General features: G+C 41.1%; 1 protein-coding gene and 1 long non-coding RNA gene across 6 annotated transcripts; one reads left to right on the forward strand and one right to left on the reverse strand.

The window, feature by feature from the left end:
- Nucleotides 1-6,441: 6,441 nt before the first annotated feature.
- On the reverse strand, nucleotides 6,442-33,057 carry LOC131419353 (uncharacterized). Its single transcript, XR_009223202.1, has 3 exons — nucleotides 32,910-33,057; nucleotides 32,097-32,181; nucleotides 6,442-6,606 (listed from the first exon to the last, which is right to left on the reverse strand). It is a non-coding gene; the product is annotated as an uncharacterized LOC131419353 (long non-coding RNA).
- Nucleotides 33,058-33,357: 300 nt separating this feature from the next.
- On the forward strand, nucleotides 33,358-43,486 carry CLXN (calaxin). 5 transcript variants are annotated; one of them, XM_058564525.1, is made up of 7 exons: nucleotides 33,358-33,466; nucleotides 37,075-37,233; nucleotides 37,851-37,955; nucleotides 38,621-38,772; nucleotides 39,053-39,157; nucleotides 41,905-41,989; nucleotides 42,693-43,485. In XM_058564525.1, the coding sequence occupies exons 1-6, from the start codon at nucleotides 33,409-33,411 to the stop codon at nucleotides 41,962-41,964; spliced, it is 639 nt and encodes a 212-aa protein (XP_058420508.1). In that variant the 5' UTR covers nucleotides 33,358-33,408; the 3' UTR covers nucleotides 41,965-41,989; nucleotides 42,693-43,485. The 5 variants fall into 5 exon arrangements, with proteins under 5 accessions (XP_058420508.1, XP_058420509.1, XP_058420507.1 ...); XM_058564526.1 differs by having other exon boundaries at nucleotides 42,745-43,485; XM_058564524.1 differs by having other exon boundaries at nucleotides 41,905-43,486.
- The last annotated feature ends 28,603 nt before the right edge of the window (nucleotides 43,487-72,089 follow it).

Raw genomic sequence — 72,089 nt, forward strand, 5'->3', positions numbered from 1 at the left:
GGAGTTTATCTCTTGAGAGAAAGACCAAGGGAAAGGCGCATCATCCTTTGTCTCCTTCTGGGAGCTGTGCCTGGATTTGACAACTGAGGATGAATGTTGTCACATGAACACTAAGAAAGAGCAGAGAGAAGGAAAGAACCTGGATCTTGATATACATCTGCAGTGTCTGTGTACCTTACCTCTGAAATTCTTACTGTATGAGGATTGAATCAAGGATTCTACTAACTTGCAGGCAAAAGCACTCTAAATGACTCAGAGAACACATAAATGTTAGTGTGGGGAGGGGATGTAGAGGGAAGATAGTCACACTGTTTTAAAGTCTACGAAAACTTCATTCACTAGAACGCAATCAACTCGGAGAGAAGATCTGAAGCACAGTCAAGTCAAGTTTGTATAGAACTGCTTCCCATTCTCTCCCATCCTCAGGTTCCAAAAGTATCAAAACAAAGAACTCCTAACTCTGAGAACTTTAATTGCTAAAGACACTTAACAGTATTAAGCTGTCACAATAGTATGGAGCCTGATAGTGTCCCCCACTCCAAGAGGCAGCCATTCTTAGCAAAGGTTCCTGCAGCACAGGGTAGCTGAGTTCCAGGCATTCTCCATAAAGCAGAGTTTGAAGGATTTGCACCTGGTCAGACTACCATTTTTTCAATTAAACGAAAATATTTGTCTTGAAATAAGTGTAGATTCACATGCAGTTATGAGAAATAATACTGAGAGATCTAGGTACTTTTAGCTAGTTCCTCCAATGGTAATATCTTGCAAAACCATAGTACAATATAACAACTGGGATACCGACATTGATACAGTCAAGATACAGAACATTTCCATCACCACAAACTGCCCTCCTGTTGCATTTCTCTAACTGGACCACGTCCCTTCCTCCTGTTCCTAATCCTTAACTCGTAGCAAGCACTAATTTCTTCTCCATCACTGCAATTTTGTCATTTCAAGAATGTTATATGAATGGAATCATATAGTGTGTAACCTCTGTGATTGGCTTTTTCTTCACTCAGCATATTTCTCTGGATATTCATGCAGTTTGTTGCTTGTATCAATAATTCATTCCTTTTTATTGCTGAGTACAATTCTGTGGTATGGATATACCACAGTTTGTTAACTATTCACATTTTGAAAGACATCTGGGCTGTTTCTAGTTTTTGGCTAAGAAAGCTGCTATGAATATTTGTGTACAAACTTTTGTGTGAACATAAGGTTTCATTTTTCTGGGATAAATGCCCAGGATAGCAATTGCTCAATTGTATAGTAGTTGCACGTTTAATTTCTTAAGAAACTGACCAATTGTTTGCAAGAGTAGATGCACCATTTTACATTCCTACCTGCAATATATAAGTGACTCTGTTTCTCTGCATCTTTGCCAGCATTTGGTATTGTCATTATTTTTTATTTTAACCATTCTAATAGATATATAGTGATATATCTCCTTATGGTTTTAATTTGCATTCCCCTGATGGTTGGTAATGTTGAGACCTCTTTTCATGTGCTTCTTTACCATCTACCTACCCTCTTCAGTGAAATTTCTGTTCATGTCTTTTATCCATTTTCTAATAAAATCATTTTGTTTTTTTCACTGTTCATTTTTGAGTAATAAAATTGTTTTAGCTAGTATATTTACTTTGCCTTTATAAATACATTGTAAAATAATCTTGCTTGTATCTACAAAAAAATCTTGCTGAGATTTTGATAGGAAGTGTGGTAAACTTTTACATCAATTTGGGGAATGCTGGCACCTTTAGTATGTTGAGTCTTCTGATTCATGAACCAGATATGTCTCTCCACTTATTTAGATCTTTGATTTCTCTCATAAGAGTTTTACAGGTTTCAGTACACAGTACATGCTTTGTTTGTAAGTAGTTTTGTATTCATAATTTTGTTGTCCGTGTGGTCATTGTTAGTACACATATGATTTTTGTATCCTGATCCTGTATCCTGTGAACTTATTGAATTCACTTATTTCTAAGAGTTTTTTTGTAGATTCCTTGAGACTTTATAAGTAGACAGTCATATAATCTGTAAATAGGGACAATTTTATTTTGTTCCTTTCCAATCGGTCGTTTTTATTTTCCTTTCTTGCCTCATTTTACCACCAAACCCTTCCAGAGCTGTACGGAATCAGAGTGGTTAGAGTGGACATTCTTGCCTTGTTCCCTGTCTTAGGGGAAAGCAATATATCTTTCATCATTAGTATAGTGTTAACTATAGAATTCTTGTAGATACTCTTTTCAAAATTAAAGTTCCCGTATATTCTTATTTTTCTGAGTTTTTATCATGAATGGGTGTTAAATTTTATCAGATGCTTTTTCTGCATCGAGTAATATGATCATGTGATTTTACTTCTTTATCCTGTTAACATGGTGTACAACCTTGATTGATTTTTGAATTTGAACCAGTCTTGCCTCCATACTAGGTTATGGTGTATAATTCATTCTATAATTCTGATCTTATTTACTACAATTTCATTAAGGATTTTTGAGTCTGTATTCATGAAGGATATTGGTCTAGTTTTCTTTGTTGTACTGTTTTGTCTGGTTTTGATTTTAGCATAACGAACTAGGACGAATTTTTTTCCTCTTCTATTGTCTGGAAGAGAGAGTATACAATTGGTGTTAATTCTTCTGTAAAGGTTTGGTAGCATTCCATAAAAACCATCCGTACCTGGAAATTACCTTTTGGGGATGGTTTTAGTCACAAATTGGATTTCCTTAATAGGTAAAACGCTATTCAAATTATACACGTCATAATAAGTTGTGGTAGTTCATGCTTTTCAAGGAATTGGTCCATTTCAACTAAGTTGTCAGTTGTATGTGTGTAGACTTGTCCATTTTACTCCTTTATTATCACTTTGAGTAATATCCCATTTCATTCCTGCTTTGGTAATTTGTGCCCTCTCCATTTTTTTTTTCTTTGTAGGTCTTGATGGAGCTTTGTCAGTTTGTTGATCTTTTCAGAGAAAAACTTTGTTTCATTGATTTTCTCTTATTGTTATGCTTTTAATTTCATTGATTTCTGTTCTTTTCTAATATCTTCCTTCCTTCTGCTTACTTTGTGTTCCTTTTCTACATTCTCGAGGTGGAAACTTGGATCATTGATTTGAAAATTTTCCTCTTTTCTAATATAAGCATTTTTAGTGCTATCAATGTCCCTCCCAGCACTACTTTAGCCATGTCCCACAAATTTTTCTATGTGGTATTTCATTTTCATTCAGTTCAATGTATTTTTTATTTCTCCTGAGACTTCCTCTTTGATCCATGGAATATTTACAAGTGCATTGGTTAGTTTCCAAGTGTTTGCAGATATCTTTCCATTTTCAATTTCTAGTTTGATTCCATTGTGGGCAGCAAACACATTCTGTATGATTTTAATTCTTTTAAGCTTGTTGCTTTTGTTTTCTGACTCAGGATACAGCCTCTCTTGATATGTTGACTAGATCCTGTTGGTTGATGGTGTTGCTGAGTTCTTCCATATTCTTGGTGGTTTTCTGTCGTGTTGTTCTATCAAGTGCAGAGAGGGGGTTGAAGTCTCCAAGTAAGCTTGTGGGTTTGCTATTTCTCCTTTCAGTTTGATCAGGTTTTGCTTCACATATTATGCAGTCCTGTTGTTTGGTGCATACACATTTGGGATTGCTATGTCTTCTTGGTGGCCCTACCGTTTTATTGTTATGCATGATTCCTCTCTGTCTCTGGTAATTTTCTTTGCTCTAGTCTACTTTATCAGACATTAACATAGCTTTTCCTCCTCTCTTTTGATTAATGTTTGCATGATACATCTTTTTCTTTTTACTTACCTATATCATCACATTTAAAATAAGTTTATTGTAGGCAGTATATAATTAGGTCAGTTTTAAAATCACTCTGCCAATCTCTTTTAAGTCATGCATTTAGATCATTTAAATGTAATGTAATTATTGAATTGTTAAGGCTTAATCCTGTCATTTTTTTTTTCTGTTTATACTGTATTTATTTCTGTTTTCCCTTTTCCGCCTTCTTCTAGGCTAAACATATTTTTACAATTCTGGTTTGCGTGTATCTTTTTGTATACCCTTAGTGATATGTGTGTAACTCATCACAGTCGACTGGTAGAGATGTCTCACCAGTTTGAGTGAAGTAGAAAGTGTGCCTCCCTTTATATTCCTTTTTCCTCTCTCAGTAAAAATATAATTGTCTTTAATATTTCCTCTTCTCACATTTAAAGCCATATCAGCAATTTTTACAATTTTTGCTTAAACTGTCAAATATAATTTGGAGAACCCAATAAGAGAACGAAAACATATTGTATTTTCCACACTTTACTCTTTCTTCCTTCATCCTGCCCTCATTGTCCTCTCCTCCTGAGACTCCGATGACACAAATGTTAGCTCTTTTTTTGTAATCTCATAGGTCCCTCTACAGCCTGGGAAGAGTGCAAGTCTGTGTTCCCCATTCAGCTTTTGCTGGCATGGGTAGGGATGGGGCTGCAGTTTTTTCTGTGGTGTTTGAATGGAATAGAGTGGTTGTGTCTTGCTAGGCTATCCTGTCTCTGGTCCTCATTTGTGCTTCCAGGTTTCCAGATTATTCTGCTTCAAGTCTGGAATAGCCGAAGCAAAAAGAAAACACAGGGAATTCACCACGATGTTGTTTCTCAAGCTCTGAGTCCCTAGCCAGTCTGCCTTAATCTCTCCACCTTTCAGAGTCTTCTTATTTATTTGATATATAATGCCCATTGATTTTAGTTGTACTTAGTGGGAGGAATAGGAAAAAATACAGTTTTAATTCATCGTCCTCAAAGTAGAAGTGGCATTTTAATATCTCAGCCTCCCTGCAGCCACACAAGGTCTGAGCAAAGGAGACATTTTCTTTCGCTACATGTCAAGTCAAAGAAGGACCCTGAAGCCACCCCTGCACAGCTCACCACTGCTGGCCACCTCTCCTGTCGCTGTCCAGTGTTCCCTTCCTTTCAGGGTGGGAGCTGGTGTTTGGTTTTGCTTTTTGATTGTTTGGTTTGGTTTGTTGTTTTTTAAACAAGGATCATGGCATTTCTGAGAGATAAAGACTTAAGATTTTCCCAATTTTAGAGAGAATTCCAAATTTTCTGAGTGAAGCAGAGAGGCATTATATAAATAAGTTAATAATTCAACCACGCTATCCTAAATAAATAGGTTTAATTAATAATTCAGTCCAGCTCCCCTACATAAGTTACATAAATAAACAAATATGTGAAATACTTCAACCAAGCTGCCGAGACACCAAGTCATGCACGCACTCGGTCAGTCCATATAAGTGAACATTACAGTGAGTGCACTGAGCACTGAGGTGCCTTTGTGGCCTCTTTTATTTCTGTCTGGGCATTCAAGGGCTTGTATAAAAGTATTTTATTATTCACTAAAATATGACCAGTAAACAGCTTATATTCTTCACAGGGGAAAAATTCATTTAATAATAAGAAGTTCCCTTCCTGAGACACAGGCTTGTCCCCTGATGGGCAGGTAAGAGGAGCATTCCAGCATATTTGACACAAGTGTTTCCCCAGAAGGTCAGTGACCCCATCTTCCGAGTATATGTGAACAAGATTAGGAGAAGAATTCAATTTAACAAAGATGCTTTTGATACTCAAGGTGTTAGGTTCCTTAGAGGAGAATTTTTAAATTTTAGGTAAGAATCAATGCATCCCTCAGGTTACCAGGACAAAGTCTCCAAAGGGGTTAACAATTTATTGAATGCATATAAATGTCCCCAGCCCCCTTGTGCTGAATGAAGTGCAGGTGCCTCTCAGAGAGAAGAGCCCTCCTTTCAGCTCTTCCTCTTGGTTCCTCAGGTTAGCAGACAGAATAGGTCCCCTTGGAAATGACAGCCTCTTGGCTACTTAGGTTTTACATTCTATGATGCTACCAGTGATTCATCACAAGTAGGAAGAGGTATGGGGCTCAGGCTGGACTCAGGATTCCTCTTCTGGATTTTTCCTTCCCAGTCACCTGTTTCTCAGGGCTACACAGGACATCAGAATTCCTCAAAATAAATGGTTCCCAAATCTCACTGGTGTCAGAATCACATGTGGAGCTTTAAGAAATGCACTTCCCAGGGAGGCTTCCCAAACATGTTTATGAATCAGACTCTTCTAGGTCAGGGCTTGGGGGACTTGATTTTTCAGAAGTTCCCCAGATGATTGTGACGAGCCAAGGGAAGGTTTGGAGCCACAGGTCTCTTGATCCTCTCTCTTGCAAAGAGCTACCAACAAAACCTACAAACAGAAACAGACTCTGGACTCCCAGGCCAGGGGTCTTTCCCTGCAGCTCTACCCCTGTTACTCACAACACATAGCCTCTCAGGGGTTAATGATCACATCCAGAGATTTCTCATCTGAAGATGGGGATGGAGGTGTTTTATTTACAAGCCACAAGGTGGTTAAAGATGTAAGCTTGCCGCTATGTTCAAAGCCCACAACTTCGTAAAGCAACATACATTTTGTGACACGAGATGTAGCTCTGAAAACCATAATAAGTTTCCTGGAAGGATTGACTTAAATCTGAAGTGAAGAAGTTCTCTTCAGGTAAAGCCTTGGTCAGCTGCAGAGAGCAGGGTCACTCAGTCCGGCCACTCAGATCAGACCCTGAGGAGAGGAGAAAAGGTGTCAAACGTGCCGCGAGAACAGCCCTCCCAGAGCTGTCGACAAGACTTTTGAATTATGGTTTCCATAGCTAACTCATTCTCAAGAAATGCAGGGGCTGTCAGGTCAGTTTGTTATCTGTGTCTACTGCCCAGGGGAAAGTTTGCTTTAAAAAGACAAAGTTGACTTTCCCAGTCGGGGATAGGAGTGAAAGCTTCTTTCTTCTTTTCTTTCTGGGCTCCATGGAAGAGTCTCCAGAGCACAGGTCTTTATCCAAGCAAGAAAAAGAGGGTGTGTGCCATGGCCGCCTGGCCGTTCTCGAGTGTGGGCCTGTGGGCTTGGGCCAGGAGCAGGAATTCCCCACACAGACACCGAGTCTGCTGCCCGAGACAGGAGCGGCGGCTCCACAGAAAGCCACTCTGTTCCCTGCCACCAAGTAACGCTCACACAACACACACACGCAGCCACGGAAAAAGGAGTATTTGAAAGGAGTGTTTTTGTTCCCTAGAATACACAGTGCTCTTATTTCCTTAGGGGTGCAGTAAAAATTAGCCAGGAATAGATTGCCAAATGCAGCTGAGAGTCGGAGGGATATTTATCTCCATAGGCTGGGGTTGCTGGGTCTGGTCGCTGGGACAAACTTTGAATACTTCTATAAATCATAATGAAAGATTAAAATAAGAAAGCATTTGCTAAACATGTCTGGAAGGAGGCTTTTTATGCTGTTATTTTTTTTACCACCAACTGCTGTTCAGAGACTTCACTGGGCTGTTTAAAACCAAGAGAAAATGTGTATTTGTTTGAGGTGGGAGGCAAAAAAAACCCAGCAGTTCATGCACGGAGCCTTGGTTTACGTGGGTTTTTGAGGTCAAAGAAAATTCACTTGGGAGATCTAAGTGCATATGTTACATTAAGTGTAAAAAACAACAATAAAAAAAAAGAATATATCCCTAGGACATGTGAATTTTTAACAAAATGGTCGATTGAAGTGTTTCATTTATTTTCGATTTTATCATCATATAAGAATCAGGGGCCGGCCCAGTGGCGCAGCAGTTAAGTGTGTGCACTCCACTGCAGTGGCCTGGGGTTCCGCAGGTTCGGATCCTGGGTACGCACCGACACACCGCTTGTTAGGCCATGCTGAGGCAGCGTGTGGCAGCGTTCCATATAAAGTGGAGGAAGATGGGCACGGACGTTAGCCTCGGGCCAATCTTCCTCAGGAAAAAGAGGATGATTGGCATTGGATGTTAGCTCAGGGCTGGTCTTTCTCACACACGCACACACACAAATATATATATATAAAAGAATCAATTTCCTTAAAAATCTGTGAAAAAATTCCATCAATCATTTAAAAAATTATGAAATATCTTTGTGAGCACTATTGGACAACTATGACCTTTCAAGAACTTGTAGCTATCAGAGGACACGGGGAGACACAGCCGTGGGTCTCAGTTCACTTTTTTGTGAATAAAAATTCCCTATTTGTTTAGAGTAAGAGGTGGAATAAAATAAGAGTAAGACTTCCTTTCTAGCTCAGAAACCGTCCCTTCCTGAAGTTTGTCCTAACTGTCCCTGAAGGCCCAGCGTAATGCCCGCTTCTGTCAGAAAGCCTCTGTCCGCAGCCCCAGGGCTGGCCACCTGCTCAGGACCTGGGAGCATGAGACGGGCCAGAGCTGCACTCTTCTCTCTGTGGACACAGCCTGCCTCGCTCAGAACTGCACGCTCACCCAGGGCAGTGATCACACCTCAGGCTGCTGTTAGGGGCTGAACTGTGTTCCCTAAAAATTTGTATGGTGAAGTCCTAATTCCCAGTACTTCAGAAGGTAACTGTATTTGGAGACAGAGTCTTTAAAGAGGTGATTAAGGTAAAATGAGGCCATTGGGGTAGGCCTTGATACAATATGAATGTTGTCCTTGTGAGAAGAGGAGATTGGGACACAGACACACAGAGATGGAAGACCCTGTGAACACCCAAGGAGAGGGTGGCCACGACAAGCCCGGAAGAGAGGCCTCAGGACAAGCCAGCCCTGCCAACACATCTACCCTAGACTTCCTGCCTCCAGAACTGTGTGAAATAAATGTTTGCTGTTTGAGCCCCTCAGTCTGTGGTACTTTGTTATGGCAGCCCTGGCAAACTAATACAGCTTTTTATGCTCCATGTCACATAGCTCTGAGCCTTAACCAAAGGAGCTCAAAACTTGTTTGTTGGTATATCAGTTTCCTATACATAATATATAATAATGTAAATACATGTAATAACATATAATTATACATATGTACTACATATTTACTCATATACCATATATAATATATAGTATATATAGAATTATATAAATTAATGTATTAATATATTATACATTATAATATATAATACATATTATAATGTATATATTAATATTATATATTATAATGTACATAATACATTATATTTACTATATGTATTATATAATACTAAATATTATATACACAGAATAAATATGAGTGTGAAAAAGAGTTGCTGTTTTATGAAAACTATAAAAATTTAGTGAGTTGTAAAAACTTGCTATAAGTAACAAACCTGTAAAAAAATTTAAAATAAAAACTATAAAAATTTAGCAGCCTCCCCCTGGACTTGTGCTTCTAGAAAGATGTAATAGGGGCCTGCCCGGTGTTCGTTTGCTCTGCTTCAGCGGCCCAGGGTTCGCAGTTTCAGATCCCAGGGCACGGATGGACGCACCGCTTGTCAAGCCATGCTGTGGCAGCGCCCCATATAAAGTAGAGGAAGATGGGCACGGATGTTAGCCCAGGGCCAATCTTCCTCAGCAAAAAGAGGACGATTGGCAATGGATGTTAACTCAGGGCTAATCTTTCTCATAAAAAAAATAAAAAGAAATAAAAAATAAAAAATAAAATAGAAAGATGCAATAAACGTTTTTTTCTGTTCCTCCTGCTAAGTACAAACAAAAACAATAAACAGTATATGTAACACAAACATAAGAAGACTCTTGAAGGTAGAGAGAAGGCAGACAGCTACAGAAGTCAACACTCAAGGAAAAATGGTGATGAATTCCTTGGGATTTCTTTTTGCCTTATATATCCCAGACATGGAGCTGAAGAACCTGGCAACCCAGAAGTGTTAATAAGCACAAACCAAAAAAGCCCCAAGAAAAGCCTACTGTCTCTAGCTAAAGGACCGGGAAAGGGCAGCCTAACAATACAGAAAACTTCTGGAAAACAACTGCTCTACTCTTGCCAAACACCAGGAAAAAACTGTGGCCCCAGTCCAACCCCACTAGCAAAGGCCAAGTGAGGGGCTTTTACTCCACAATCTCTCCAAGCTGAAATAAGATGCCCAGTGCCCTGCAGGGTGCATCACAAAGGGCCAAGTAGTAGGCTGAGAACTGCATCTTCAGAGAGAGTATTGGGAGCCCCCCCCACAGTATCATAGTATGGACATCCACCCCTACACAGTGGTAACAAGGAATCCCTCCCACTGCCCACTACAGAAGGCCTAGTAGAGAGTCACGACTTTCATCACCTCCTGATGCAGTGTCACTGTAGGCCACATGGGGACCAGTAACAAGGTACCACTCACCATCCCAGCCAGGATGGTGTCAGTGGAGGCCTAGTGCACAGCCAGAACTCCCACTCCCAACCAGCAGTAGCAAGGAGCCGATCCTCCCTCATGTGTCAATAAAGGCCAAGTGGAGAGCCTGGACTTCTACCCTCACCTGGCAGGAACAACGCAGATGCCCCTTTCCTTTGCTGGAGCAATGTCAGAGGAAGTCAGCTAAAATAGAAGGTTTAAATAAAATCCAGATTCTCATAACATAATACCCAAAATGTCCAAATTTCAGTTGAAAATCACTCATTATACAAACAATCAGGAAAATCTCAACCTGAATGAAAAATCAGTCAATAGACACCAACTCCAAGATGCCTAAGATGTTAAAATTATCTCACAAAGATTTTAAAGCAGCCATCATAAACATGGTGCTCCAATGATCAATTATAAACATACTTAAAATAAATGAAACAAAAAGTCTCAGCAAATAGAATATATAAAGTAAAACAAAAGGGAAAATTTAGAACAGAAAAATATAATAACTGAAACTTTAAAAAATACTCAGTATATGGACCCAACAACAATATGAAGAGGATAGAGGAAAAATCAGTGAACTGGATGATAGAACAACAGAAATAACTCAATCTGAACAGTCCAAAAAAAATATAGAAAAAAAAAGAAAGAAAGATGAACAAAGTCTCAGGGAGCTATAGGTCTGCAAAAAAAAAAAAATACCTAACATTCATGGCATGAGTCTCTGAAAGAAAGGACAAAGAAAGTGAGTCTGAAAAACTATTCAGTGAAATAATGGCTGAAAAATCTCCAAATTTGACAAAAGACATAATCCTACAGACTCAAGAAGCTGAGCAAACTCCAAACAGGATAAACCCGAAGAAATCCATATCAAGAAACCTTATAGTCATACTACTAAAATGTGAGGACCAAGAAAAAAATAATTGAAAATAGCAAGAGAAAAAGAATACCTTTTCTCTAGGGGAAAAACAATTTGAATGAGAGTGAAGTTCTCTCCAGAAATTAGAGAATACAAAATATTTTTAAGTGATGAAAGAAAAGAACTATCAGCCCAGAATCCTATACTCATAAAATACCCTTCAAGAATGAAGGGAATTCAAGACATTCTCAGATGAAGAAAAAAGAAAGAACTTGCTGGCAGCAGAGCTAACCTAAAAGAATGGCTAAATAAACTTCTCTAACCAGAAAGGAAATGCTAAAAGAAAGAAACTTGGAACATCAAGAAATAAGAAAGAACAATGGAAAGAGTAAAAATATGTATCTAGACAATACATGTTCCTTCTCTTATTGAGTTTTCCAAATTACACTTGATGGTTGAAACAAAAATTATAAGACTTCCTGATGTGGCTCTAAAAGTATGTAGAGAAAAGTATTTAAGACAATTATACTTTAAGTAAGGTTAGAAATGGGACATAAAGGAAGGTAAAGTTTCCAAACTTTATTTGAACCAGAAAATATTGACATCAGTAGACTGTGAATTAAAAAAAAAAAAAGCTATAGAAAGAGATACATTCAAAAACACAGAGATAAATCAAAAAGGAACTGAAAAAAAAATGTTCAACTAACCCAGAGAAAGCCAAGAAAAAATACACAAAGAAATGAAAAACAAAGAATAAAGAGAAAAGGAAAATAAAACAGCAGGCTTAAGCCTTAATAGTTCCATAATTACATTAAATTAAAGTCTGAATACATCACTTAAAAACAAAGATTGGCCCAGCAGATTCAAAATCATGACACAACTCTACATTGCCTATGAGAAACTTATTTCAAATGTGATGATATAGGTAAGTAAAAAGAAAAAGATGTATCATGCAAACATTAATCAAAAGAGAGGAGGAAAAGCTATGTTAATATCTGATAAAGTAGACTTTAGAGCAAAGAAAATTACCAGAGACAGAGAGGAATCATGCATAACAATAAAACGGTAGGGCCACCAAGAAGACATAGCAATCCCAAATGCGTATGCACCAAACAACAGGACTGCATAATATGTAAAGCAAAACCTGATCAAACTGAAAGGAGAAATAGCAAACCCACAAGCTTACTTGGAGACTTCAACCCCCTCTCTGCACTTGATAGAACAACACGACAGAAAACCACCAAGAATATGGAAGAACTCAGCAACACCATCAACCAACAGGATCTAGTCAACATATCAAGAGAGGCTGTATCCTGAGTCAGAAAACAAAAGCAACAAGCTTAAAAGAATTAAAATCATACAGAATGTGTTTGCTGCCCACAATGGAATCAAACTAGAAATTGAAAATGGAAAGATATCTGCAAACACTTGGAAACTAACCAATGCACTTGTAAATATTCCATGGGTCAAAGAGGAAGTCTCAGGAGAAATAAAAAATACATTGAACTGAATGAAAATGAAATACCACATAGGAAAATTTGTGGGACATGGCTAAAGTAGTGCTGGGAGGGACATTGATAGCACTAAAAATGCTTATATTAGAAAAGAGGAGAAAAGTAAAAAATCACCACCAAAGTATTTAGCATATTCAAAATAGCTAAGGAATTCACGCTGCTGATTAGTAAAATCTTTCAAAATTACCTAATTGGCTCAAAACAATCTGTAAGTACTGCCCTGATTATGTGTGAAAACAATGATTTCCTTCCTTAAGTAGTAGATAATAACGACAATAAACAAACACTTAGAGACAGAGATTGGATTGGTGGTTACCAGAGGGGAAGGGGGGAGGGAGGAGGGTGAAAGGGATAATTCGGCATATGTGTGTGGTGATGGGTTGTAATTAGTATTTGGGTGGTGAACATGATGTAATCTATGCATAAATAGAAGTATAATGATGTACACCTGAAATTTATACAATGTTATAAACCAATGTTACTGCAATAAACAAAAAATTAAAAAAAAAAAAAAAAGAAAATTTTCAAATCAATGATCCAAGTTTCCACCTCGAGAATGTAGAAAAGGAACACAAAGTAAGCAGAAGGAAGGAAAATAATAGAAAAGAACAGAAATCAATGAAATTAAAAGCATAACAATAAGAGAAAATCAATGAAACAGAAAATTTTTCTTTGAAAAGATCAACAAACTGACAAACCTCCATCAAGACCTACAAAGAAAAAAAAATTGGAGAGGACACAAATTACCAAAGCAGGAATGAAATGGGATATTACTCAAAATGATAATAAAGGAGTAAAATGGACAAGTCTACACACATACAACTGACAACTTAGTTGAAATGGACCAATTCCTTGAAAAGCATGAACTACCACAACTTACCTATTATGACGTGTATAATTTGAATAACGTTTTACCTATTAAGAAAATTCAATTTGTAACTAAAACCATCCCCAAAAGGTAATTTCCAGGTACAGGTGGTTTTTATGAAGTATGCTACCAAACCTTTATAGAAGAATTAACTCTAATTGCATAAAATCTATCCTAGAAAATAGAAGCACCAAGTTATCCCCCAGGCAGAAGGAACAGCCAAGTCTGATCAAATGCCAGGGGCCAAGACGACACAGGCTCCCTCTGAGTCTCACAGCTTCAGGAAGCACCAATAAAAACTGACATTAATCTCAGTGTTTATTGAGAGAGAGAGATAAAGAGCAAAATAATTAATATAGAATCTGTTAAGCATTCCAAAGTGAGTATATGAATGATACTAATGGGGACACAGAGCAGGTTGGGGTAAGATCTGAAATAGCAAACATTTTGGATTATAATAAATTTTAAACAACTTTAGTGTCAATCCTTTCGAGTAATTGCACATTTAGTACTTCAGATTTTTAAAAGGTTGGAAGATATTAATGAACAACCAAGTCTGTATTGTAATTAACACATTGATTTGCATATAAAGTATATACTGAAAAACACAGAACTTCATCTTCAATATACTCTATGTAAGCCCCAAGCCCTGCTTGTGTTATTAATTTTAAGCAAATAAGTCTTTACATATATTACAAATTTAAATTGTAGTCAACCTAAGATCTATGACACAGTACAGTCTGACTTGATTAGGTTTTGCTATAAACACAGATGATTTTTTGATCCGTTTAACCAAAGATGATTTCTTGCTACCAAGTGAGGCCAAGTCTAAACATAATATAAAATGTGATAAAGTATTCTAAGTAAGTATTGCTTATGTGCCCTCATGTGCACAAATATATGTTTATTTCTGATATCTAGATTGTACTCTTCACCTTTGCAGAAAGAAGTCTGCTGTATAAATGCATATAATAATATAAACTATCTGCTCCTGAGCCAAGAAGTCAAAGCAGTCTGTAAAGCAGACTCCGTACAGGACCTGGTGCTCAAATCACAGCATATCCACGTCTGCTGAAAACACTCAGCAGTGAGGCATGTGGAAACAACATTCTCTTTACCCAAAAGGCGCTGTCCACATCCATCTTCCAAGGGAAATAGCTTTCCAGGGACTGCAGGCCGATAAGAGATGGCAAGTGATAAATGAAGCACTAGTGTCAAAGGACAGATGGCCCCTGAGGGTGGGAAAGCCAGTTAAATTTGGACGGGAGCTATGCAGGCAAATGCATATCTGCCAAAAACATCACACACACATGCACACATGCATATGCATCCCCGCAAGCATACGTGCACACATGTACGCACATGTGGCACAGCAACAACCAGCAGTCCACTCAGGAAGGAAACTGGAGCCCCCTCAAGTGGAATGCCACCCTTTTGCTTCCAACAGTGAGCAACGGATTTAACCTCTCTGAGCCTCAGTTTCCTCAGATGTGGAACAGAGAAAATAATATTGCCTATCTCACAGGGTTGACATGAGGTTAGATGCTTTAACACATAGAAAATGCGAAGAACAGTGTCCAGCATTTAGTAGTACTTAAGAACTGTAGCTTATTCTTCAAAACAAGATATAGATTTTTCATTACCACCTTTTTGGTTTCCACCCTCCACCTCTGACTATTTACCTGTTAAAACGAGCATCTCTGAATATAAATGCTGGTAAATTTCAATTAGTCAAGCTCAAGATTTGTTCTTAGGACAAATCTTTAACCTTAACCAACTTGCCCAGTCACCTCTGCTGTGTTTTCAGATGCTTATTGAATGCTAACAAGTCCAATTTAAGGAAAGGAAGAGGGGAAAACCCTCCCTTCCTGCTGGTCTCTGTGCCCTCTCCCCGCCAGGCATAAATATCTGGGCACCAGCAGGAATGAGGAAGCCCTGCCCCGGCAGTTCCAGAGGCCAGCGGGCATCTGCCTCCTGCAGGCTTTGGGATGGTGGCCTGCCTCCTCCCAGTCTGCAGGAGCAATGCATCTGAGGCAGGAGGTGAAGGGCTAAGAGCTCCAAGTCTCCTTTTGGAAAAGCACCAGCTATTTTTGAAACAAAGTACTTCCTCAAGACCAAGAAAGTCCATATTAGTAAAAGCACCAGAGAACTGCCTCTCTGGCTCTTCCTCTAGAATCTCTTTCCTGGTTATTTTTAGTAGTTGCTTTCTCCCTGGCCAAACCGTGAAAAGACGGGAAGTGGTATTCCCAGGGCAATACCTCTGACTTCACCTCTTCTGGTAGCTCTGGGCCATGCCGGGATCTCAGTGGCCACAGAGGGTCCCGGTGGAAGGCTCAAGTCAACTCCGTCATCTGACGGCCAAGGGTAGAAATCCTAGCTCTGCCTTCTTGGGAATGTCACTTAACATCTCTGAGCATTGGTGTCCTCAGACAATGAAGTTCTTAATTAAGTGACATACTAGATAAAAGGCCTTAGCCCAGTGCCAGTAATCCCTAACTATGGGTTATATATTTAGTAGTAGTAGTAGTAATAGTATTCTGCCTGGCTACTAGTCAGATAGTTCCCTATTAAATAATAATCACTCAGGCAATCTAATTCCTATTATTTTTGGCGATTTCCTAATATAGTTGGCTAAATCCTGAGGTATATCTTGATAAAGTCACTAGAACACACAAGACCAAAATGATGGGGCCCTGGTTACTTCTAACCTTGCCGTCCTCATTTCCTCTTGAAGCGGAGTCTGTCAAGATGGCCACAGTGACTCCTCCAGCCCCTCCAAGACGCCCCTTGCGGTGTGACTCGGCCACTCCTCCCAATAAGAGGAACAAGCTTGAGTCTGTGTTGGCCTTGGGACTTGCTGTGACAAGTAGAAAGTGGCAAAAGAGAATCTGGGGGACTTGGGAGGCATGGCCTCAGGGGGCCGGCAGCACCCACTCAGGCTCTTTCTGCTTCTGGTGACGTCTGCGTAAAGAAGTCTGAGCTAGCTTCCTTGAAGGTGAGAGGCCACCTGGCGAGAGAGATCTGGCCAACAGCTAGCACCAGCCCCAGAGCGAAGCCATCTCAGACCATCTCGCTCTTATTGAGCCATCGGTTCCCATAAGACCAGCAGAAGGACTGTCCAGCTGAGCTGAGCCCAGACTGCCGACCCACAGAATTGAGAGCTAACGATTGTGGTTTTAAGCCCCTAAGATTTGGGGTGATTTGTTCCATAGAAACAGATAGCTAATACGACTCTCTTCGGGCACAACAGTGTCCTCACAGTTTTTTAAGCACACCAGGCTCAGCTCTAACTCAGGGCCTTTGCACGAGGCTCCCTCTCCCTGCAGTACTTTCCCCCCAGAAATGCCTTCTGCGTGGCTAGCTCTCTCGTATTCTTTAAGTATCTACTCAAAAGTCTCTTTTCCATTGAGGCTTCCCTGACCCCCTATCTAAATTTGCAACCTTTTCCCATGACACTTTTATCTTCCTTCCTTACCCCCTTGACCCCTGTGGCACTTATCTCCGTCTAACATAGTACATATTTAACTATTTGGGAGTGTTTGCTTCTGTCTCTTGCAGTGGAAGGAGAGCCCCATGAGGGCAGTTTTCATTGGCTTGGTCCTAGAACACTACCTAGCACAGTAAGCTATATTAGCTTGGGTAAGCTTGGCTGCTGTAACAAAGAGATCCCATAACAATCTAGCAGCTTAAAACAGATAAGTAGTTATTTCTCTCAGCGGTGAGGTGAGCTTTCCAGGCTGGCAAGTGGCTCTGTTCCATGAGACCTTTCAGAGACTTGAGTTCCTCCATCTGGATTCTCCACAACATCCCCTGCATACTTAAGTCTGGGTGGCAGGAAACCTCTCCAGCCCAAATCACAGGAAGCTACAAGTGAACCCACTGGGGCATCTTAAGTCACAGACCCCAACGTGGCACAAATCTCTTCTGCTCGTGAGGCCATTCCTACCCACGTGGGAGGCTGAGGCCAGGGTCTGTCTGGGTAGCCTTGTGCCCAGCTACAAGCCTATTACCACAGGAGGGAAAGAAGAGACTGAGTACCAGCAATAGACTTGATACTGAACCAAGTGGGGTCACCTCCTGGAGAGTTAAATAAGACTCTACACCAGTGGAAGTTGTCTCACAAAGTAAAGTGTATTTGCAGCAAATAGGAGGCCATGAGGAATCATTTCCAAAGTCATCGAGTCCCTGAACAAAGGAAAGCAGGAACTTTTATTTGGTTGGGGAATGAATATTCAAAAGGGAGAGGCGGGTATTCGCTTGCACAGCCTCAGTTGGAGAACATGCTTCCACATAATGAGGCCTAAGCTCCTCCTGGAGAGATTTTTGCATTAAAAATAAGGCAAAGGTAATGGGCATAGCTCTTGCGGTGAGGCTTGGTCAGTTTCAGGATGGCTGGTGGTTACATCTCCTTAACATACAAAAGGAAAAGAAACAACTTGGAAAAACAGTTAATTGCTTCCAAACCCACCTTTGAGTTTCTCTAGGCACCTCGTAGGTGGCAGACTTGGCCACTATTCCATCAGTAATGGACAGCTTTCCCAGGAATTGTTCTTAAGGAACTTGTACCAAAATAACTAGCATTGGAACTAACAATAAAAAAGGAGAAATAAATTATATGCATGCGCCACTTTTTCTGAGGCTCCTCAGGCTTAGCTGAGAGACATGATGGATTAGCTGGTGGGATCCACAGCCACACACGGAGGGCTAGCTGAAAGTCAGCAGAGAAAAAACAAGCACCTAATCTCGTATTAGGCAGGAAATCAGGATGACAGAGAGAGCTATGATGCTAGAAAAGCATGCAATGCATGTGGAGCCACCATTCCTGATTCAAGTCCAACTCTGCCTGTGGTTGGCTGGTTTGTGCACTAACCAACTAACCGTTCTGATCATCGGCTTCTTCCCCTAGAAAATGAGGAAATCAGGTGGCATTGTTGAGGATGCAGTTAAATAATGAATATGAAAGCAGACTGGAGGCCAGAAGCCTGTAGAAACATTAGATGTGATCTGAACCAGACTAAGGGAGGCACCAAGCAACCAGCTTAGGGCAATTTTGGTCTTTAGGAAATCTGCACTTCTCTGAATTAGCAAATTCTCTTCTGATATGGCAGTCATACCTCTTACTACTTGGTGGTAAAGAGAAAAATAAATGTAGAGCATTTCATGACCATCTTAGAGGAAACATTTGGATTATTTTACAGTTTTCTTTCTTTCAAATGCTGCTGTAAATGCAAACACAGGCACTCCATGTATTTGATGCATTCACACAGGCTAGGCATGCTTAGAAGTCTGTGAGCCTCAGTGGAAAAAGGAATAGGGAATACATCCAAGCAGTTCTGTCCAAAAGATGGCCCAACAACTCACAGGTGGCCCAGGAAGGGGTAGGACCAACCATGCTCAACCCACTGTCTACATTGAACTCAACTCCACAGCCCTGTTGTGAAAGGGAAATGGTGAGGCCTTACCAGAGCCAGCTGGAGTAGATACTCCCTTCATGGAAGTTTAGACTGCCCTTTGAGGTTCTCATTAATAAAAAATTTTTCAGCAACTGCTAAGAGAATAACCTTGAAAATGCTTCAAAATATACTTGTTTATATGAAACTCACAATTCTACCACTAGAACTGGCATTATTTTTAAAACAAATCCTTACAGAAGATCTTACGTGAAGCCCAAAGTAGGGAATGGGAGAACCTTAGCTGTATACTGCTGCCCTGGCATCATAAAGGGCTTTTATAAGTCAGTCACCCTTTGTGCTGCATTATCCAGAGCTTTGCTAGCAAAAAGGAAACAACGAAATGAGTCATTTTTTTAACCTAAATAAGGAGTGACTTGATTATCTATTACCTGGTTATATTGATATATACCCACATATTGATAAAGTAAGTTCTAATATGTGTACAATAGACATTAACAATTCAAAACAAAAGACTTTGAAACAAAGACATTTAAAAACTTGAAATCCAGAACAAGAAGAAACACGTTAGAATTTAATCAACGTAAAAGGCTCTGCAACACTGGCTCAGTTTTTGTTTACATACAAAGTCCTCTGACCACTAAAAAGAGACAATGTTTAAGTTCTTAGATTGAATTTGAAATTACAGATTTCCCAGTGAATTTACTGCAGCACGAGCTGATCACTGAGAACCTCTTCACTGATTAGCCACAGCAAGTGGACCTTAAATTGACTCCCTCTCTTTCTACCCAGATTTACTGGTCTCCTCTAATTTCCCAAGTACTTGCTAGTCCCACAACATTCCTAAGCCTGGCAACACCCACATTCCCAGAAACAGCCATCTTCTCAAATGCATCATTGCCATCTGCAGAAAACCAATCAGTTAACGCCACAGTGTTATAAAACAATGCTATTATTATAAAATAAAACAACTAGCCAGTGATTTAGCGTTTCTCCCCTAAATCATTGATGGTAGCTGTCTTATTAACCATGTCCTCGGACATCAGTATTAGTCACACTTTGTTTCATAGATCCCCATGTCTGAATTAAACGGCTCTGCTTCAGGGGAATCCAAAGCGAGACATCACTTGTGAAGTTTCACTGACACAGAGTCAGTTGATACAATTTCCCACATGCTGGATACTTTGGGGAAAAGAAGCAGAAACAACATCAGCCTTTGTATCTTGACCTCTTGCCTACTGTGACTCTTGAAGAGTCATGTGTATGCAATCAGAGCTTTAATAAGAGATTCTTAGATTTGCCAAGGGAAAAACTTGACCTCAGTCAGGAACTGATTTCACCAGGGATGAATGAAGAAGAAAAATGTATTTGATTCTCCCTAAGCTCTCCCTAAACAAAGTAAGGTCAACGGTGTAAAACAGATATTTTATTAAAGTAAAGAGTCTCTTGGATCTAACTCCTTAAGTATAGCTAAACTGTGTGTTTGGCTAAAAGAAAACAGAAGACCAGTCATGCTATTTCTATCTGTTGTGGAGCTCAGTGTGGCATGCAAAAGAAAAAGCCAAGGTCTAGCTGATCTTGAGGCTGAATTGCCACCAAGGCCTAAAGACTAGATGACGAACAGCTAGAAAATTGTAGGAAGCTAATTATCTACAAATTCAAACCAAACTTTGACATGTCAAATGATGTCATTATAACTAAAGCTCTAGTTGGGACTTTTTATTGTTTAACATAAAATCTCTTTAGCACAGGACATGATATCACCTAACAGAATACAATACAGTTCAAGGCAGGCAGATGCTCAAAAACAATAGAAATAGAAAAAAATAGCAAACTGATTTCCAAAGTTTCAAGGACATTATTGAAAAGTACACTTGAATGTAAGCTAAAAAACTGAAGGGCATTTGACGTGCTTTTTGTAAACATTGTTAAGATTATTTTTCCTTGTCAGAGACAAAACACTTCTTTCCCTAAGACAGAGAGGAAGGGTAGATGGAATTGCTCAGGGTAGGATGACCCCTATTTTCTGTTCAAAGTAGGAGACAAGGCTACGTGCTGAGCAGTGTGACCCCTACAGAGTATGGTGATGAACACACACACAGCAATCAATATCACAAATTACCAAGAATGTCCTCACAGTGAGTTATTAAATTAGAATGAAGTTTTTTGTTATTGTTGTTACGAAGCATATTCTAAGGCAGGCTCTCAAAATAACGTATTCTTCTGATTGTAGAATTGTCATGTGAGTATCCTAAAACCACAATTATGAGAAAGCAGGGGAGGTGACTGCGGCCCCTTCATTTATTTACTTGCTTTCAGAATGTCATGGGTATTGCTGTTAACATGTGCCTGGTTAAGTGGATTTATGAATTAAATTATCTGGTTTTACTAAACTAGACCTAAAAAAAAGGACAAGTAGGTTAAAATCATTTGTTCACAGGAACCCCAAGTTCAGGGTAATAATAACATGGAAGGCACAAGCCAACAAGACAAAGGCAGTGCTGCTCCTTCTTCCTCTCCATCGAGCTTTCCCATCCACAATATGAGGAACTACAGTCAGCAATGATCTAGTCAGATTTGCAAGAAGCTGGCCAAAAAGAAATACAAATTTATTAGTTAGAAAGATTATTTGAAATATGAGATTACAAATGAATCACTGAAGAGGAAACTTGAACTTAGTGTGCACTGTGATTTAAAATATAAACTAATGATAGCATGATCAGTAAGATAATTAAAAATAAGTATGTAGGGGCCGGCCTGGTGGCGCAAATGGTTGAGTGCGCGTGCTCCGCTGCGGTGGCCTGGAGTTCGCCGGTTCAGATCCCGGGGACGCACAGATGCACCGCTTGTTAAACCATGCTCTGGCGGTGTCCCATATAAAGTAGAGGAAGATGGGTACGGATGTTAGACCAGGGCCAGTCTTCCTCAGCAAAAAAGAGGAAGACTGGCATTGGATGTTAGCTCAGGGCTGATCTTCCTCAAAATAAATAAATAAGTATGTAGAATATGGAGAAAATGTTTACTATTTTTAAAAGATATTTAAAGTTGTGAATACTCAACATAGTACTTTACAAATTTTTAATTAACTTAACGAGAAATATTTGTAAGTCTTGCTTGGGGTCTCTTGCTTAACAGTAAAAGAAAAAAATGCCAAATAGCTTTGGGGAACACTTGTTCTTCTTTCTACTGTAAAAAAAATGTTGAAGTAATATGCGGAAACAAATATGGAAACAATATATAAATCATTTATTCTTCAGCAAACACTACTATAAGATGCATATAAAATAGTTATGTTTATTTAAAGCATTAAAAGACGGAGTGAACCCTGTTCCCCGGCTGGGAGATTTGCTATACCACATTGCTATAAAGACATGTATTTGTCGGGATAGGCTATCTGTAACATTCAACCTCAGAATCCCAATGTTGTAAAGCAATGAAGATCTATTTCTCACTTATTCAATGTCCACTGAAGGTCCTCTGGACCAGGACACTTTATGGAGTGTCTGTCCTCTAAGCATTAAATGTGGAGACCCAGGCTCCTAACATCGTGTGCCCCCACCATGCAGCACCCTTTGCTTCCAGCTGCACAGAGGGGGAACCAAGCAGAAGATCAAGAGAGATGTTGTGTCTCCAGGCCTGGATGCAGCTCCTTTCACTGCTGCCCATGTTCCATTGACCAGGACCCAGTTATATTGTCGCATCTTAATGCAAAGGGGCTGAGAAGTACAGTCTCTCCACCCGACTAGGTAGAAAATTAAAAGTGTGTTTCAAACTGTCACGATATATTTCTAACATGTGTAAGCTTATGGTATTTGATCAATTTTGTTTCAAGAGCAAAATTTTGTGAGCCTTTAAAGAACATATATTCCAACGAAAGGATATTCTAACATAAAAGAAAGTAATAAATAAAAACATTTTGTCAAAAAACTGTGAAGCTTTGACAAGAATGAAAAAACAAAACAAAACAAAACCACTGAGTAAGGCTATAAAGGCAGCACCAGACATAAAATCAATCTATTGCTTAATTCATAGCCAAAGTACTTCAGAAAGGAAGTTAAATTCAAAGTGATCAAAGTCAGTAATGTAGTCAATTTTATAAAAAACAGAGCTTTAAAATGTTATGAAACCTTGAAAATAATTCATAACGAGAGGGGGAGTGACTGTGAACACTTTTATGCCACACTGTTTACTGATCAGAACGTGGCAGAGTATACAAAAGCTGTCGAATGTCAGAATGAGCTGTGAATCATTTTACTATAAGACAAGCACTCAAGATTTGTTGACATTTTCTGTGACATGTGGCCTTCATCTCATAGATACTTGTGCCACCTCCAGCAATGGTGGATGAGAAATAAAAAATTCAACAACCCATTGATGATGAAAACCCTCAGGAAATTTGGAATAGAAGACAACTTCCTAATCTTATATAGGACATCTATGGAAAATCTACAGCTTACATCATATTTAATGGTGAAATAAATGGTGAATGGCATGTTCCCTCGAACACAGGGAACAAAGCGAGGATTTCTACTTTTACCGCTTCTCTTCAACATTACACTGAAATTGGTAAAAGTAGAAATCCTTGCTTTGTTCCCTGTGTTGGAGGGAACGTGCCCAATATTTCACCATTAAAAGAACATAAAGAAAAAAGGGATACAGATTGGAAAAGCAGTAAAACTGCCTTTATTTGTAGACAACATGATCATCGATGTAGAAAATCTTCAGTAATCTACAAAAAAATCGAATAGAAGTAATATATGAGTTCAGCATGATTCCAGGATCCAAGATCAACACACAAATATCAAACACATTTTATGTACTATCAAAGGACAATCACAATATTAAACATTGCATTCATATTAGCATCAAAAATACCTATGAATACATGTAACAAAATATGCTCAGACAGGTACCCTTAAAACCTCAAAACAATGCTGAGAGAAACTAATGAAGACCTAAATAAATGGAGAGATATAGCATGTCTATGGATCAGAAAAACCAATAGTTAAGATGTCGATTCTACCCAAATAGCTATATAGGTATGACGAAATCCCAATCAAAATCTCAGCAGGAATTTTTTTTTTTTTTGGAAATTGACAAGCTGATTCTAAAATTCATATGAAATGAAAACGTTGTTAATCAAAACAATTTTGTAAAAGAACAACATTAAAAAACTTATTACCTAATTTGAAGACTCACTATAAAATTACAGAAATCAGCACAGTGTGATATTGGCATAAGGATAGACATAGTGATCAATGGAACAGAACAGAGAGTTCAAAACTAAACCCACACTTATATAACAATTTGACAAAAATGCCAAGGTAATTCAATGGAAAATGGGTAGGCTTTTATATAAACTGAATATCCGTATGAAAAATAACGAACATTAACCCTTACCTCACATATATACAAAAATTAACCAAAGAAACCAGAGATCTAAATGTAAAAGATAAAACCATAAACTATATAAAAAATACAGAAAAATATCTTTGTGGCTTTGGGTTAGGCAAACATTTTTTAGATAGGACACAAAAGCATGAAACACAAAATTAAAATTTGATAAATTGGACTTTATCAAAATTTAAAAATTTGCTTCTCAAAAGCCACTAGTAAGACAATAAAAGCAAAGTCACAGACTGGTGTCTGATAAAGGTATTCCATCCATAATATATAAACAATACCTACAACTCAATATTAAAAAGACATACAATCCACTAGTTAATAGAGAAATGCAAATTTAAACCACAATGAGATAACACTACATACCCACTAGAATGACCAAAATTAAGAAGACTGGCAATAGTAAGTGTTGGTGAGGACTGGGAGCAAATGGAACTCTTACACATTTCTGGTTTGAATGCAAAATGGTATGGCCACCATGAAAACCAGTTGAGTAGTTCCTCATACAGGTAAACCTACACTGATCACACGACCCAGCAATCCCTCTCCTAGGTATTTACCCGAGAGAAATAAATACATGTAATCTCACAGACTTGCACTTGAATGTCCAGAGCAGCTTTACTAGTAATAGCCAAAAACTAGAAACAGTGCTCATGTCCACCAATGGTGAGCACTGGTGAATGGATGTAGTACATCCACGCAATGAAACACTGCCCAGCAATAGAATCGACAATACATGCCACAGCAGGAACGAATCTCAAAAGCATTTACGCTCAGTGAAAGAAGCCAGATACAAAACCATACAAGGCTATTTCTATGCTATTATATGTTTATAGAAAAAACAAAGGGACAACATGTGGCTCAGTGGTTGCCATGGTGGAAGGGGAGGGGTTGGCAGCCAAGGGGCAGGAGAGGACTCTGTAGGGTGACAGAGCATTCTATAGCATGGTCATTGCGGACAGTCACAGGAATGGATCCACTTCAAAACTCATCAAATTACATACTTAAGACTAGTGATCTTTATTTTATGTAAGTTATATCTCAATAAAACTTTTAAATAGGTCTTTGGGATTTGGATGTTTATTATTATCACAATGCCTGTTGAGGTTAAAAAAATTTGAATATGATGGTGTACTTATTTTCTATTGTTACGTTATAAATTACCACAAATTTAGCAGCTTAAAATAAAAATACAAAGTTCTGGCAGGCTTGACTGGGTTCTCTGTTCTCGAGCTCACAGGTCAAAATGAAAGTGTCAGCCATCTGGACGTTCTTGGGGCGAACCTACGTCCAGGCTCATTCAGGTTGTCGGCAGAATTAATTTCCTCATGGTTGTATGGCTGAGGTTCTCATTTCCCTGACATGGAGCCCCCTCCACCTTCAAGCGAGCAACGGCACATGCAGTCCTTCTTGTGCTTTGAATCTCTCTGCTTTCCCCTCTATCTTCCTCTCTGCTTTTAAGGGCTCATATGATTACATTGGACCCACCTGGATAATGCAGTATATTCTCCCTCTTTTAGGGTCAGTTGATCAGTAACCTTAATGACATCTGCAATGCCTCTTTCGCCATCTAAGGTAACATATTAACAGTCCTGGGGATTGGAGTGTGAATCTTGGGGACCATAATGCTGTCCCCACAGACAGCCCACTACCACTGATAATGATCATAGCTAACAGGCATTGAGGGCAGCCTACTGGTGCCAGACAGTGGGCTAAATGCCTCAAAGTCATCACTGCAGTTTATCTTCCTAGCTGCCTTACAAGTTGGGCACTATTTCTTTGGTCATTGTCCAGTGTGGAAAATGAGCAAGGAAAGGTTTGCAAGTTGCCAGGATCTTTCGGCTGGTTAATGACAGGGCAGACATTAGATTCAGATCTATCTGGTTGCAAAGCACTAAACTGATGGCGGCTGTATTTTGATCACTATGTCATTCTTGTCAGCTCAATTTTATTTTAATAAAAAGTGGCCATGGCCTCTCACCAGTCCCTCATTCAGAATTGTTTGCATTTTTCCTTCACAATACATTGCACAGTTTGCAGTTACCTATTTTTTTAAATGATTTAATCAGCACCTGTCTTTTCAGTCAGCCCTAGCGGTCTAGTGGTTAAGATTCAGGGCTTTCACCCCTGTGGCCTGGGTTCATTTCCCAGTCAGGGAACCACACCACCCATCTGTTGGTTGTCATACTGTGGCAGCTGCATGTTGCTGGGAGGCTGAAAGCTCTGCCGCCAGTATTTGAAATATTAGAAGGATCACCCATTGTGGACAGGTTACAGTGGAGCTTCCAGACTAGAACACCTAGGAAGAAGGACGTGGCTATGCACTTCTGAAAAAATTGGCCATGAAAACCCTATAAATAGCAGTGGAGCACTGTCTGATAGAGCGCAGAAGGTGAGAGGATGGCACAAAGACTAGGCAGGGTTCCACTCTGCTGTACACAGGATCGCTAGGAGTTGGAATTGACTTGACAACACTAACAACAACAAAAATCTGACTTTTCACTAATTCACAATTGCCCTGAGGGGGACTATGTCTGTCTGCTCAGTATTGTATCTCCATGTCCCAGTTGATGCTTGATTTATGGTAAACGGCTCAATCCATGGTTGTTGACTGATTGAGTGAATGAATGAATGAGCAAGTGAATAGCATATAAGTATACATCCCTCTTCTGTTATCCTCTCCAAATGCTGCCCATTACCCCCTGCCTTTAAGAAGATGAGAGAGAACAATGAAAGTATGACTCAAACTAAAGGCACGCACCTATGTCCCACAGATAGGGATGCATCTATGCTCCCTGACAGATTAATTGCAACATTCTACCAGTACATTTCTGGAAAGGATTGCTAGGACCTGTTGCCTCTCTGTTCTTCTCACTTGTGAAGAGAGCTCGTTCTTTTATAATAATACAAGTCATATCTTATCTCATCACCATATTTGAATGAGTGAACAAATTGAGCCCACCCTCCTCTAGATTTTAGGAAGAATTACCTGGACTAGCATGTCCCAGGCAGTCCCAAAGCAGGACTGAATTTCTTTATGGCACCACACAGCTCAGAGTCTGGTCTTCCTGGACTAGCATACACGCCACTTTACCATGTGACTTTACAACAGAGATGGTCAGTGCCCAGCAGGCAGGAACTGTGATAATTCATGAATACATAACATGATGCACTGGGCATACATACTGGTTAAATGAATGAATGTAACAAGTGCAACACATGGAAGCGGATTCCATGACTCTCCTGGGATTTTTATCATTAAAAAAAAAACAAAGTCTTGCTCCCTGAAATAGAATGAAGGCACATCCACAAATATAAGGATAACAATGTTGGCCAAATGCTTTCTACAATTTTGAATGTGGAATTGCCTTTCCTGATTTGCCTATGTTTCTAGTACTACAAAGACAATGTCCCTTTGATGCTCCTAAATGTAACCCTACGTTAAAGATTAGATCAGAGCAGGAAGGATTTTCTTTAACCACAGTTGTATTTCTCAAGTGCTAAACAAAGCATGCTCTGAGTGGCTTGACTGGCAAGCTTAATTTTAATGAAATGCCGGAAAATACATCACCAGGGTTTTCTCTGTCAGTCATCCCCAGGCAGTGAGAACAGGGCAGCACCTGCTCCAGGTACAGCCTATGCTGGGACAGCCATTTGGTATATTCCCCACCAATATAGGGCACAAGTTATGAAAAAAATATCCCAAATTCCTTCCTATAGCATGTCACAAATCTAGAATGAGAATCACAGGGAATTTGAATGTAGCCACTTTGAATTTGCAGATGAAATCTTGGCTTTGCTTAGATAATTTGAAATACCGAGGAAATGTGAAAAGATATGATACACTAGGTTGATACAACATGGCAGTTTTTTGTAGGTCAAAAATGGACAATTGCTGACATTTTCATAAGGTTCAACCCAATGAAGAGGCTGTGAGTAGACGGATATCAACTTTAGTTTTGCTTTTAAGAATCACAAAACTGGAAGGACCCTCAAAGAAAATGAAATCCAACTTTCTCATTTTAAAGCTTGTGTTTGCAGGATTAGGTATAACTGAAAGTAACTGAAAATCCCCAAATATCAATGGGATAAATAAGATAGAAGCTTATTTCACATTCCTGTCCAGGAGTACCCACAATGTAAGAGACACAGCCCCTTCTTAGTTTCCCCCTCCACTCTGAGAGGTTCCCCATGTCCCCAGTGAACCTCATGGTCTAAGACGGCTGCTGGAACTCCAGCCATTAAATACACAGGGGCTGATCAAAGAAGAGGCTTACAAACCATGCAGACAGAGGCCAGATCCTGGAGAACTGTGGAAACTGTGCTACAGGGCTTGGATATTATCTTATAGGCACTGAGAAGGCATTTCAATATTAAGCAGAAGGAAGACATAGGTGGATGTGTGTTTTAGCTACATCACTCTGGCAGCCCTGTGGGTGGCTTGGAGAAGCACGAGACAGAAGACAGTGGGCTAACGCAGGGGCTGGGTGGGAGCAAAGAGGACAGCTCAAACGGGAGGCACAGCAGTGGAGGCAGTAAGCACAGCCTACACCTGAGAAGGCAAATAAGAAAGGGCACAGTTTAGACAATAATGAAAAGATAATGCAAGGTCAACAGGATTTTGACTTCCTTCTGGCTGTGAATAAGCAAGTATAAGAAAATACGTAGCCTTTTCGGGGGAATATCTACACAAGAAGCAGTGTCTTCAGGGGAGAGGCAGGTTTCAGACAAGAAAGGTGGAGAGAAGGCTCTGTACAAAAATGGATCGTGTAAGGTAAATGTTCACAATTGAGGAGGGGTTTGTTGAGTACAGCTGAAAGGTGTTAGAGAGATCTAGGCTAAGAAATAAAGTCTAATAAGGGGGTAAGTATTTGGAGATAGGCAATTCTGGGAGCTTTCTTTTTCTCTGAGTAAGCAAGAATGATGGAAGTGGGGGATGTGGTTAGGAGAGCCTGGTCTCAAATATTTGGACTGGTATAGGTCATTTTCTGGTCAGCATTGGCTCAGAGGCCCAGGCAGTACCAGGCCTGGTCTGAGAGGACAAGCCTGGTTCTGTTCTGCGTAGGAGGCATGTGACAGCTGCAGAGGGACAGGATCAGAGCCAGAGTGCTCCCTGGCGCTCCAGGCTCCCTTGGAAAGTGGCAGGCACTACTGTCCCTGTGGTCGTTATGCAGACAGCACAGTTTGCCACGACCTAGCTCTGGGTGCCCGTAACCCAGCATTCAGTAGGAGGAGCCTGGCGGGTTCTGTGGGATTTCTTGGTTGGCTATGGAAGGCCTGGAGAAGCAGCTTCTTTATTCAACCTGCTGACATTATTGAAGTTGCAATAATTACTTATCACGTGCCACATCTTAATTTTTAACTTTGTAAATTACATGTAAGAAATTACATGTAAGATATAAGAATCCTATCCTTAGTAAACCTTAGGCATTTGCCTTGGCCACCAGTCACTTGATTATGGTTTAAAAAAATTATCTAGAAATGTATTAACACCAGCAAATATTGAGTGTGTATTTTGGGAAAAGGTATTCTTTCCAACTCAGCCTCTTTTCTAGGCCCTGCTGTGTGTTCACAAGGGCCCTCCCAGATGGGGTGCTATGGGGGAATTCAGGGCTTACCCCTGCTCAGGTGAATTCTCCCACTCCTCTCCCTTAACACAGACAACAGAACATGAACTGTGCTGTCAACCTTCAGAGGTACAGACAGATAGATGATAGATACAGAGATAAAAATAGACATATATAGGGGCTGGCCAGGTGGCACAAGCGATTAAGTACAACGCGCGCTCCACTGCGGCAACCCGGGGTTAGCCAGTTCAGATCCCGGGCGCACACCGACGCACCGCTTGGCAAGCCATGCTGTGGCGGTATCCCATATAAAGTGGATGAAGATGGGCATGGATGTTAGCCCACAGCAAGTCTTCCTCAGCAAAAAGAGGAGGATTGGCAGATGTTAGCTCAGGGCCGATCTTCCTCACACACACACACAAAAATAGACACATATATAGGAAGAAAGAGAGAGACATCACATAATTGACAGTCTAGTAGGGAGGAAAAATTACAGAAAGAAAGTAATCACTCATTGTGACAAGTGCTATAAAGGCAATGGTCCTGGGACAGAGAATGAGGATGCACAGGGAGGGATTTACTCTACATGGGGAAGTCAAAAACTCTCGGAAGAGCTGCCTTTGGGGTGGGGTGAAGAATATGCAGAAGTCCTAGGGCAGACAGCTGGGTGGCTGGAGGTACTGAAAGCAGCTTGTCACCACCGTGTAGCAGCACAGGGGAAGTGGCAAGAGAAAGCCATGGAGATTCAACCACCCACATGGTTGGCTAAAATCACCTCTGCATTTCTCATCTCTATCTCTATAAAACAAAATTGGTAAAAATGAATTTAAATTATGTAAATAACTAACCTTTATATTTGCCTTTTATTAAAATAATTTCATAATAGATTTATAATATACTTGGAAATCAATTATATGATGTCATTTCTTAAACAGCTTCCAAATGCCTGCATCATAAAAGGTCCACATTAAGTAAAACATTTTCATCAACTCAAGGTCCAAACTATTTATCATGGCAAAATTCCAATTAATTGTGATTCAAAGGAAAGGTTGTTTTGCACACAAAGTTAAAGGAAGCATTTATAGCATTAACAGTCCCTTTAATGTACTTTTGTATTTACAAAAGTATCCATCAAAAAATTGCTTGAATTTTGGAAAGTCCTATAATCATTTCACGCATAGTAAAAATTGTATATAGTACAAATTAAATGCAGTTTATTATTCTATTATTGATTGATTTGATATGAGGTAACTGTTCAGGCTTAATTGCCTTACTCTGAAAGAGCTCGGGGGAAAGTAATCCTGTGTCTGCTCCACACAAGCAACTAGAAACTACAAATAGAAATCTCAATTTGCCTTGAAATGTGATTGGCTGATTCTATCAGGCCTGCAGTTTGTTTCTAAAGTCTAAAAATAGTACGTTAAAAAACTCACAATAATGTAATGAACGCCTTAAAGTTTAGCAGTATGTTGACAAAACATGTCCCTAATAAATACCTTGCTTTCCCTGAGAAATCCTTGCAAAAACTTTTGTAACGTCAACTCAGCAGCCCATTGTCTTAGAGAAGTGCATTTCACAGAACAATGCATTTGGAAATGTTTTGCTAAAAGATTACACGGAAAAAAGAACTTAGGGAGGAGACAGATCAGGAGGAGGGTAACTCACAAAGTTTTCTAACCAGGTTAAGGAATTTTTGCCTGGTAGAACAGATTTGATCTTTTAACATCAGCCTTCTGTGGTATTGTCCTTACATCACTTTTTCCACTTTAAGGGAACATAGCTGATGGATCCCAGGCCTGAAGCTTGCGAGGTAAGAACGGATTAGCTCACCTATAGGTGCCGGCAACAAGCTCCTCTGTATGACGTCTGCGCAGACGCCTGGACACGCCCATTAGCGTGCTTCCCACAGTGGACGCCGTTCCCCAAGGCATGCCAGCTCATGTCCAGAACACGGAGGAGGTGGTTCTCGACAGACCTAGCCATGTGAGACACCTGCGGCCCACGGCCTCTCTTATTAACTACCGACGACCACTCTTTCAGCTTCTTGTCTTCTGGAATGAGCACTGCAACAATCTCTATGCATTAAATATTTGCTACAACCCTGGAATATAACAAAAGCCACTAGTGAGTGTAATTCACAGGTGAGTGTAATTAGAATAGATCCAATCTTTCCCATTTGTTCTCCATAATCGCATGAGAAATGTCACAGCTGCTAGTCAAGAGGGCATATAGGAATACTATTTAACCAGAGAACTGTTGCAAACTCATAATCACCATCATTTCATATTGGTTACCTGTTCTCAGAGAATTTGCTTTAGGATGATACAGTCCCTGCCTTCACCAACCACCCTTGACTCTGGTTTCAAACAGCGTCCAATCCTTCACTCGACAAACAAATGAAACAAGGAAAGAAAATCAGAGACCTCAACACTGGAACTATTTCATTTTGGATTGTTACTCATGGTTGGCAGAATTTTCCTGCTTTCAGTCTAACGATGGCAGTATGTATACTATAAAGTAATTTGTATTCAAAGGTATTTCCCCCTCTGAAGTTAAACATGTAGACACGTTGGAGAATACTCTAGGTTTTGTGCTCCTGGCTGAGTTAACCTATTTTATTGCTGTCTTAATTCAAATACGGTGCCCCATCTGTGGTTAAAAAGAGCAGAAAGTCCTCTCACATTAAAGATGTAAGGACTACCCTTTGCAGTCACGGAACTCATCTTTCAAATAAGTAAAAAATCAATTTTACTGGATTATTTTCCAAAAAAGCAAGATTGGGCTGTACCACATAGCCAAGTGGTAGTTGTCAGCCTGTCTTATTTGGAAGGCTGCCTCTTTAACTAACTTAGAAATTGCCAGTGGCTTTTCCAAGATTCCACTGACAGCCTCCACCCTCACCCCCAAGAATGTATGCGGGGGGAGGAAGAAAATAACTAATCCAAGTTCCTCTTCCTCTCACTAACATCACCCAAAACTTGAAGATATCTTGTTCCAGACTCCCTCCTGGCATCACAGCAAAAGTACTGATAACCAAGAGTGGCTCAGCCCTAAGAGCAAGCTCTTCACCTTCATGCACCCGTAAAACAATCGTTTGGATAACACACCTGCTAATTCTTGAAGCTCTTCCAAGTTCCCCCAGATCTCCCTGAAGCTTAAGGCGCCCCTCGTGTAACATCTCTCACACAGCGTGCACAACATACTTTTAGACCTTGATGATTCACAGTGCAGTCCATCCAAGGTGCCGTGAACCCAAAAGACAGAAACCACTGAAAATCAAAACTCCGACGTCAGCCATCAGAACACAGTCTGCAAGGAGCCTGGCCTCGACCTCCAAGTGGGACCGCGCACCCCAGCCCAGGAACCAATAGGCGGCCAGTCCAGCCGTTGCCATGGCCACGCCGAGTGTTAGGGCCGCGTACGCACCCCGCGCGCGCCCGGGAGCCAATCGGCGGCTGGCCGAGGCGTTGCCATGGCCCCTCTGTGTTCTGGCCGCGCGCCGGCGCCCGAGACCCGGCCCGGCTGCCCCAGCCCCAGGCTCGCGAGGGTCCGGGGCGCCGTGCGCCGCTAGTTACCGGCCGCTGCCTGATTCCGTGAGCGCCCGGCATGAATCGCAAAAAGCTGCAGAAGTTGACGGACACCTTAACTAAAAATTGCAAGCATTGTAAGTAAGAATGAAGTGCTGGACGAGCGGAGACTTCTGGGCCAGGTCTCCTGTCCTGCTGGGTGCTAATGTCCGCTCTCAGCCTGCTTCCCGCCTCCAGAGCCTGAGTGCTGCTGGAGCCCCCTCCACACCCATGCCACAAGAGAAATCTGGAAGGAATTCCCGGGGGTTAGCGCCTTGGGGCGGGCACCATGCCTGCCCATGATCCTAAGGACCAGGATCCAGGTACTGCACTCCCATACAGGCGCTTGCTTCTCAAACCCTCTTTGTAACTTACTTTTACCTTAGAGAAAAGTGATTTATACACTCACGAGACACAAGTAGTTTTAGCTTCAGACACAAGTGTAAAATAAGGACTAAAACCCACCAGACTCAAGAAAAGATTCACAACCAAATACGCCTGCTTTCTAGCTCTTTTTAGAGCAAGTAAACTGGCGGAATCCAAGTTCTGGAAACTTAGCAAGAGATCCATAAGGGAAATGGTTATCAATGGCTGAATACCCTTAGGAAAGATGAGTTGAAATGACACAGAAACCTGTATCTCAGAGCAAGGAAATTTGTTTGGAAACCAAAGAGCTCAGCAAAGCTAAACACATGGTAAAGAATCTTCCCAACTCTAGTCTCCCACTTTCTAGTTGCTGGTAGGGTTGCAAGGTAAAGGACACTGCAGGTGACAAGATCAGCACTTATTAAAGGTATCTGCTCTGATCACACATCCTAAAAGGTGGTCCTAGAATTTCATAGTTAACTTTAGAATTGTACTTGGGCAAGGAAGGTATAGTTTAGATGACGAACATATTGTCTCATGAGCAAGCTTTTAAGTTGTGTGCTGATTGCAAAACCACTGGCCACTTGAGGAAATAGGAGAAGCCATAATTTAAAGAATACCCCCATTGTGCAAAGAAGGAGGAACAAACATGTTTTAAGGTAGTTGTAGAGATTATAGGATCTGGTGCCTTCTAATCATCTTTAGTATCTAATGTAGTGAAATGCGGTAAATAAAAGTTATGATGTGTATAAGCATCTTTAAACTTCTTAGAAAAAAGGCATCCTATAATTTAAGGTATTATTATGGTTATTATAATCTGATGAGGGTTTTGTTTTGTTATTTTTCTTAAAATACTTCCACTTCTGGGAAAAGACTAGATCTTCTTAAAACATCTAGTTAACGTTTTGAATAAACAGTACAATAACTGCTATACACAATGCTGAATTTGATTTAGTCCCTGTTCAGTAAGTTTGCAATGTATTGCAAACAGATATTCTGTGAACAGTCAAAAGGTGAGTGCATTAAAAGATAAGTGAAAACATGGCAGGAAAAACAGTCAACTCTTTTGATTTTTGTCCTTACATAAAATTTTTAAAGTGAGCCTTAAAAACCTTGATGATTACAAGTTGAATTCTATAGAAATAGTTACAAGTCATGGACATTATAATAGATTTAAATTTCTTGAAACAGAGGACCTTTCCCCTAGTGTCAGATTTCCTTTTAGCTCTCAGATGATAATCCCACCAGGATGAAATGGATAAATTTTGTAGAATCGGAGAAGAAGAAAATATCTTAAATAATTGTCTAGTTAACCCACGGTTCTACAGATATGGTCCACGGAACACATACACAATCCAAGGAGATGAAAATCCATTCTTGAATTTCCCTTAATTTCATTTAGTATTGTATTCTAGAATTTAGGAAACATTTCAGCAGGAAATGTTTTCTTATGGCTAATCTTTGATCTTTCAGGTGATAAATTAATCTAATATTCTTTAATTTTTATTTCAGCTGAGATGGAAAAATGGCTCATCAACATCTCCCCTGCTAGCATTTCATATACATGAATGGAGTCTACCATTCTTCATGCAGACTTTTTTCCCCAATTACTAACAGCTCTTTTTATTTTTAGAGTTTTTTTGTGTGTGTGTTTAAATATACATAACATAAAATTTACTATTTCAACTGTTTTAAGTGTACAGCTCTGTGGCATTAAGTACAACACTTTGTTGTGCAACTGTTACCACCCTCCATCTCTAGAACTTTTTTATCTTTCTCAACTGAAACTCTGTAGCCAGTAAACTATAACTCCCCTTTTCCCTCTTCCCCCAGCCCCTGGCAACCACCATTCTACTTTCTGTCTCTATGAATTTCACCACTATAGGTACGTCATATAAGTGAAATCATACAATATTTGGCCTTTTTTGTCTGGCTTATTTCACTCAGCATAGTGTCTTCAAGGTTCATCCATGTTGTAGCATGTATCAGAACTTCCTTCCTTTTTAAGGCTGAATAATATTCCACTGTAAGTATATACCACATTTTGTTTATCCATTCATCCATTGATGGACACTGGGGTTGCTTTAACCTTTTGGCTACTGTGAATAATACTACTATGAACAGTGGTGTACAAGTATGTAAGTCCCTGCTTCAATTCTTTGGGTATATACCTGGAAGTGGAATCACTGGATCACATATTGTTTCTGTGTTTAATTTTTTTGAGGAACTGACATACCATTTTCTATAACAACTAACAGCTCTTTTTAAAATTATAACCATTATATCCTTTTCTACTGTTTAATCAGTTTATTTAGTAAATCATTTATTTTCTGGAGTTTTCAACGTTCCTCTTAAATTGTGGTACCCAAAACCAGAAATCACACTCCAGCCCATCCTGATCTGTAGGATGAAGTATGAGTTCTCTGTTCCTATGCTGTCTTCTTTTATATGCACACAGGTTTTGTCCTTGTTTTTAAAAATACACAGCTGTAATTTTGTCTTGTTTTGAAATCATATCTTCCCAATCTTCCACTTATACTTCACATTTAAACTCACTTTTATGTTCTTAATGGTAGGCAATAATTCTTCCACCCACAAACCTTGGATGGGGATTGGAACACAAATAATTAGATCAGTATTTATCAACACCACCCTTTATGCAATTTTGTGTATGGGCAAGTATGTATGTGTGCGTATATCCTATAAGTAAAAATTTCCTTCCTCCAAAGTACTGCTGAATAGTTAAGAACCATAATGGGTACTGGAATATGTTTAAATGCTACTTTATTGGAAAGTGGGTGATTCTGGTTTCCATAATCTGGGTTATGAATTAACTAAGGCTAATGTGAAATGAAAATTGTTGCCTGGTTTTCAGAAGCCTGTATCTATTTCTAGGGAAAAGTTAAGTTGTAAATCTCATGAATGCCTATAATCAAAATGCTGGGAAAAAAGTTACCATTCTTAACCATTACCATGCTTACTTTGAATCATACCTCTACTACCTGGTAAAGTTTAAGACCTGACCTCACAATCATTATTCAGGTAACTTAGCTATTATTATCTTTTTTTTTTTCTTAAATGTGACTGAACTTACGTGTGTTTAATATTCAACTCCTGTTTAGGGAGAAGGCTATTTCTCTCATTTAAGTGGAGAATCCTCTGTAGTGACCACCCGCTATTAACTTAAGGATCATGTATCTCAAAACAGGGTAGTCTTCTGTTGAAAACTACATATTTGATGGCTTTGCTGTTTGTCTATAAATTCATTACTGCAAAATTTAAGTTAGAAATTAAAGATTAAAATGCATTTTTGTTATATCTTAATTTTATTCTTTCCCAGTTAATAAATTTGAAGTGAAATGTCTTATAAACCTCTTTTATAACTTGGTGGGAGAGGGAACAGAGCGGCAAGGTGTGATCCTTGGACTGGATCGTAACGCATTTCGAAACATCCTGCACGTGACATTTGGAATGACAGATGACATGATTATGGACAGAGGTAGGAAGACATACAATATTCAAATGGGCCAAATCCAGCCATAACTGAAAAAAAAAAGTTTGGGGATAATCTTGGTAGGAAGCTTAATGTTCTGAATTTCCAGTTTGACTTGAATATAAAAATTTAATTTTTATATTTATATAAACATATATTTATATTTTGTATTTAAGAAGAGGACAAAGTCAGCTTGAATAACTAGGTCTCCTTTACTTTATATCAAAAAACCCAAAATATTTTTATTTATTTCAGTAAAAATTTAGATATAATCCCATCTATCATGTAATAACATTTCTTTTCTTGAATAACAAAAATGTAAAATTTTATATTAATACCAACATATTTAATATACCAATATATTTGTTAATAATTATTGATTAATATATTTAGATATTCAGAATTTACTTTGTTCCCACAAAATATGAAGGGAAAATGTGTAAGTTTAAATAAAAGTTTTTCAGTGTTACAATGTCTTAGTTTCCTCCTTTGTCAAATGAGAATGTTGGACTATGTGATCCTGAAGTTTTGTCTAAATTTTAAAAGTGAGTAGTACCAATGTGGATACATTACTGAGAATAAAAATGCAGCACAAGTGTTATATTTTACTTTTCTCTTTTTAGTATTCCGAGGTTTTGATAAAGACAACGACGGTTGTGTAAATGTATCTGAGTGGATTTATGGATTATCACTGTTTCTTCGAGGAACTTTGGAAGAAAAAATGAAATGTAAGATTTCAAGTTATCCTATTGGTTTGTATATTATGATTAACATATCTAAAGAATTTAAATTAGTGTCCTCTAATGCAGCCAGTGAAGTAGGTTTGTCTGTTGGTTGGTCGGTTTGAATCCCCATTAGCCTTTTTATAGAGTGAATTCAAGTCAATGATAAGGGTTGAAAAAAATTAATAAAAAGGAAAATTAAGAGATTCTGAGGAGTAGTTCATGCCAAGCAAGACTGCATAGGCATACACTACAAATGCTAATTATACACATATGCATTTGCAGGTATTAAGTATTTTACATATTTCATTACTTGCGTCATAACCATAAAAGTAGAGAACATTGATTCAAATGTTCTGATTTTTAATTAATTCTGATAATTGTGTTTAAGAATCATATTTCAATGAGTTTTCCAAGAGTTTCAAGATGAAAATGTTCAAGTATTGTTCCTTGGTATGCTTTTTCATAGCTGAGCATAAGAAAACTTTTTCTAAAGATTGGTGAATATATTCAACAGGTGTACATTAAGTATTTACTATGGAATTTAGATTGCACTAAGGCCTGCGGGGTTAAGAGCATCAATAATATAGACCTTGGCCTTGAAAACTTTATCAGAGCGAATGTTACCTTAGTGATAGTGTCAAATTCATAATTGGTTATTTTTTTAAAAGATTGCTTTGAAGTGTTTGATTTGAATGGTGATGGATTCATTTCAAAGGAGGAAATGTTCCACATGTTAAAGAACAGCCTTCTCAAACAGCCATCTGAAGAAGACCCTGATGAAGGAATTAAAGATTTGGTTGAAATAACACTTAAGAAGATGGTAAATATGGGTAATTTAGAGTTTTATATTGAAATTTACAGGCCAGATATGGGATAGAAATAAGATTCAAATTATTGTAACTATCAGTTTCCTGCTTGGTGAAGTAAAACACTTAGATTGTGCTCTTTTATTACAATATTAAAAGTTCTTTTCAATTTCACTATTTAGTCTCTTATTTGCTAGTACTTTTCTTCTATTAACACTTGACCATGAAAAAGACAGTACGTATTTGTGATAAGTATTTTCCATGTTGACTAACATATGGCTGGTCACCTCTTAGGACCATGACCATGATGGGAAGCTGTCTTTTGCAGACTATGAACAAGCTGTGAGAGAGGAGACTCTTCTACTGGAAGCTTTTGGACCATGTCTACCTGATCCAAAGGTAATGATATTACTTTCACTGAACAGTAACCAAAATATAATGTGGAGTCAACAACCCAGGACTTCTTGGTTTGGTGAGTGATGGATCAGATGAATCATGTTCACCCACAGAGAATAGCTTCTAAATAGAGAAACCCCACTGAAGAAGAACCTGCTGGTTCATTTCATAGTACTATTGTAGCCCAATGCTATTTCTTTTCATTCATTAACTTATTAATTCATGTAAGAAACAATTATTGAAGCTTAATGTGTGCCAGAAACACAGATGAAAGGCTCAATGGCTGCACTCAAGGGCTAATATTTTCCTGGGAAAAGCCAACATGAAAATAATTATACAACAGAGTGATAAATATTATTATAATAATAGTTAATGCCTTGTGCAGTGCTTCATCTATGCCAGGCATTGTCATAAGCACTATGCCCATATTGCCTATTTAATCCCCTTAACAACCTTATGAAGTAGGTAGTGTTATTATCCTCATTTTACAGATGAGGAAACTGAAACTCAGAGAGTTTAGGCAACTTGTCCAAGTTCACTCACAAATTATGGAGTACTCTGGGTACCCTGGTGCTAGTTCCATAGAGATATGTATAGTGCTGTCGTAGTCAAGAAGAGGGCATCTAAACCAGCTGTATGGAATGCCTGGTAGGACAAGGAAGGCTTACCTGGATTTTTAAGGATACAATAGTCAGCCAGGTCAAAATGGAGAACAGTTTTAAGCAAAGAGAATGACATATGTGTGATAGAAAGAGAGAGAGAGAGCAAGAGATAAAAATGAATTTGTATTGGAAGAGCGTTTGGTGTGTATGAGACTGATGATGAGGCTGGAGATGCACAGAAGGGCCAAGTCCTATGGAGCTTGGAGCTTGGATTTTGTTTTGAAGGTTGTGAGGATTCATTGGAAGATTTTAAGCAGGTGTAGTGATGTGATATATAAATATTACCATATACCCCACCCCCAATCTCCGGTATGTATCTCCAGCTGCCTATTCAGCATGTCCAATAGATAATAAACTCTTAGTTTTCCTCCCAAACTTGCCCCTCCCCAAGTCTTTCCTGTCTCAATAGATGACACCCCTGTACACTCAGTTGTTCAGTCAAAAACCTAGGAGTCATTCCTGGTTTCTCTCTTATAGCACTATTAGCTACTCCTTCAGAATATATCCTTGAATATAGCCTATTCTCCACATGTCCACTGGCCACCAACCTAAATCAAGCCATCATCATCTGTCACCTAGCCTAGATAGTTAGCTTTCTTGTTTCCACTCTTGTTGCCCTACTGCCTATTTCTCCACAATATCTAGTATATTTAAAAACATATCATGCCCCTCCCTGGCTCTAAACCCTCCAGTGGGTTCTGAAGTCTGGACAGTGGCCCCTTTGTCTCTCTTCACCCATATCTCTTACCATCTCCCATTCTCTTCCCCCTGGAGCTACCCCAGCTGTTCCTCCCTAGATACCTTTGTACTTACTGTAGCTTCTGTCTGGAACGTCCTTTCCCCAGACCTTCACATGCCTCAGCTGCTCACTTCATTCAGTCTCTGCTCAAATGCCATTGACCATATTAATTACACCTCCCCCTAATCCCCTAACCCTGCTTCTTTTTTCTTCATTGTTCTTATCATTACATAGAATATATTTACTCATGTACTTATTGTCTGTCTCAACACATAGATGTAAACTCCCTGAAGGCAGGAAGTTGGTCTTTTTTTCCACCATATTTCCTTATATACCGTACATAGCACATTGTAGGTGCCTAGTAAATGTTGAGTGGATGGATGGATGGGTGGGTGGATGGATAGACAGGTGGATAGATCTCAGAAGTGCCTGATGGAGAGTTCTGCATCCATCTCCTTCCATCTCCTCAGGAACTACTTCATCATTTACCTTTATCTTTACCCTACATCTTCAACCTCTTCTCTCACTACTAAAACTTTTCTATCAGAATTTAAATAGATATAAACCTGTTCATCTGAAAAACAGAACAGAAGAAAGAGAGAAAAAGGGAGAGAGAGAGAGATAAGGGAGGGAGAGAGGGATGGAAGAGAGAGAAAGGAAAGAAAAAGAAAGGAAGGAAGGAAAGAACAAAAAGGAGAGAACTTACCTTAATTCCACACCTACTTCTATTCCTTGTCTAATGGCTTTCTTTTTCAAGACAGCCAAGTGTCTTGAAAGAATTGTTCATATTTATGACCTACACTACCATTACTTCTTCCAGTCCTTCCAGAAACTGCTTTTATGAAGGTCACCCCCCCCCAAATCCTTGTTAATAAACCCAAGTGTTCGGCTCTTGGGTTCTTGTCTTACTGGACCACTTCTCTTCCCCACCTCCAGCTCTCAGTCTAGCTTCTCCTGCTCCAAGAAGCATCTCTGCTGCCTGCCACAGCCTGGCTGTGACATAATTAGTCCTCCTGGACTCTTCAGGTCCACTGTGTGTTGACCCCATTGCAGCCCTCATTGTAGTGCATTAAGCTCACCAGTTTCTGGCTGGTGTCCACCACTAGGCTGGAGGCTCCTGAAGAGTTGGGTCATATGGTCTTGCTTGTCTCTGTCGTCCCAGACCAACACGATGTTTGGAATATAGTCAGCACTGTCACCATCTGTGAGTGAAAAATGCTTAAGCATCACAAGTTCTTGATTCCTACCCTTCTTCCATTATCTTGTCTCTTCAAATATTAAGGGGACTTACAGAACATGTTGTGCCTTTTTTGAAAGTGTGTGCTAATTTGAACACTTTTATTTTACAGAGCCAGATGGAATTTGAAGCCCAAGTATTCAAAGATCCAAATGAATTCAATGATATGTGAATGCCTAAATGTCTATGTTGTCTCAGTGAGTAAACAGGGAGGCATATACAGATGGTGTATTTGTCTACACAGCTCAGATAGATGACGTTGAATGTTCGAGTATGTTTAGGGGTGGGGGATGGGGTTCACTTATATGTATCATTCAGCTTTAGTGTAAGATACAAGTAAAATAGACGGAAGACAAGAAGTTCCTTATTAGATGTTGTTAGGTTTGGCAAGACAAGTTAGCATTGCTAGGGATATTTTATTATATAGACTATCTGTTGAAGTGCATAACTGTCATAAAAACGTTTGTATTAATGAAATGAATAGAGAGATTATATAATCATGGGTTATTAGGGCAAATATTCTTCATGTCAGAAAGATCTTGGGTACTACATTTAAAAATCACTGAAACTACTGAATTTCCTTTGGAGCAGTAAATAATTAAGATGGCCTCCAAAGAATAGTGATGCGGGCATTTGGCATTTAAACACCTTTCTGCTAGGCATTGAGGGGGATTCAGAGAGATGAAAGAAACATGGACCCTATTGTAATATGATCTATATTATTGTTTGAGGCTTTGCCATCACCATGTAACTAGACAGTTACAGTCTAGGGCAAGGGTCTCATCGTACCCATCTTTCTCCTTTTTTTTTAAATTTTATTTATTTTTTATTGCGGTAACATTGGTTTATAGCATTGTATAAATTTCAGGTGTATATCATTATACTTCTATTTCTGCATAGATTACATCATGTTCACCACCCGACGCGCCCCTCTTTCTATCTGTCGTGGCAGTTAGTACAGTCCTCTGCACAGAGTGGGCCCTCAGTAAATACTGTGGATTAAAAAGCACCAAGTACCACAAGAACAGTCTGAACTTTCAGCGAGCAGAGGAAGAGGAGAGTGCTCTTTATGGGTTTTAGTGGGTGATGCATGGGCACAGCTTTCCGTTGATCTCTGGAGTCATCTCGGATGCCTTCCTCTGTTGCAGTCAGTTGGGGAACCCCCTCTGTGTTCTGTCTCCTTCTCTCTCTCCACCTCAACCCCACTCTCTCTCCCCATACCCCCACCTGGGTGCACCTCAGTGGCACCCTCCCCCCGACCTGGGATTGCCCTTGTGCCCCTCTTTCAGGAATCTCTCACACTATGCCCCACCGACCATTAACTCATGAAGATAGACCTGTCTTCCCCTGTGCTTCTAGCTGCCCAGCAGGTGCCTCTGGTCATTGGATGGAAGTGTGAGAAAGACAGGGCCTAGTTACGTTCCTGTGAGCTCCCATCGACCTCATTAGTGACCGCGTGCAAGCAGCTGACAGGCTGTATGCAGACATCTCTTCTGTCCATATAGAAACATTGAGAAGCTACTTGAGATCCCTTTTGTTACTACATATGCATTATTAAATTCAAGAAAAATTATGTAAAAAAATGGACTGTTACAAATAAATGAAATAAGCAATTCCATGAAATAAAGGATATTTTACATCCAAGTATTTTCTTAAAGTTTTAGATTCTTATATAGGTGGACTTGGACACAATTTTTCTATCTTGAGTAAGTATAAATAATGCAACACACAATACTTTTAATTTTTTAAATTGTATTTTTCATATAACAAAGTAATAGAGGTTCACTGAAGAATATTTCAGAAGTTTAGGAAATTAAAAAATAAAATTAATTTTCTGATATAGATTCTCTCAGCCTTTCTTAAGGCATTTGTAAATATACCTATATTTAGGCACAGAGTATACCTATAGTTTTTAGTTGATTACATTGAAAATGCTCCATTGTAAGCTGCTTTTTTATGTACCACTATCTCACGAACATTTTCTCAGGTCATTGAATATCAGCTTGACTTGTACTGTCTGCCTGGTGTCCAGTCTTGACAGACTTCATTAAACCACTTCCCACCATTGATATTTTTGTTGTTCCCACATTTTTGCTATTATAGGTGATTCCCAAAATGAACCCTCCTTGTAGATAAATCTTTTCACATGCATCATTGCTTGCTTACTTTGGGTGAGTTTGTAAAAGTAGGAATGTTGGGTTAGAGGCCTGCGTAATTGTGAGATTTCCAGAATATGTGGCCAGATTCCCCTCCGGGAAGGCCTGCTATGCCTGAGGCATGTGAACGCTGACCCGCTTCCCTGTGGTGCCCATTCCTTTGCCTTCTTTGCCAATGTCGTGGACCATAATTGACCATGGTTTTAATTTTTCATTTAAAGAACTAATCTTATACAATTGTATCTAAACATTTTATTGTAGGTTGAGTAAAAATTGACTTCCATGTGAATAACTCTGTTTATTACTTGATGTTATTTAAAACTAAAAGATCTTTTTAAAAAAAATTGTAAATAATTTTAGTGAAACTTAAAGATGATGTCCGTACTTGACTCTAAGGACTCATGAGCTCTGTTCAAGAGCTTCTCCTATATTATAGAACACACCCCCTATGCTTTACTCCTCATAATCTGCCCAACTCGTTTCCTTCTGCTACTATATCTAGGATTCCGGATTCTCTTAATTTCACTACTGTATCAACTCATACATGATTTTAACGCTAAAAATTCACTCAGCTTCATAGCAGGGTCATCCAAGTACCTTTGAGGAAGAGCTTTCTTCCCTCTTACTCTGAGCTCAGCAGCCACTCTGGGCCTCACCTTCCCATTGCCAGGTTTGCCCTGACTCTTGCTTCAAGTACAGCCAACTGTGCTTAGCCCTGCCTTTGCCTACCTTTGGGGCAGCTGGGTTAGGACCCCGGATGAGCAGTTATAATTTGGAAGATTGAGTACAGCCTCCCTCTCACTGGCTCCTCGAAGGATTGGCTTCCCCTTCTCCCCACACTCCAGGAGGACCAGCAGAAAGCTGCCAGGCCCCTCTGGCAGAAGTGCGCATCGCCCTTCAAGCAGCACGGACAGATTCTGTTTGGGAAACAATCAAGCCCTTTTTTTAACTACAGGATTTAAAAACTACCACTGAAAACTGGTAGTCCTGCATTCTTAACCTGCAAATATCTTTGGGTACAAGATTGCACTTGTAAGAAGCCAAGCCTGAAATTGCTTGCATCATAAAATCATCCAAAACATTCACTAAGTTCCCACTTTGTGCTAAGCCATGGGGGTTAATAGATTCTAAGTCAGTTGCCCTGCCCTCACCTTGTTTGTAATGTAGAATGAGGACTCTGCCCTGCGACCACTCTTTAACCACGGGTCACTGCTTGAACTTACTATGACAGTCCCTCTCCTGCCCTTCTCCTCCCCCTACAAAAAACCTTATATCATTTTTAATTAATGGAGATTCTTGAAGGGAATTAAAGTCAAATACACTTTGAAACTATAAAGACAGCTATGTCTGGAAAAGTTTCCTCTGAGCTGCTCCTTAGGTTGTCCATTTTTCCTGACAGCATTTTCTCTAACTGTGGTTTGGTTAATTCTCACCAAATGTGGCCAAGAAAGAGTAGGAATTGCATTTAACATGGAGAGACTATAAAAAATAAAATAGAAATTTAGTCCATACATAACGTTAATCACAATTTAGCAAATTGTGAGGATTGGTTGGTAATATTTCAAAAGAGTGAGAAGTAATATATTTGTCTTTTCTGGTTTAGTGACTACCCTCTCTGTTAGAGTGAAGCAGATGATCTCTTGAAGTGTTTTCCAGTCTCAATTACCATTGAAGGATGAGCCAACCCAAATACATAGCAAGTAAATCAAAGCCCCCTTCTCATGAGATGTATGTATCTCAAGGAAACTTGCTTGTTTCACAGGGAGAGCAGAAAAGGAAGGAAGTCTAACAGTGAAATATCCTGAGTGAAACAAAGCATCCTTCTCCACTGGAAACGTCTTAGAGTGCCATTACTTTGCACAGCAGGTAACTGCTCACAGCTCCATCACTGGTAATTTGTAGCTTTATGTGTACCTCATGCCTCCTACCTAATCCGTCAAGAAAATATTCCTCCCCCTAAGACGCACATCCTCTTGTTTATTTTTACCTCCCTCCTGCCTGTTCAGCTCCACACTGGCCCCATTATGTGGTCCTAGCTGGACTCACAGAGAGTTCCCTGGGTGAGAGGCTCATCAGCTTAAAGGGCATTTGCATAAAGTGGGTAAAATGCAGGCCGTCCTCCCCTTAACCTGACGTGCCCCTTCCCATCTCCTGTCCCCATCTCCAAAGTCTTCATGTGGACCAAGGGACACTTCAGCTCAGTCAGGCAACAGTGAGCCTGAAGATGGAAAATGGCATGCAAGGAAGCAGGGGACTTTACAAGTTCTCTCTGCAAGTGGCATTTAGAGCTTTGTCACTACCTCCTGGTAAGAGCGATTAGCCCCAAAGCACAGGACAGTCCAGAAGATTAATTAAAACCATTCAGTCAAGTCTTCCTTATTGAGTCCTTCAGAAATACAGTAGTCAGAAAGTAGAATAAAATAATCCCCATAATCTCAATGATACATTATACAAAAGTCCAGTGAACACTTTTGTTCCAGGTATTATGCTAAACACTACGTTCATTATCTCACTCATTTCTCACAACTATCCTAAGAGGTATATGTAAACATTACTTACCATTTTCATCCTACAGATTGAGGCAATTCCTCAATGTCCCAAACTGGTGAAAAGCAAAGCCAAGATTCAGATCTCATCTAGTTCTAATGTTAAAGGCCTTTCTCTAAAGCAATAACTATTCTTCTTGCCATCCATACCCCCGAGGCTTGGAGTAATTGAGAGCTCCAGCTTCCTGAAGAATCTTCAAATTGCTCCTTCAAGGCTACCTGGTGGTGCTATGTAATTTATATGTATGTAAGTGACACCATTGACAACTCTCTCCAGGGCACTTTTCTCATCTGAAACACCATGGAATTTTCTTTCTTTAGTTGAGGTTTCTAGTTTGGATGTAAAAGCGCCCATGTTTGATAGCAACAGAAATCTGGATATTCGGCTAGGACCTTGCCTTGCTAAAAGTCCAGATGTTCACGAATGGTGGCCAGGCTGTCAGACTCTGTGGCTCCATCTTGAGCAGTGTCAGAGAAAGACTTCTATCTGGAGAAGAAGAAGGACAAGTCAATGATAAGAGGCCATGTTAGCAAGCAGCGAACACAAGATATTATGATATAGCACTTACTAGGTGCCAGTAACTAGCTCAAGGATGCACAACAAGTAAGGGTGTAGCTTGGATTTGCTGCCCAGGCCCCTAACCATGTTCTAGCTCTGACTGCCTCTTATCGTCACAAGATATCACATGGCCTTGCACAGGCATATTGAAAGTCTGATATAAGTGAAAAGTGATTTATAGATTGGTGGGGACCATAGTATCTATCATCCAAACTGGGATGATATTGAGAGTGAAAGAAGATGCTAATAATTACATCAGGACAATGTAGTTGGTGGTTGTCTCAGGCAAAGCAGCATGTATGGTCATCTTATTCATAGGCTCTAAATTACTCCACAAATCACAGTTCATGTAAAATGGGAAAAACCTACTCTGCCTCCATCTCACAGGGGTTTTGTAAGAATTGAATGAGATCACATGTATGATACCCTTTTGTGAACTGTAAATAATAATATAAATACACAGATTAATATAGGTGTGTGATAGACAATGAAGTGTGCGCCCTGCCTTGGAGTGTGCTTGAGTTCTCAATAGGAGCTCATGTAAGGATTAAATAAGAACATCAACACCCTGGAAATGAAAAACCCTGGCTTCTGGGTCCTTCCTTGTGACCAAATGTGGGATATTGCTTGTGTTAGTTAGCCAGTCAAAGGAAATTAAAGGATATTTCTAAAAAAAATCTTTAATAATCTAATGTATTCAGATAAATTAATTTCATGAAACTAGGATAAAACTCTAATGTAAACATCACTAGAATTTTCATAAATATTACATTCTTGGACTTAGTATTACTGAAGTTAACCCTCCTATTAACACACGCACATACACACACATACACATCTCCCTCACCACAAACTCACAGACATACACATAGCAGTTTATTCCATTTAACAGACACATTAGAGTTCTTGAATTTCTCTCTCATCACGTCAAGATACCACTAATTCTAAAGTAATCGGCACCACTCTACTAATGACTATGGTCCTGATTAACCACATTCAAGACTTAATGTGTCTGTTATGCTGGCTCTAAGGCGCTAAAATATTAAAGAGAAATTAATAGGATGCATGGTTTGTATGAAAGCACAGAAGTCTAAAATCCCATTGAGTAAACATGAACTTCATGCCAAGTTATGTGAACTCCAACCAGCCAAATTCATACCTTGGTCAACTTGCTGAATTCTTAAATTGGAGAGTGTGAATCTGACTAAGCGAGGGCAGGCTGCTTCCCTCTTTGAATGTCAAAATGTTACTTGGTGCTGTATTTTGATTCATGTGAACGTGGAAGAGAACACAGCAGCCATAGGAATTATATTCAGTCATTAACTAGGAAGTGTGTGCATCCTCCTTATTTCCAAGGACCCTGAAGTCATCCTGTTTGAATTTATACATGATGTGTGCATGCCATGACATCCACTATTTGCAGACCATATGCTAGATGTCGAAAGGATATGCAGAAAAAGATGTCGTCCCTACCTGCAAGGAGATCACAATTTAGGGACCAGAGTTGCTCTTGTCTTGGAAAGAGGAGACCAAGGGGAAGGAGGGGAACAGGGAGGCAGAAGGGGAAGAGGAGGAGAGGAAAAGGAAAAGGTTAATTGAGTTAACTGAGTAGGCGCAAAAGTTTTCATGGCAAGGATTTTTTTTAAACAGAGAGGTAAGCGGAGAGAGTTAAGGGGGGTGGAGCTTTTCTCCCTCTTTTCATATTATTACAGAGAACGTAATGGCGGGTGTAAGAGTGACGGCCTCCCTCTGCAGAGTCTGTTAAGAAGGCCGTGGAGTGGAGGCGATCTCATCCTGGGCAGAGCAGGATGTGGAGCAGGCCAGGGCCTGCACGCCCAGCACGAGGTATGTGACTGAAAGGAAGGAGCTGGCCTGCGGCAGGTGCAGCGCAGCCAGTGCCCGGCAGCACCGGGAAAAGAAAACCTGCAGGTGCAGTTGGGACATGCCCTGAGTCTCCGAAGCCACGCGTTTTTCTGAATACTTGTCCTATCTTCATTGTCTGCCTGCAAGATTATAGTTCGCAGTGGGAGGGGATGGGAGGGAGGGAGTGGTTTGGTGGAGTCTCCAGTTCTGGCGGCTTTGATGACACATGCCGGCTGCTCCAGAAAGGAGGCAGTCCGAGGAGGCTGAGACTGTGCAAGGGGAGCAGTGATGTGGGGACGGGCCCGCCAGCCCCGCACAGCTCCTTGAGCCCCTAAGAGGGCTCTCCTCTCTCCAGAGGCCGTGATGGACACAGGGAGTTTGTTGGCCCCAACTCAGCACTGCCCTTGTGTCCTCCACGCTGTGCATCTTTTTCCCTCCACTTTCAGCCATCCTTGGGCAAGGTGACTACCTAAGCACTCCAACTCAGTGCTCGAAAGCCCCAGGACTTAAAAATGCTACCCAAATTGTCTGGGCACATCCTAGGAACCAACAGGGTCTCACACACACTGTTGGTCCTCAGTGGCTCTTTGTTGAAGGACCTCTCGGCCCCTCTCATGATCTGTAATCAGGGGCAGTTTTGCAAATAGGCAACTATCGTGTTCGGCTGAAAACAAGAGAAAGAAATGGAGCCGTGCGTCTTTTGTAAGCTCCCAATACTTGGTCAAAGGGAACTCCCACCCCATTCAGAAAAGGCTATTAGAGACTGGGGGGGAGGGCAGGATGTGGGAAATACTTTTATATTTTATTTAGGATATTTTATAGCTTTAGAAATTTAATTCAAGGTTTTAGTAGTTGCTATAGCAACTGTGATCAAAGTAAAGAGAAGGAATGGAAATCAGGGTGAGGAATTGCTCTGCAACTGGATGTGGAACCAGGGCAAAGACCTAGTGAGCCCGAAAAGGAAGCACTGGGTGTGAAGAAGGCTCCAAAACAAAAATTAGAGAAGACAGCAAGGAACAATCTGGTCCTTTCAAAATAGTACCCCAAAGAGCAGTGCAGGTCATGTCACACCCCAGAGACTCCATCTGGGGAGAGGCCAGAGGGCGAGGAGGACGAGGATGTGTGGAGAGGCAGCTGGAGGTGTCAAGGGAGGGCCGGACAGAGGAGGCCACCAGGACAAGAGGAGGCAGGGTAGACCCAAGCTTATCACCAGGTCGCAGTGTCCTATGATGCCGCATGCGGGGAGAGGCTCTGCACATTTGCTTGAATCTCCTCCAACATCCAGGCCTATGGAACTCCTGGAGGGCAGACGGCATCTGGGGAGGTGGGGAGAGATGCGCCTATGTGAAGAGGGCGAGGGACTATTCAGGGTTGAATTCCTCCTTTCTCAGGGGATTGGGTTCTGGCCGCCCCACGCCTCCCCCTTTCATTCTTGGCCTGCCTCAGTCCACCTGAGGCGTGCAGGCGGCTGCTCCAACCACATGCCCTGTCAGGACCTGTTGCTGTGTGGAGAAGAATGCAAGAATATTGGATCCCTTCAAATGCTGAAACGGGAGAGCCCTGCTTTGTGGGAGTGTGGGGGTATGCGGTGTGAATAGTTATAGTACAAAATCAGAATATAGAACAATTAAAGACTGGACCCCAGGACCCAGAAAGAGAGAGAGAGAATTGAGTCTTTTGCTCCTTGAGTGCATGAAACCAGAGGTAGGGGAACTCCTCTGTCTCCCACATCCAGGTGGGTAGGTGCAGCAACCCCCTCCCAGCAATGCTGCTGCTGCCTTTCTAAGCTGGAGGGGACCCCAAGACTTGGGCTTCGCCCAACTTCAGCACTTAGACCTGCATCCCCTAGGGCTCTGGTAAGGCCACTGAGCAAGAACTCCTCAGCACCATGCTAGGAGACGGAGTGCGCTTCTTCAGGACACACAGCATGCCCCAGAAGCCTTTGCATACATGCAGAGGGGGCAGCACAGCCAGGGAGAGGCGTGAGCTCAGCAGCCAGGCATGACGGGAGCACTGCTCTCGCTGTCTGCAGCATGGCCCCAGACAGGTGCCCTGACCACTCTGTGTGCCTCGCTGGACACAACTGCCCTGTGGGGCCCTCAGAGTATCTGCCACATTGCGGGGTGAAGACTTGACTAAGTGCCTAGATTGAAAGCACGTAGAGTGATGCCTGGCACATAGTAGATTCTCAGTAAATGTGAGCTCCTCCCACTATTACATGCAGACGATTTCTCATGGGAATATTTGTATGCTGTGGCTGCATTTCAGGGACTTTGAACCTGTCCTCTCGTTCAGTGTCATGTCCTCAAGAACAGCTGTGATATTGGATGCTCCCTGGTCACCCCTACAGCATTCAGACAACATTCATAAGTGCCCCTGGCTGCCGGCCTGCTGCAGCTCCCAAGCAGGACTGGAATTCCTCCAAGATCCATGTCCTAAGTGGGCATGCTGGGAAGGAGCCAAGGCAGGTGTAGTGCAGCTGCCGTGAGGAGGTGATTAAGAGAGTTCTCGTTATATGAGGCAAAAATACTTTCCCTGCAAAAATGCTCAGCTAAGAATGCAATGGTTTCCTTTCACAGGATGCTGACTCTTGGTCAACCTGGAAGCCCTGTTGGTTGAGCATCCAGGCGCTTTCTCATTAGGAAAATAGTGTCCTGCAAGCACACACGTTACTTTGAAGGAGTCCTTTCCTGTACCTATTATTGACTACCAAATTGTAATCCATTGCTATGTGAGTTTTAGAGCGTTTTTTTTATCTGGTCTTAATGTAAGCTATGGTTGCATATGTGGTGTGTGAGTGTGTGTATGCACACATGCATGAACTCCCAGCTGCACCCAGTGGGACTTCCTCCTCTCCAACCTCTGTCTCCACCCCTCAGCTCTGCCCGTTTGCACTTACTTGCATGTCTTGCCTATGAAGCCTCCAGATGTGTGCACATGGTTTTAATACTCCTGCCTGAAGGAGATGATCTCTCTCTCATTGTCGACTATTTCTAGTCTGTACACAGAAGATTATGGGAAAATAGACCCCAGGTGGGTTCAGATAAGAAAGAAAGACTGGACACAGTCTTGGGATCACAGGTAACAGAGAGGCCTCTGGGTCTTTGACTACAGCCGTCAGGCCAAAGGCTGCCCCTGAGTGCCAGCTCCTTAGGCCAATCTGCAGGAACAGCCCTACGCCCGTTTATGAAGGCAGCGGGTGCAGGGACTAAGCTGGCAAATGCCAACTGCTGAGAGGATGGAAAAATAAAACCTGAGGCAGCCATGCCACACAGACTTTATGTGGTCATGCTAAGTTGGCTCCTTAATTTTTTCTTCTTAGAAGAACACCATAACCTTGAAAAATATAAACAGCCCGAGAAAGTGCTGATGTGATATGGCCTACAATAGTAATCACTATAGCAGCCCATATAGAAGCACACACAGCTGTCTTGTCATGGATAACATCAAGCTAGATAAATGTGAAGGAAAGAAGGAGGGAAATAAGGAAAGCAAAGAGAAGAAAGAAAAGGGGAGGCAAGAGGGGGAAGATTAAATGGTGAGAGAGAAGAAGAGCGTGAGCCTCACCCTTATCTAGGGATGGCTGGGTGTGTGGTACAGCCAAACAAAGAGGAGACGTGCTTACCTTCTCTTTGAGAAAACGCCACTTCTGATGGACATGAAGGGGGAGGTACCTGAGCACAGGCTCCACTAATAAACCAGACTTCAGGCTCTGTGGGGAGCAGGAAGCTGCTGCCTTGCTCACAGCAGTGTCCCCGGGCATCCCATTCCTGTGGCTCCTGGCCAACCTTGACAAACCTGGGGTGAGGGAACATAACCAAGAGCTCTCAGGATTGGGCTGTGTGCTTTCGGGCTCACCCTTCCCCTCTGGTTATAACATAAATAACAGGTAGCTGGTGGAGGTGAGCAGAGGGTGACAGAAGAACATGCAGTGAGCACCTGAACCTCAGGATGGAGTGAGGGCCACTGTTTCAGGTCCAACAGTGTAGTCCATGCTTCAGTGGAAGTGAGAGCATGCACTCATCCAAGGCAGTTCTCTTCTCTCTGGAAGGTAAATCTGGCGTACTGATGGCCCGGTCAGCTGCAGAGCATCTACAGTCCTGCACTCCCCGGAGTATCAACAGCTCATGGGGAGCTGGCTAGAATGCAGAGTCTCAGGCCCCCAAGTCCTGCTGAATCAGAACTTTCGTTTCATTAGATCCTACAGTGACACACAGTTATGTGTGAGGAGCTCAGCGCTAGCCCTCAGCACATAGCAAAGACTTTACAGTCACGTCACACATTGCAAAAGAAATCACTTACTTGACCTGGAGAAGTGAAAACTAAGGTTTGATTTAATTGCACTGAGTCCTAAAAGAACAACCACCAAAAAATGGGGAGTTGTTTTAATCCAAATCTTAACCTAATTTTACCCATACTCAAATAAATTAAAAAGAAAAAAAGGAAATGGTCTTTATTGGAGCCAGAAATAATTTGGTAAGACATAATAAGAAAGAACATCTTGATAGACTGTGAGTCCAACAATAGGAGACCTCATTTCCTCATTGGAGTATGTGAAGACGGCCTAAGTAAGCAGTAGTCCAGGAGAGTTGAGGAGATCATGGGCTTATTGACTGGGAAAGAGTGGAACTGATGTGCTTTTGAGGGCCTGCCAGTAAATCGAATATTTAAAAGAAATTTTACCTCAATATGTATGTCAAATGGATGAGGTTTCCCTGGTTGCCTTTCACTCACAGGTGCATTCACATACACAGGCACATGCACAGAAACGTTGGGAGCAACATGGGCGTGTGAAAAAGTGCCAGAAATCCTCCTGGTATGTCATATCTTCACACCATCGCTGACATCCTTTGGGCACTGAACACTATGGCCCTCATCCTCAGTAATTTGTGGCTTGCTGTGTACTCATGCCGAGATTTAATCCTTCAAGAAAATATTCCTGCCCCTAAGACACACATCCTCTTATTTACCTTCACCTCCTCCTGCCTGTTCAGCCTACACTGCCCCTATTATGTGGCCCAGCCGCACACACACACAGAGTACCCTGCATGAGGGGTTGTCAGGCAAAAGGACGTTTGAATAAATGGGTAAAATATGGGCTCTTCTTTCTCCCCCTTTGCCTGAAGCGCACTTTCACAGTCTCCGCTCTCTGTGCCACCAACACCCACTGACAGTCCCCACTGCCAATCACCTGGCAGCAGATCATTTTCTTCCAGTCCTACACAAAATGGAGTTTGAAGGAAATACAAATGCCTAAGTGAAAAATTCCAGTAAAGCAGGAAACAAGATTGTAAAACTCCTGTCATTGGAGAAGACTTCGAGTACGTCAATCACTGTTTTTATCAGAAAAGTTAGTGGCATGTGCTTAATCATTAATAGCAAAATCATCTCATTGTTCCAACACTGCATAAGAAATCACAGAAGCAATATTATTGAAAACCATTGAGTCAAATCCTCATTAAAGAGTCAGAGAGAGAGCTCACAGAGCTCGAAGTAGTGGGACCACCTGTGCATTCACAGAAAAATGGACTGCTCCTTCTCTCATCCATGCACATTGCTGATGGAATTATGCTTCTACTTACTTATTAATGTATCTCTCCTTGTGTATCTGAACAAATCTGTCCTGTAGATGTCTCTTAGAGCTGGAAAAAAAATTATTAAAATTTTCAAGGTCCAGTAGCAAATAGCATTTGGTTTTACAAGAAGCTTATGTGTTGATTCTGACAGAAAAGAACAACTAGCCACCTCCTCAATAGAACCTTCTAATCTTAACAAATCCCTATTTCCCTAAACGAATGGTTTCATCTCTCTTCCAAGATCACCCACTGGTGTATACACAGCTTGAACCCATATATATCATATCACTTTGCTTCTTGAAAACCATAATAAGGAAAAGAATTGACAAGCAACAGATTGAATGAAGACAAGGAAGGTCTCACCATGGGCTGTAGCAGGGAGGGAGAGGTAAAAAGATTGGTGGTGTCTCCCTCTTTTCATAGCCATGCTATTACAGAGAACATAATGGTGGGTGTAAGAGTGACGGCCTCCCTCTGCAGAGTCTGTTAAGAAGGCCGTGGAGTGGAGGCGATCTCATCCTGGGCAGAGCAGGATGTGGAGCAGGCCAGGGCCTGCACGCCCAGCACGAGGTATGTGACTGAAAGGAAGGAGCTGGCCTGCGGCAGGTGCAGCGCAGCCAGTGCCCGGCAGCACCGGGAAAAGAAAACCTGCAGGTGCAGTTGGGACATGCCCTGAGTCTCCGAAGCCACGCGTTTTTCTGAATACTTGTCCTATCTTCATTGTCTGCCTGCAAGATTATAGTTCGCAGTGGGAGGGGATGGGAGGGAGGGAGTGGTTTGGTGGAGTCTCCAGTTCTGGCGGCTTTGATGACACATGCCGGCTGCTCCAGAAAGGAGGCAGTCCGAGGAGGCTGAGACTGTGCAAGGGGAGCAGTGATGTGGGGACGGGCCCGCCAGCCCCGCACAGCTCCTTGAGCCCCTAAGAGGGCTCTCCTCTCTCCAGAGGCCGTGATGGACACAGGGAGTTTGCTGGCCCCAACTCAGCACTGCCCTTGTGTCCTCCACGCTGTGCATCTTTTTCCCTCCACTTTCAGCCATCCTTGGGCAAGGTGACTACCTAAGCACTCCAACTCAGTGCTCGAAAGCCCCAGGACTTAAAAATGCTACCCAAATTGTCTGGGCACATCCTAGGAACCAACAGGGTCTCACACACACTGTTGGTCCTCAGTGGCTCTTTGTTGAAGGGCCTCTCAGCTCCCCTGGGAGACACTTGTCTCTCCTGATGTGTGTATATGAAGTCAAAAACTTCATTTGTGTGAAGTCAAATCCACACATTTGAATCCAACCCTCTGCTTTCTCCAGAAGACTTTGATCCTTAGTGTTTAATGTTCATATCAATAATTTTATGAGAAAATGGGAGACACTGTACTAAGTTAAAGTACCAAAACTTTAGAAGATAAATGTAAAATTCAACAACACCATCATTGCAATTTACTCTATTAAACCACCTCACTACTATTACAGGGAAGGAAGACAGGGCTTATCATCTAAGTCCACAGAGGGGAGGCTGGGGCTTGGCCTCCCACAGGATGTGGTTATCAAAGTCTCACATCACCTGGCTGTCACTATCTGCTTTTTTTTTTTTAATTTTCTATTTATTTGTTTCATGAGTTTTTTCCTTCTACCCGAATGTAAACCCATGAACACACAGACCTTGCCAGTCTTATTCACTATTGACTTCTCTGAACTTGCACACAGTAGGCACTCAATAAATATTTCCTGAGTGAGTGAGTGACTGCATCTCAGGGCATGCCTTATTGGAAAACCTCTTTTTGCATTGGATCTCAACAGAATTGGTGTGCTCAGGGCAGTGTTGTTTTTTGAGAAAGTTGATGTGACCACTCATGTCCAGTAGTTCCTACACAGACATCATTGCTACATGACTGATGGGCCATAAGGCAACTTTGCCATAAAAGATAAAATCATGAAAAATAAAACAGGGACATTAATTAAAAAGGACATAATGAAACATGAAAAAATGAATGACAAAATTAAAAAGACTTTATAGCAAAATACAAAATATTTGAAAACATTTAAAATGTGTCTATGTAGGGGCAGGCCTGGTGGCATAGTGGTTAAGTTCACGTGCTCCTCTTTGGTGGCCTGGGGTTTGCGGGTTCAGATCCCAGGTGTGGACCTACACACTGCTCATCAAGCCATGTGTGGCGGCATCCCACATACGAAATAGAGGGAGACTGGCACAGATTTCAGTTCAGGGCTAATCTTCCTCAGCAAAAAGAGGAGGATTGTCAACAAATGTTAGCTCAGGGCTAATCTTCCTCACCAAAAAAAAAAAAAAAATGTGTGTATGTAGATTCATGGTGCTACTTTGCAAAAAAAAGATTTTATTTTTGTCTGTGGATTGTACCTAACTAAGCACTTTTCTTTGTTCTATGGGAAATGTGGGTCCAACTCTGCACCGTCAAAGAGATGCCATCTTTTTCTCCTCCAGTGTAGTGTGTTTCAAGATAAGAAACCAACTCTTGGGGCAAATCATCCTTACCTGTCGGCTTGATAAAGCCCTCAATAACTGGAAGAAATGCTAACTATTTTAAGACCAGCACCACATCTACTCTTTACTGTATTGACCATTATAAGGGCTAGCTAAGATTTATATTACTTTAAAATGGGAGTAACTGTGAAAACTTTGTCAATGAAGAAATGAGACCAAACTGACCAAAAAAACCTCCAAAAACCATCAACCAGTTACTTTATCTTTTATGGCAAAATTGTCTTACGGCCAACTAGTTATGTAGCGAAAACACTTGCAGCAAAGATATCTGCAGTGAAACCACCTGAACCTACACCGTTGTGTAGTCAGCAGTACACGGGGCGGGGGCTGACTGAGCATTCCGCAGTCCAGGGTGGCCCGGGAGCCTGTGTGTGAAATCAAGAGCAGCAGTCAATGTTTTTATTCTACCCAACATTGCAAAGGCCTCAGCATCCTGTTCATTTTGGTCACAAAACAAAATTGAAAACAGCCCCTTAGAGAACAAAAAGGAGTTAACTGGGGACACCTGCACACCTGGAAAAGTCATTGCGATAACTATTCTTTGCCAAGAGAAGAGTAAGAGCGATTCAGAGCCTTTACTTGAACTCTACACATGTAAGGTTATTACATGGAACAGATCTTCAAATATGGAGCAAAAGTAAACAGACTCAAATTGAAGTGTATAGTAAGTTTGGTTTGACAAAGATTATTCTATTGATAAGGCTAGAACAAGCTAAGACAATCTTTATGAAACTAACATCATTGTGAAACTTAAAAATTAAACTATCAGATATTTTATGATTCCTAAGATGAGCCCCTGCAGGGCTGGGTAACTGAAGAATTACAGTAGCATGATGATTACAGTAGGATGATGATTCTATTCATCTTCAGGCCCTGGGTAAAGGTACAGTGTTGAGAGTTTCAGAATTCATAGGCTTTTAGCACATGGCTAGCCACAAAATCTTAACTTTGAAAAGCAGTGAATGTGCAGGTCAACAGGATAAGAAACTATATGATAAAAGTTACCCTGACTGAGGAAAATCTTCCTGCCTTAGCAGGTATATGTTACATTCTTAGAAATGGACGATGTCTGTGCCAGTTAGGGAGAGGTGGTATGGCGATTTGATGCTTCTGAACGGTTTCCCAGACTCTCAGCCCACACTAGAGTGCTTTCATGAGCCAGTGGACTTCTGGAGTCCCTCAAGTCACTTTTGCCATGATGCTCACATACCTGGCCTGCCCATGTCCTCTCATACCTCCACATCTCTTTCAGAAATGGCCTTCCTTCCACCTTCTCCTGCCTGGAAAACTCCTACTCTCTCTTCATATAAAATTTCACCTCCACCCTAAACCTTCCTGGTCTCTGCCAAGAATTCTGACCCCCACACCCACTGTCCAGACCTCTCTTACACCCTCGCATAACATTGCACTCAGTTATCACCTTTGACTTCACTGAGGCCAGGACTACAATTCACCTCAGTGCCCTTATCTGGCACATAATAATTCTCCATTAAAATGATGGATACACGAAGAGTGTTCTCAGACCAAACCCATGGACTCTAGAGGACTCTAAAATTCCCCCAAACATTCCCAGAATTTAGATCTTCTACCCTTGTGAATGACAAATGTCTATGTAGACAATCCATCCTATACTAGCCTCACAGTACCTGACCCTCTCAACAAGCAAGCCACACCACAGACCTGGCCATCACTGGGACATTCTCCTCCAAATTCTTCATCTTGATTATTTTGAACTTTGAACACAGTCTCCTAAATTTCTGCCTCTCAATCTCCAGTCTCATTTCATTTTAACTTCCATGTAAACACCTCCACTACCTTAATGCCTACATTTTCTTACAAATTATCAACCTGCATTGACCTTACTTCTTCTCTCTTCCCAGCATTCCCCGTCCCTTTTCTTCATCTGGGTAACTCCTCCTCATGCACCAGACTTGCTTCTGGCCGGCCTTGCCTCTTTCAAGAAACAATCTCTGGTGGCCCTTGATGAGACATTACCACATCCTCTTGTCACCCCATTGCTGTACTCAGCCCTTTTGATTACAATTTCCTGTTAGTATATCTTTATAGTCTACAAACGATAAGCTCCTAAAGGGGCAAAATATACCTTATTCATCTGCAATCGCATGTCAATAAATGACTGTTACTCTCTCACCTTGTGTGAAAATTCTATAAGCAGCCTGGGCAGAGTCTGTAAAGCTGAGGGATTTGCAGAGGAGAGAAAGTTGTCTGGATCCCTGGAAAGTTAGAGCATCGCAGGAGTATTGCTAAGATACAAAAAAATCCAAATCTGTTCAGGTCCTCGTCTACAGGCTTAAAATTCCAAATGGGAGAACAAAACACTTCTTCACTCAGGAGCTAACGCACAGAAGAATTTTACTTCCCATTTCCCCTTTTCACCCATAATGCAATGCAACCACCAGCTCCTTGAAGACTTCGGTCTGTCTCAGGTTAATCTTGGGTTTTTCTACAACTGAAAGTCCACATGAATGCTCATCACATGTACTGTGGGGTGCATGGCCACATAGGAAAACAGTAGGTGGTTGGGTATCTTAGGGCACATTCCAAAATATGATTCACATCAGTGAATTATCTGAGTCCATTTGTCCTTCCTCTGTCCACTAGGAGTCTATCCATCCTTGAAGGTGTACATCAAACTCTACTTCCATGGCACACCCCTAACCCTAGATTCATTAATAAAAAACAAAAATTGAAAATGATGGAGGTATGCAGGAGTTCCCATCTCTGTCCTTTGAGTCCCTGATACCATCTTTGTCCTTACCACCAGTTTGGCAGTTTTGTAGATTTAAGGAACTAGAGACACTTGTATTCACCACTGCCCCCATACATATTCATATTTCAGCATCAATCAGCACAGTCTCTACCATGCTATAGGTGCTCCATAAATATTGATCAGTTGATTGATGAAAAGAATACACTGATCACTGATCTAAAGGAAACATCTCCCAGGAAGCTAAAGGCCAGAGGTTCTAGTAAACAGAACTGTCATTTTTTAGAGTTATCCTGGCCACCATGAAAACACAACCTATTTCCCAAAAGTATTTGTTCAAGAGCCACATAGAAGTAAATTGGTTGGCAGGGCTGGTTAAATAGTATGCATGTCCTAAGCCAGGTAACTGCAGGATTTTTATTATTTGTGTGCCCTTTTTGTACTTTGCAAATCTCTTTTATATCCATGACTTCATTTGATCTTTACAACCATCCTGGAAGTGGATGGGGCAGATGTGATGTTTAACGGATGAATAAACTGAGGCACAGAGAGACCAGGAGTCTTCAGCTCCAAAGTATGCATAAGAGAAATGGATGTGGACAAGATTACAGTACTGGCCCAGAGAGATCCAGCAGCTTAGTAGGATGAATAAAATTTACATGCAACCAAATAGAAGAGTGGATGAATGCTGAAACAGAGGTATGACTAAAGTGTTATGAAACACAAAGAGAGATACAAAGACCAACTCCCCCGACATGCACTCTCTACCCCAAGAAAGGCCCTGATTTCACGGGGCCTGATTTCATGGGACCTGAACAAGCGCTCCAGCATGCAGACCTTCCCAAATGCTGCCGGTTCGGAAGGGATGAAAGGGGCTCTGAATATGTGCACTACAATAATTATGTTTGTTTTAATGGAGCAATGCATGCTTCTGTGGTGCTATGGTGCAAAGGCCTAATTATTCAAATGCAGCCATTAGTTCCCACACAGCAGAGATGACAGCAGATGTTATAAAGATAGCATCTCTTGGCCACTTGCCTGCCAGGTCCAGCCACAAGGACCCTTCACAATCAACAGCAGCTCCTGCCAGGAGCATCCCACCGCATGTCCTAAGACTTCAGAGCTCAAAGTGGACCTGAGACATCTGGAAGGGGTCAACGTGGCAGGAACAGCCCTTCTGCCCACAGCTGTCAAGTAGGTGAGGCAGCAGCTGGGCCTGGTTAGAACAGAGTGATCTGGGCTGCCTGGAGCCCTGTGTCCTGCTGGCTGTTTTCACACAGACAAGCAGCTCCCATCAGGACACAGAGCCTGTGTCAGGAACTCATTTCAAATGTACAAGGCTGAAAGGAAATCATTCATTTGACTGGAGAACAAAATGTACCCAGAAACCTGTCCAACTTCTTGCCACCACCACCAGGAGAAAAAATATATATAACTGGCTGAATTTGTGTGGTATACTATTGCTCAGACTTGAGTACTCAGAAGCAGGCACTGGCCTGCCTGCATTTTTCCTATCCCAGCCGTATGAGTAACAGTTAGGAAAACACAAAGGGCTTTAAAAAGTTCAAAGAATAAAGAAAAAGTGACTACATCATTACCACCACCAAACTGCTGAATATTTAGACTTCTATAATTTAAAATAATTTTTAAGTTGAGACACAATCAGGATTTGTTTTTTCTCTGCATCAACCATAGCACAGAGATTTCTCGGAAGTGAAGGCCATCAAGGCTTTAGTCTCTTTGTTTCCTATGCATGCATGTGCACACACACATGCAAACACACACAGACACACACACACACACCTGTCTCTCTAAAAAGCAAGCTGCCTGGAAACAAGAGACCTGGACAGAAAGAGAGAGCTCCAAGGAAATACCCCTCTTGACAAAGATTTCTGCCACCCTGTTCTTGAATCACATTTCCCTCTGGCTTCTTTTCTCACTTCCACCAAACCATAGACAGAATATCTCCCAGAAAAATTGCAGTGTGAAGGGTTCTCAGTATAAAAAAAAGAAAAAAGTGAAAAAAAAATCTGCCATAATAATGAGGGAAACCACACTGTTTGAACAGAGCCAAAATCTGCCATCGCGTGGAGACTTCCGGGGGAGTGGAAGGAGGAGGTGAGAAGTGCTAAGGTCCTACAGGATGCCCCCCACAGCGGCATGTTGTTAAAAAGCCCTTTTTTCTGGTGAGGGATTCCCAGCTTCAATGCATTGCTCTTTTTTCTTCCACGTGGAGATGGAAAGAAAAATCTAGGTAGGAATGAAGTGAAAGAATTGCTTCTTAGCTCAGCAAGAGGAATATGAACTTCAGAAAGCCCTACAGAACTCAGAAGGGCTCTGGAAGTACATAATTAAAAAAAATAAGCATACAGCAAAAAGGTTTTAAATAACAGTCAAAATACTAACAATGAGAGGTAGCAATGAGCACATTGGCATGGCTGGCTTTGTACCAGCTGAAGCAGAGGAAGGTCAATCATGGCCCTTTACTAAGAACAGAAAGAATTTTACACATCTGAAAAGAATCTTGAAATAGCACTTAAATATATATTTTAACACTAAAACAATAAAATACCAAGAAATCACTAAGTGCCATCCTGGGAGGTCAGGATGGGTGGAGACAGTGGAGACTGTGTGGATCAAAGGCTCGTCCTGTAGATAAAAACAGGGTCCAAGCGGCTCTCAGTCCTCGCACTAGGCTGGTGGGTGTAGGACTGAGAATAAAATGAGGGAAGGTTCTGTTACTACCCCATTTTACAGATAAGGAAACTGGGGCCAAGTAGCAGGTAATTCAGTGAATAAATACCACAGGAGAGCTCTGACCCACAGCTGATGTCTTCAGGCCCAGCACCCTCAACTTCTGCACAAAACAGCTCTGTGCAATGGTGGCCTCAGGCCTGGAATCACAAATGGAAAATGGACTAATGGAACTAGATGAGTCTTGGGTCTACGTTTGTAAACACCTCCTAGCAAAGCGGCCTTCCTCTCTCACCCAGTCACGCTCTATGTCCTGAGGCACAGCTGGGAGCTCAGGGGCAGGGCTGTGGGTGGTATGGTGCCACTATCTTTAGTGGATTGATGCTCTGTGTGCAAAGAAAAGCTCAAATCCCTAATGCCGCCCTACAAAGTCAATCAATACTTGATTTCCCTGACATGTTTCCTCTGAACAAATACCATGTTCTACATTTTTCTCTTCACTTTCAACAGGAAAAACACGAAAGCAAAAATAGAGCAGCTTTGGCTTCTGCAGGTAGCAATATAGCAATGGATGACATTGAGCTACAGATGTTTTTAAGACCTTGATGATGAGAGACTGAACAAGATGTTGCACCACTTGACACAGCCCATCCTGGCTAGGTGTGTGGGCCCGACCGGCACCATTCTTGAAGGCTGGAGTGCTCAGCCCCCAAGCAACAGGACACAAATAATCATACAACTGCTCATTAGGACCAAAGGCCAACCCATGCTCCCATGCAGGACACAGGATTCCCTTGGCAGAGAGGAACATTTTCCACTGTCAGTCTTCATAGGAAGGGGCCATTCTTGGGTGGGTCGAAGTGAAGGGAGCATGTCTCCTCTGTGGGGCCAGGTGTCAGGACTGAGGTTTCTGGGGGTGGCGAGGGGGTGGAGAGTAAGGAGAGGCAGCAAACTAAGGAATGGTGGTACTTGGTGTCAGTTGTAAAGAGCTTCCTGGCCAGTGGTCTTACCTGTCTTTGTGCATGAACTTCTTTGGCTTCTGTGAGGCCTATAAACTTCCTTCTCAGGATAATTTTGTAAATACACAAAATAAAATAAATATGATTAAAGAAAAGCAATTATATCAAAATAGGTTGTACCTACACCCCCTTTGGTTAAGAACTCATGAGGGAGCTCAAGTGATCTAAATTTTGGCATAAAAAGTACATGCGGAAAAAAAGGTATTATGTGATCAGATGTCATAGTCTCAGACTGTCATAGGCCATTTCGCCTGCCAATTCTGATAAAGGACACCTGGCTCCCCCAGAACTCAGGAGTTGGAGTGTCCGATTCACACTACCAAAGGCCTCTGTTTGCCATAAGCCACTTAGATTCTGTATTACACAGGAATGCCAAAAGAGAGGCTCAAAAAACTAATGAAAATGTAATTTCCAAGTACAAAGAGATTTGTGTAGAATCATATTTTTATAAATTGTATTGAATAGGTTTGTTTTTATAGGACATTAACACATTATTTTATATTACTTTTCTTATGAGATACTCAAATCATAAATAAACCCAAGGATATTCTCTCAGGGACAGATAAATATAGGATATCCAGAACTCGGTGTTAATTTTGTTTTATACATCTTCAGAGTGGTGTTCTAATGGCAAACACTTGCTGCTACTTAGAATTTTTGAAATGGAACCTGAGAGAGACCCTATGCACCCTGGGCCCCCAGGGTCATGAGGAAGCACATTCAGCAGGCCCACGCACCTGCTCACCTGCTCCTGTGGAGCTCTGCCTCCTGAGAGGGGCATCTGCACATTTGGAGGCACTGTCATTACCCTCAGAGCTAAGTACACAAGCGAGTCCGGGCCTGCTGCTAGTTGCCTCTGGTAATCATAGACCCAGACACACAGCTCTGTGGAGAAGCCAGGATACAACTGCCACCCACACCCGGCCCCACAACCGCCATTAGGACCCTGGCATGTCTTGACCCACCTCACTCCACCCCCACCCTCACCCTGAGTCCCAGGGTCCAGTCAAAGTGCCAGCCCGGACGTGCAAGCTCTTCTCCCCCCATCCCCAGCCCTGGTCTTCACTCTCCACACTCTATGAACCACAGTCCCCTCTACCATCGCCACCCCCATATATGAAGATAAGAGAAAGGGAGCTGTGGAGAAGGCTCTGACCTACTGTTCAAGGCCCCTCCTGGCTCCCAGCCAAGCAGGAGCTTTGCAGCAGCTCTTTAAAAGGAGCCTTTTACAATTTACAGTAATGTTTCTCATTTTTGTATTCAGTCAGTTCTTCCCAGGTTAATGGGCAGCTCTGATTGCCATGAAGCCTGAGATCCAATGGTAAGTCACAGTGTGAACTCACTTCCGAGAGACACCTAAGGAAGACCTGGACCATCCTGAGCTGACTCTGTGGCCAGGAGGGCACTGCCAGCCCAAACTCTTCTTTACGTCTAATTTTCAGAGCATGCACAAGCCCAATATTCTCCTTACTTCCTCAGCCTATTTTCTCCTTGATCACTTCTCACAGATGGTGGCTTCTGCTCTGTGAGGGATTACAGCATGAGGATACCTCTGCTCCTCTAATGGGTCCCAAAGGCTTTTACCCCCAAGCAAATCTTTTGTAAGGTCTGGTCTAGCTCCTAGTCAAAGCGTCAGGGGTTCATACACTCAAGGACTTAGGAGGAAGTGCTGGAAGAAAAAATTTCCAGACAATAAAGTCTAAGCAATGTTTAAATATCAAATATGTCAGTTCTTTTCTTTTGGAGCTGTCAAATGCACTATTACTTCCATTTGACAGATCCCAAGGCAAGAGAATAAATTTCTCATTTCTATTAAAATCAGGTTTCCAAGAAACAGAAAAAGAATAATGAAAGAAAGGAATCTTAGACTAGAAAGCTCAGGGAGATATTTTGCCTTACGCATCTTACTCTTCTGCAGAATGCAATAATGCCATCCACCTCTCCAGAGGCAGAGAGCCCTGCACAGGATGCAGTCATGCCATCCACCTCTCCAGGGGCAGAGAGCCCTGCACAGGATGCAGTCATGCCATCCACCTCTCCAGGGGCAGAGAGCCCTGCACAGGATGCAGTCATGCCATCCACCTCTCCAGAGGCAGAGAGCCCTGCACAGGATGCTGACGTCTCACTGTCCCAATACTAATTTTCACAATGCAGAAGCATTTGATCAAGGCGGTCCTACCCAAGAGCTGGAGTAGATGCTTATCTCTGGGGCTCCTGACACTGTCCTGCAGGCTCATGGCCCCAGCTGAGACCCAGACACCTGAGGTGCCTTCAAGTAGTGAAGTTCCTAATCCTTCTCCAAAACCTCAGCTGTAAAACCTTGGCAAAGTCCCCTTGGCTTTCAAACATTCTTTTGTGTGTTGAAGCTCTGGCCTGATGCTTTGGAAGGACACACACTCCAAGCTATTTGTGGCAGCACTTGTGGCTGAACACTTAGACACTGAAGAGTCTAATCTCCTCCCCTCCCAAAATACACACGCGAAAGCGTGCGGATATGCTGCAATGAACATGGGAATGCAGTACCTCTTCAAAATCCTGATATCAATTCTTTTGTATAAATACCCAGATTTCTAGATCATACAGTAATTCTATTTTTACTTGTGGAAACAACCTAATATCTATCAACAGACAGAGAAGTTCCATACAGTGGAATATTATTCAGACTAAAAAAAGAAGATCCTGCCATATGCGACGACATAGATTAACTTTGAGGACATTATGCTAAATGAAATAAGCCAGCCACAAAAAGACAAAAATCTACATAATTCCACTTATATGAGGTGTCTAAAGTAGTCACAGTCATAGAAAGAGAAAGCAGAAAGGTAGTTGCCAGGGGTTGGGAGAAAGGGAAATGTGGAGTTGTTGTTCAATGGGTATAAAGTTTCAGTTATGCAAGATGAATAAGTTCTAGAAATCTGCTGTACAATGTTGCCCTCATGGTTAACAATATGTACTATACACTTAAAAATTTAAGAGGGAAGATCTCATGTTATCTGTTCTTATCACAATTTAAAAAAAAAGCCAGCTTGTGGAGTGACAGCTCCCGGCATTCCCTCTGCAGCCCTGAAGAAGGTGAAGACTTTGCTCGCATTGCAAACCATCTGGACGATCATTTCCTTGTCACTCCTCTTCCTGCACCTCTGAGGTGCATGGGCCCTCTGACTCTGTTAGAAATAGAAGGCCACTGAGGCTGTCAGATCCTGCGTCCCCAAGACGCTCTCTCTGCCCCATCTCACTGAGCACAGCACGCACTGCATCCTCCCTGTGCTTAAAGACCGTCAGGTCTCCAGCTTGGGGAGGATGGTATTAACTTGCAAGGGTTGTTTTGAGGAGTAAAAGAGTAATTTATATTAGTATGGTGTGTACTTAGAACAGTATCTAGTGTTAGCTATTATTTGTATTGTCATTAATATTATTAGTATATCGTTTCTTAAAAACATTTTCTCTGGTATGTTTTGGCTCCCTTAGACACTGTTTCTCTGCATTTATGTTGTTTTCCATAGGAAGTCTTGGTTAATTCTATGTTGGGCCTGAGTTTAAATAATCAAACTTCCTTTTTATTAATCCCACTTAAAAACTACCGTCATTGAACGAAATCTGTTGAAATGTGGCAACTGCCCTGTGAAATGGACACCACAAGGGTGCAGTGACCCTGCATGTATCCCTGGTGCCAATATTTGTGTGCAGTTATTTTGTTTTTGTGATGTGTTTTGTTTCTGGCTCGTGGGGAGGTGGGTGTGATGAGGCTAGCAATCAGGATCGTTTTCCAGGAGTCACTGTTCTGGAACTGGACCCTGTTCCTACAAAAGGTTCCAAGTTTCCCCTCCTATTACAATAACTGGAATATATATTCTCTGTCTATACAGATCAATTAGAGGAACCTACAGGACTCACTATAGTGGAGTCAATCTGGGAACCCCGCTTATAGCATGGGAACTGAGCAATCAAGCTTTTCACAATGATCGAAGCTGCAGGTTTAACCATGCCAAGGAGGGATGGGCCGGTCTCTCCACGAATTCATTAATCATGTTTATTATACATATTGTCTACCTGAGTCTTTGAGGCATGGGATTAAACAGCATGAGTGACTGCACCTTGACTACAGAGCTGTGATTCCTCTCAGTCCAGGTTCAAAGGGAATTCTGAGTGCAGCACAGCCAGTGGGGTCCCAGCTATTCCTAACGGGCCAACCAGCCCAGAGAAAACCTGAGCAGTGCATTCCACCCTACTGGTGAAGATTAAAACCAATTTTATAAATATACGTAGATCACCTAGGAAAAAAAGTGATTTAAGTATGGAGAAAATTATTTATCTTTGTTAAAAAAAAGTCAGGTAAATATTTAACTCTGCGGAAGACACTTACATGGATAACAGGAGTGGCACGCCTGCTCCAGCACGGGGTGAAGGGATGCTCCCCAGCTTGCTGATGGCTCCCATGGCCCCCACACCTGGCATGGTCCCAGAAGGAGTTTGGGAGGGGCCTGGCTGGGTTTGTGGGAAGTCTCTGCCCCAGCGTCGGGATTTCTCTTTGTCTATCCTCCAGCAACAGCTGTTGGGGTACAACAGTGTAAATCATACACTATTGATTTATTCAGTCTTTAATTCCTATCTTTTGGAAAGTCTCACATACGTGTGCAAACCAGCAATGCTATGCACTGGACCTTTTGTACACAGACCCAAGCAGCATCCACTTCATAATTAAGTAGCAAATGCTTTATAAGGGAGCAGGACAAAAAGAATTGGATATTGAAAGAACTATTTTGTGTTAATTTCACTTGAATAATTAGAAAATCCCTTAGAAAACTTGAAAAGTAGCCTACAGACTCAAAGATTTCACACTAAGATAACGTTTTCTGTACTGTCTTCATATCTGTATTTGTCCATTGACTGTTTGGTATTTACTCAATAATAGCTACTTGGGTCCAAAGTCTACTTTATATATTAACCTCATGGTTGGTTTTCACCTGTGTTAAGTGGTTTGAATCTGGATGACACATTATCATAGTGATAGGCTATAATAATTTTAGGTACAAATTACCAAGAATAATACATTCTTGCTATTTTACAAGAATTTAGAAGGGCCCAGTCCCCATACCCACGGAATTTACAATCTATGTTTTATGTTAATTCCACATTCACTGTCAATATGCAATCCACAATATCTACTGTTAATAATTAGGTCAATTAATTGGCTCACTATTGCAATATGTATACCTGATATTGATATATCTCAATAAAAGTCACCACATATATTACGAGTTTCAAAGGTAATTTCATGAAATGAATCAAGTAACTGATCTTGTTAGAAGCCACTGTCAATATGTTCTTCAAATAAAATATTACAACTTCTTAAAAGGCTTTTTCTAAAACTATACTTATATTTAATTTTAATTGTTGAGCCGTTCACCAAACTCAATTAACAAGTGGAAAATACATGTTTTTGCCAAGAGCAGTGGTGTGCTGAACAAGCTCCTAGTGGCTCACAAGAAACACTTGTCAAATTTTTAGAAGTTTTTTTAGCTGTTTGTTAAACTTTACCATTTTAAAATATTACATTATATAAACTTACAACATAATATTATATTAAATGCAAAAGTGATAAGAACTCAAAAATCATCACTTCCTAAATATTTTACTCCATTTTGCTGTGTCTTGTGTTCTCGATCATATGGGTGTGGTGGAAGTACTCTAGGATGGTGAGCTGACACGTAGCTACTCCTAACTCCGTGTTCCAGCATAGCCCATTGGTGGCACTAGATGGGCCATGGTGGGGGTATTATTGTCACAGAAATCAGCAAACATCACAAACAAGGGCTTGATTTATTGTTTTGTTGACTGCACAGCCTTAAGAAAATGATGAAGAAAATGTTTATAATGCAGATTAAATTTAAAAGTGTGCTGTGTATATAGCGGTTACATTATGAAATAGCACTACAAATTGAGGAAATATTCTTTTGGTATTCAAAACCTGTTATCCAATTTAGCAAAGAAGTCACTCACATCACTGAAAAACAACATGAAGTTCTGACATCCGTCTTCATTATTTGCTTTCACCTTACTCGCTAGCATAATTATGAAAATATCAACCCACAGTTGTGTCAGAAGCACATTTGTACATCTGCTGCAATGCTAGGTTGGTTACAGATAAAAGATTTCAGCAAAAATCAACAAAAGAATTTTTTAAGAATCAAATGGAATTTATGATAAAGAGTAATGTATATTTTATTATTATTCGTAAATTGTATACAATATATCTTTATACCAGGATGGTTGATAATATAATTATGTGTGTATATATATGCACACACTTTTTTTTCTGCGAGATGGTTGCTAAACATTTACCAGTACACCATTGGCTGAGTATCTTTATTAGTTTTTCTCTGTGTGTATGAAAATTCTAGCTAATCTAAAGGAAACATATTTGCCTAAATATTTTCCCAAAGGAGGCAATAAGGGATGTTTTGTGTTGATAGAAAGAAATAGCTCCAATTAAGAAATAAATTTGTCTGGAGATAATTACCAAAAGACAATTTACCAAAATGCTAGTACTCAAAAATGGTTTAGATACCCCATTCCAGGATCATTGCAAATCAAAAAATATTGTCCATTTACATTATATTCTTGTCCAAACATATAATGATGGTAATAACCCTCATGATTTAAAGTGTTGTTTAAATGATATTTTAACAAATGATATTTTTCTTCTAAAATTTTAGTTATTTTTTTTTTAATTTACACATACACACACACACACACACACACACACTCTCTCTTTGCTTTTTTGGAGGAGAGACCAGGGATACTTTAGTGTCCAGCTTCTTTCCACAAGCTCAGACTGGAAGGTCAGCCCAAAGGGGCAGCGAAGGGGTACGTGGTCCCATCCCTGGCTCTAGCGCCAATCCCAGAGGGGCATTGCCCAAGAAAGCCAGTAGCATATTCCAAAAATAGAGAGACAAAGCTGCAGTGAAAGGAATCACTGAGGTCATGCCAAATTGAAACAAGATATAGATGATGCCAAGTAGGCAAGGTACAGCTTAAAAGCCATTCCATAAATATCCGGAAGCCAGAGGAGACAACTGAAGTGAAATAACGAGCAACATACTTCTGGGGGCAAGTTTCTCAGGAACCAATTACGAAAATAAAGTTATATTTCTGTGATTGTTTCTTTTTTTGCACCTAGAAAAGTGCTTCGCCATAGGAGGGTCCAATATCATGGAGTAAATGGATGAATGAATGAATGATCTGGTGGACCTGCCACCAAGGAAAACATAGTTGCTTGAAAGCTTTATGTTTGGAAAACACGTAGTATGAAAATTTGCTTATGGCACTGAATTTAAAACATGTGAGGTCTGTGCAACCCTAAGCAGGAATAGGAAACCATAGCCTCTGCACCCAGTCTGGCCCACCACCCTTTTTTGTAAATCAAGTTCTACTGGAACACAGTCATGCTCACGTGTTTATGTGTGTCTATGGCTGCTTTTGCACTGCAATGGCAGAGTTGAGTACAGTAGTTGTTACAGAGACAGTATGGCCTGCAAAACCTAAATATTTACTATCTGGCCCTTTAGAGGAAAAGTTTGCTGATCCTGCCTTAGAGGAATTAATGCAACAGGTAGCATTCTTCCAATGTTTCTATCTTTCATATGGTTCCACAGGACTGAAGAGTGATTACGTGATGATTCATTTATCCATCTAAATCTAACATTTATTGAATGGCCTACTGTATGTCATTGGAAATAAATAAGACAACCTCCCCCAGCCCCCTGCCTGGCAGGCCAGGAGTTCTAGTTGGGAAGACAGAAACATAGATGCCCAATGTCAGGCCTGGGATTTGGCCATAAACTTGAAGAAGACACTCCTGCTCAGGATATTGCAAGTGAGGTCTCAGGTCTCACAAGGAAATGCTGTCACTCATCTCTCTGTTTCTTTGATGTAATTGGAGTCTTGCTGTCTCAGAACAGGGGTGAGAGGCTAAGGATGACCCCAACGTACCTCTGCAGTAGGAGAACTTAGGGTTAGGGTACCAGCTCAGACTACAATGTGCCTTGTTTGTCATTTGACAAGTGACACTGGTCCATATAGTCCCCTGGTACAGGGAAGGGGTGAGTGGTACCCAATACTGCAATGTATACCAGGCACTGGGCTAAGCACTTCAGGAGCATTCTTGCAGCAAGTCCTACTGATTTCTCACATTGCAGTGGGGAGTCTGAGGCTCAGTGTGGGAAAGGTACCCAGTATCCCACTGTTAACAGGTAGTAGAGTGGGGACTGAGTCAGTCTGACTTCAAAGCCAAGCCATTAGGCATTCTGTTGGAGTCTGAAGCCTCCGGGAGGAGGGAGTTTCCAGAAGTAGGGAGTAGGGAGTGGTAGATGCAGTCAAATATAGCAAAAAAGTAGAGAAGAGTGGTTAATCGATCCTGGATGTCACCACTTTGGCATTACTGGTGACCTTAAGTGTAGGAAGAGACCCTCACCTTCTGTCTGGCATCTGCCCCCAATGCTGCCTTCAATCAGGTGGTCTTGGAGAACAGGCATTCTGGACTCTGCCTCATTCTTTGTGACAAGATCCACTTTAAATGGAAAAAGAGTCATAAATGGGCAGTCTGCAAAAGTGAAGTCTATACATTCAGAGAAGAACTGAGAAA

The sequence above is a fragment of the Diceros bicornis genome, chromosome 21 (assembly GCF_020826845.1).
Source record: "Diceros bicornis minor isolate mBicDic1 chromosome 21, mDicBic1.mat.cur, whole genome shotgun sequence".
NCBI lineage: Eukaryota > Metazoa > Chordata > Mammalia > Perissodactyla > Rhinocerotidae > Diceros > Diceros bicornis.

Excerpts from the sequence above, each read along its gene's own strand:
- CLXN (XM_058564524.1), top strand. The coding sequence starts at position 33,409 with ATGAATCGCAAAAAGCTGCAGAAGTTGACGGACACCTTAACTAAAAAT. Across the intron at positions 33,467-37,074 it reads AACTAAAAATTGCAAGCATT|TTAATAAATTTGAAGTGAAA; the intron begins GTAAGTAAGAAT and ends ATTCTTTCCCAG. Across the intron at positions 37,956-38,620 it reads TTTGGAAGAAAAAATGAAAT|ATTGCTTTGAAGTGTTTGAT; the intron begins GTAAGATTTCAA and ends TTTTTTTAAAAG.